This window comes from Quercus robur, chromosome 12 (assembly GCF_932294415.1).
Source record: "Quercus robur chromosome 12, dhQueRobu3.1, whole genome shotgun sequence".
NCBI classification, from domain to species: domain Eukaryota; kingdom Viridiplantae; phylum Streptophyta; class Magnoliopsida; order Fagales; family Fagaceae; genus Quercus; species Quercus robur.
The window spans coordinates 21,502,821-21,566,295 of NC_065545.1; the positions used below are offsets into that span (position 1 = coordinate 21,502,821).

The 63,475-nt window shown below is 36.6% G+C and overlaps 1 protein-coding gene across 4 annotated transcripts; it reads left to right on the forward strand.

Annotated features, from left to right (window-relative positions):
• The first annotated feature begins 17,991 nt into the window (after nt 1-17,991).
• Nucleotides 17,992-23,509, forward strand: LOC126709408 (type I inositol polyphosphate 5-phosphatase 4-like). Of its 4 annotated transcripts, none has more exons than XM_050409629.1 (14): nt 17,992-18,977; nt 19,088-19,175; nt 19,582-19,650; nt 19,823-19,910; nt 20,004-20,108; nt 20,209-20,827; nt 20,912-21,105; nt 21,240-21,348; nt 21,443-21,591; nt 21,769-22,071; nt 22,177-22,258; nt 22,591-22,661; nt 22,759-22,896; nt 23,183-23,509. In XM_050409629.1, exons 1-10 carry the CDS (start codon nt 18,948-18,950, stop codon nt 21,992-21,994), a joined length of 1,677 nt encoding a protein of 558 aa, XP_050265586.1. In that variant the 5' UTR covers nt 17,992-18,947; the 3' UTR covers nt 21,995-22,071; nt 22,177-22,258; nt 22,591-22,661; nt 22,759-22,896; nt 23,183-23,509. The 4 variants fall into 4 exon arrangements, with proteins under 4 accessions (XP_050265586.1, XP_050265585.1, XP_050265584.1 ...); XM_050409628.1 differs by having other exon boundaries at nt 17,997-18,977; nt 22,166-22,258; nt 22,577-22,661; XM_050409627.1 differs by having other exon boundaries at nt 17,997-18,977; nt 22,166-22,258.
• Nucleotides 23,510-63,475: the final 39,966 nt, after the last annotated feature.

The window sequence follows — 63,475 nt, forward strand, 5'->3', positions numbered from 1 at the left end:
ATGTGTGTGTGTGAACCTATAGAAAAAAAGAATCACCAGTCCCCATGGCTTCTTATATTTAAGGGGACCAACCAAACTTAGCCACTTAGGTCAACAATCCCGGGTGAAAATTTTTTGTCACCACAAACAGTCACACTCTTGCTTTATACATGCAATGCAAGTACTTTTTAGTTTTTACCCACCTAGCAATGCTTTCAAACCTGAATGTGAAGCAGAAACATAATAATTTCTATGGCCACTCAATTGCAAACCAACCTTTGTGATTCAGTCTATAAATTATAAGGGGTTATGTTAACAAATGTCTTTAGTACAATTGTTAATAAATAATAATAATAAAATTTTGATATTACTATTATAGAAAATATAAAAAATTATCAACAAAATTTATTATTTTATCATTCTCCTAATAAAATGTCTCAAAAAATAACTCTTAAACATTACCTAATTATAAAAGCTCTAAAGCCATTTAATATTACCTTCCAAAAAGACCCACTTCATTTATTGTTTATAACTTATAACCTCCAAGAGTTAATAAGGTGTATCTTCAATTCATTCAATGCTTGACTTGTCACTTGCCCCTATAACTGTTGGACAGGTAATTTTCTTTCTGTGCTAAGGCACATGCTTGCTTCATCTATGGCTACTATAGGGTAAGGATTGGAGTTGAAAATTGACCCACCTAGGACTAGGAGGCTAGGACACTATATGGATCTAGACCAGAATTTCATGGACCTCCAAGCCCATTCAAAAAGTAATCATATTTCCAATTCCTATGGTTTCCATGATAAGGATGAAAAATATCAATAACTATCTCTTCCACCTCTTCGATATGATGAAAAATCTCATAGAATGTGATGAGTATTACTCTTTTTATCCATATCCACTAGGTTTGTACACGGTGCGCTATGGCCGGTTATGGGGGTATTTTTGCACCACACCTATAGGGTGCGGTTTTCCCTTGTGCTTGACCGCACCTCACCAATGGAGGGGTAGAACCAGTCTACAAAAGTTGCGGTGCACGATACCGATTTTGTGTGGTTAGTTCGGTGAACTCCTCAATTTTCTCATGATCCAAACAATGTAGTTAACACTCCCAAACCACAACATAATCATTAAATAACCCAAATATTCCACACACAGAAAAATAAATAAACAAATGAACAAACGCCACAGAAAACAAACAAAAAATATTTAATTTCAAATAAAATAAAATAAAATAAACTAAACTAAACCTAAGTCATAAAAGATGAAAATAAAAACTATCAAAAACAAAATACAAAAACAAACCTGTAGAAAGCATTGCAATGGGGAGCATTAAAAGTCAAAACCTTCTTTAAATAGCCATGACAAAAAAGGTGAGGGGAGAGACGGTGAAACTCCAAGAACAATGGCATCAAGCAGTAGACTATGGTGGCAACAAGTGGCGGAGGTGGAGGAGGGAGAGAGAGAGAGAGAGAGGCAGGGAATAGGGAAATGAACTCAACTAAGGATCTCATCTAATATATTTAGGGTTTATAATTGAAACAAAGTTGTTTCATTTTTTTTTTTTTTTTTTTTGATACCAAAGTGATGTCGTTTTGGTATTTTAGAGTTAAAACTTAAAATATTCAAACCCTACGTTTCCTATATCTCATTCTCTAGTGCTGTTTTGTACCCTTCTTCCTTCCTTGCCTCTTTCAAACTCTCACATTCACACCTTCTCTTTACTAAAACTTAGAGTAACTTTATATATAAATTGTGCGATATTTTAAATTATAGCATCTAGATATATATATACACCTCGGTGCAATGCGGTTTCTCGTCAGAGTGCAAAATGACCTTCGATCACTGCACCGGCTACCTTTGGTATCCCCAGATCGCTATCGATCACTACTCCGAGCACCTATGGTGGAGCTTTGAAATGGTCGGATTGGTTCGGCACAGGCCGATTTTATCGATATCGATCAAACCCTGAACAGGCCTAATATCCACAATACGTAATTTCAATTTGATATTTTCATTTGAATCAAACATTCAAACATGTAAAAAAGCGTTTTTAATTTAAAATAATATTCTATGCCAAAACAAAAGGAACCTAAGGTCAAATATCTAATACCATTCAATAAACATTACTAGTCTTAATACTTATATCCTATAAACTATTTAGAGATGGATTTATTAAAGATAGTTGAATTTTAATAGCATATTAATACTTTTCCAGTTCCCACCCAAATTCTTCTTCTTCCTTCCTTCAAGTTCATACACACATTTATAAGTCTATTCTCACCTGCTCATCACATGTTAGAATGAAGGCATAAATGCTCTTTTAGTCCCTACATTTTGGGGTCATTTCTATTTTGGTCCCTACATTTTCATTTTACCACTTTTAGTCCCTAAACCAATTAACGCGTGACATTTAAGTCCTTATCATCACCCAACTAATAGAAAAAGCTGATGTGGCTGACAACACATTAAAATAATAATTAAAAAATCTATTTTGACATTAAAAATGCCACATCAACATTTAAATTAAAAAAATTAATTTATTAATTTTAATTAAATTAAAAAAAATTAAAACAAAATTAAAATCAAGAACATCAAGCCTAGAAATAAACCTAGCAATGACATCAAACCCAGAAGAATCAAAGAGCAAACCCAAAATAAAAGAACATGAAAATCAAACCTACAGGAAAAAAAAGAGCAAACACAAAATAAAAGAACATGAACATCAAAGAACATAAACATCAAACCTACAGGGAAGGAAAAAAAAAAAATGAACATCACCAAATCAAAGAGCATGAACAAGAGTAAAAGCTCAAGCTCAAGCTCAAGCTCAAGCTCAAGGACGATATCGAAGCTCGCCTCAAATGCCCTAACCAGCCCGACCAATTCGCCGACTTCGAAATCAACCTCCACAACGACCTCCACAAGCTCAGCATCCTCGTCGGAGCTCTCGAGCTATATTCGGATCTCGTCAATCTCAATGCGATTTCTTCGATTTTGAACCTCCTTGCTCACAATAACACCAATATCACGGTCGATGTGGTTCAGTTGCTTCAGGATTTGACAAATCCTGATGTGTTTGAGGACGATGAGGAGAGTGATGAGCTAGCTAGGGTTTTGGTTGACGCGCTGGTGGAGAACAATGTGCTTGAGTTGCTTGTTCAGAATCTGCAGCGGTTGAATGATTCCAATCCCGATGAGATGGCTTCCGATCCTGATGAGATGGTTGCGGTGCATTGCACGCTCATGACGGTGGAGAATCTGGTGGAGGTGAAACCTACGGTGACAGAGATGGTGTGCGAGAGGATGAAGTTGTTGAAGTGGTTGCTAGGTTCTGGGTTGCTAGGTTCTAGGTTCTGCGATGATGAAGTTGTCCTGGTCGGGTTTTGGGTTCAATGTGAGTTTGGTGATTGAAGAAGTGTGGGTTGTGGCTTATGGGATTTGATGATTTTTGGTTTTGAACTTTCTGGGCTTATGGCTTGGGGATTTGATGATTTTGCTGGGGTTGAAAATGAGAGCTTTGAGATTTATGATTTCTCTTTTGAACTGAATTTTTTGGGTTTTTTTGTGTGTTTGTTTCTCAAGAAAATTCTTGGGGATGAACCCAAGGAACATGAACATGTTCTTCAGAAATAAATAATGAAAGAAATAAATTTTTTTAATTTAATTCTCTTATTTTATTTTAAAAGAATTTAAAAAAATGAAAATATCTTTTTTTATTATTATTTTATGCTGACTTGGCATTTATTAAATAATAAATAAATTTTTTATTATTATTTTATTCGCTACGTCAATATTTACTGTGTCAATAGTGCACTTCGTTTGCCACGTCAGCTTTTTCTGTTAGTTAGGTGACGATAAGAACTTAAATATCATGCGTTAATTGGTTTAAGGACTAAAAGTGGTAAAATAAAAATGTAGGGACCAAAATAAAAATGACCCCAAAATATAGGAACTAAAAGAGCATTTACGCCTAGAATGAACCTTGCCGCGTCAAAAACCACTCATCACAAATGCCTCTAAGGTAATGTTTGGGTTCTCTGAGGCTGACGAGAACAAATTACCTATTAAAATTTGACATCTGGTGTAATGCCAAGAGTGAGAATGCCACCTGTTGGCTGTTGGGTATTAGGTCCAGCCAAGCTAAAGATGTTTCCTTGCATTATTTCATAATAAAGTTCCTAATTACTATATTATATTTGCTAACAAACAAAAACACACTCACACACACACAATAGACATCCCTCCTACAGTCCTACTAAGGGAAAAGTAAGAAAAAGACAAACAGTGAATTTATAACAATTGGAGGTTCAATAAATATATATATATATATATATATTGCTCTTTTTATAGGTATATAATTTTTTATAGGTATATAATTTTGTGAGGTCATGTGGATGATGGTTGCTCTCTGAATACTAGCATGTAATTTCATACATATACATGTATATATTTAAAAGATACATAATATAATTTAAATATTATTATAGTCATTCTTATAGTTTTTTTTTAACTCTTTAAAAAGTCTTGTAAGAATGTTATTAGGCAGAAAATGTAAATTATCTATTTTTTAAATATTTTTATGTTCATTAATTCTAGAGTCATTAATTTTTATACACAATAACTCATTTGAATGGATATTTATGATATGATTCCATTTGATTCCAAAATTAAGAAATAAGATTATCTCTAAATATAAATATTTTAGGACACATGGTGCAAAATTAGATTTCAATTGTAGAATCTAATTGAATTTTCTCTAATTTTTACCTATATATATATATATATATATAATGACTTATAAAATTTGAATTGTTTTTAGTTATACAAAAAAAAAAAAAAATGACTCATAAATATAAAATCATTCAAACTCTCTCTTCCTCTAATTTTATATATAGTGTTAAATATATGATTATATTTTTTATGATTTATTTATATTGAACTCCTCGTTTTCTACATTAAATTAACTCATTTGGTACAAAAATTTAAAAATTTCGATTAGATGGGACACGTGACGTAAAATTAAGTTCTAATAAAAATTCAATTTTTACACTGAATTAACTAACTTGGCACAAAATTTAAAAATTTTGATTAAATGGGACACGTGGTGTAAAATTAGACTATAATTGAATTCCAATTTCAAATCTAATTGAATTTTTTCTCAGTTTTACCTATTAATATATATATATATATATGACTTATAAACTTGAATTGTTTTTAGTTTTAAAAAAAAAAGGCTCATAAATATAAAATCATTCAAAAATTATGTTTTTTTATGGTTTACTTATACTGGACTTCTCTTTTTTTACACTAAATTAACTCATTTGGCACAAAAAAAAAACAAAAAAACAAAAAAAACAAAAAACTTAGATTAGATGGGACACATGTCTCAAAATTAAACTTAAATTGAAATCCAATTTTTACATTAAATTAACTTACTTGGCACAAAAACTAAAAAAATTTAGATTAGTTGGGACACGTGGCGCAAAATTAGACTCTAATTGAATTTCAATTTGAAATCTAATTGGATTTTCTCTTAGTTTTACCTATTATTACATATATAAATAAATTGGTCTCCCAAGAAAACTGAAGTTTGTAACATACTAACATTAATTGGATGCGAGATTTAAAAATAACTGATAAATAAATAAAATAGAATAATACAAAAAATTTATTAATTATTTTACAATGATTAAGTTAGTATATTTTAATTAATATATATATATAAGTGTTTTTTTTTTTTTTTTTTGCAGAAAAAAACACACTTATTAATGATTTTTATTTGCTTACAATCTTACGCCCACAAAATCATTGCAGTTGTGTTTCATATTTGTGTGCAATTTGACTTTAATTTTGAAAAATATATAAAAATATTATTTTATAAAACATTAAATGCCTTTTAACCATTACCATTAGATTATTAGTTAACAAAAACATAAAAAGAGTTGTGTGGGTTCTAATTATTAGAACTCATAAAATCGTCTATTGTATATTACACAAGTTTTTTTTTTTTTAAGGAAAATATTACACAAGTTTGGTTCAAATATCAGATTGAGACCAAAATATAAATCAAATTTGTTGTAACGCTGATCCACATTAGTTACAATTTTGTACTATTATATAAAAATTTTCGAATTCCAACGTCTAAGAGGTCAATACAAGGCAGTCAATCAAAACAATAAAATTAATTAAAGATTTTTTTCATTCGAAATTCTATTTGTATTATCTTTTCATCAGTTATGAATTTCTATGAAATTGATATTACTTCACCGTCCAAACTTTTTTTTTTTTTTTTTTCTTTTTAGAAAGTACTCCAAAGTCCAAGCATAACTTGTCACCCTTTACGCGTTGCAGAATAAATTATATCTATGACATTGATATTAAAAAAGGAAGATCTGATTATTCATGTGGATATTTCAAACTTGTTGTTTTTTAATGAAAGAGACATGATTGAACTAATATGATAAGTTAAGAAAGTTATTAGTTTATTATATAGCATTTGGGCATGTGGTCCAATAGTTTTTGAGCCATGTTAGGATGATTCTGTGTTGCAAGATTCCTTTTTTCTTTTCAAAGGGAAAAAAAATCATAGTATATATGGGTGGCACGATTGAAGATAAATTACAAAAAGAAAAATAAAGAAACAAAGAATAGGATAAAAATTATTATTATTATTTTGTGTGTGTGTGTGTGTTTTTTTTTTTTTTTTTTTTTTTTTGTCTAAAGAGCTATCAAGAATGTCTAATTTGTTGTGCTATGCTATCCCTTAATTAAGTTCTAGCCAAAGTTTTAAAGTTTTCCTTTTTGGGCGGTTAAACCATTAAAGTGTAAAATGTAATATATAATTGTCCGACCTAGGCCTAAATGTAAACCTAAATCTAGCATCATGGATGCTTGTGATGCTTTAGATTGATAAGATAAGATATCTCATGAGCTAAAAGGGTTCAAGCTTTTTCCATCCGCTAGAAGATAAGATCAAAGGGGTGGTTTCCTTTTTATCTCACTATAAATGCCACCCCAAATCACAAGTAATATTTGTTGAGTCAAGGTAGTGAAAAGAATAATGGAAAGAATTGATTTGAAGTCTTTATTACAAAATTTACAATATCAATAGGGATTGCTTATATTCCAAAATTATAGATAGGTCTTCTTCACTTTGAGAAAGTTATTCAAGCAAAGCAATAGTGTATCATTGTATCATATCATATCTAATATTCCAATCTAGTTTTAGAAACTAAAGATAAGATATGGCAAAGCAAGGCTTAGAATTATCTAATCCACTGGCTTGCAAGGTCAATCAACGTAAGCTTTTGGGAAGTGTGCTAAAGCCTAAACTCCTAGTGATCGGGGTATCTCATAGCCTTTATGGCAAGGATGTTTTGGCCAAGAGTAAGACACATTTTTGGCATGCTATAATCTCCTCTTTTAATTTCAGGCACTTAGAAATTTTACTTTTATTTTAAGCATGATATAAAAATGTTAACATCACATCCTTGAGGGCAATTGATAGGAAAATCAACTCTTGATCGATCAAGTTTCACATCATGTTATCTCTTAGAATCAAGCATTTGATGAAATCATTTTGCAAGCTTACAAGTATTAAGGTAATCATATAGAGAGTAGAGACACCAATTATGTGTGGATTATAAGATATAAGAAATAAAATTTCAATGATAAAATAACCCTCTTTATTTCATTTAAAGGAGATGACTCTCCCGTCAAAAAGAAAAAGAAGAAGAGAAAATCTTATTCCAACAAGCTTGGTATACTCTACTTGGATGAAGAAAATATCCAATTATTGTAAATCCTTGCCATCTATATTGTAGATGACATTTGAAACCAATTATATATTGCCACATCCACAAGTATGTGTATAATTATGTATATCTCATCAAAATTGATCAAGCTCGACCAAACAGGCCAGCCCTAGGCCTAGGCCACTTAGGCCACCACCTAGGGCCCCCTACTAGAGGAAGGCTCCAAATTTGGAGGCAAAAATTGATATATTTTAAATAAATAAAAAATCGAGATATAGGGGAAAAAAATTAGTTTTATAATTTTTCTCTACTTTTAAGAAGTCCCAAAGTATTGAGTAATGCTAGAAATAATACAACTTTAAATATATGAGTCTTACAAATAGAGTAATGCTATAGTTTTACAAACTATTTTACAACATTTTTACAGATTGTTATTGTGACCAACTTCTTATTGGTTCTCATTTGGGCCCACCGATAACATCACTTTTTTATTTATCTATAATCATTCACTATATCATCAGTTTGTAAAAGTTTTTGTAAAAGAATTTGTATATCTATCATTTTTCCTTACAAATATATGTGTCACTAATTGCAAGAAATAATTCAGATAGGAAAATGCTAGAAATATTATTAATTTTACTTAAAAACTTTACAAATTGATGTGATAATTAATATGATATGTGGACGACAATAACCTATTAGATGCATTTTTGAATTATTTTTTGTGATTAATGATACATCTTTGTAAGTCTTATATTGTAAAATTTATAATATCCCTAATATTATTCATTCAAATACTTGTTTATTATTTTCTTGATTCAAATACTTATTTATTATCTTCTTGAAGTGTCACTAATCGCATTCATTTTTACATCATTTGAATTTTTTTTTTTAAGTAAAATTTGTTATAGCTTTAGCATTTTTCCAAAAAAAAAAAGCATATTACAAAATAAAAGGAATAGATTTTTTTATAAAGAAATTATGATATTAAATACTAGTTAAATATTATTTAAGTGATAACAAAAAGTCCTCATTTAAATATTTTTCCTTAAGCTTTCAAAATTATTGGGTCGCCCCTGCCACCAAATAAACTCAAAATGAATTGTTTTAAGAGCAAATTACAAATTACCACATGTATTCATGATCAACGACGACAACCCAAGACCAAGAAGTTAATATCATGTATAATATGTGTTATTTGAATGGGAAAATTACTAAATACTACTCCAATTAAATTAAGAAACGTGTCACACCCATAATGCCCCCAAGTAAAAGAAGGAAAAGAAGAGACCATGGTCAAATAATTTGGTAGGTCACTCATCACTACAAATTTTAGGAAGGCGGGCCAAACCTTCTTCATTTCTTTTTAAGCTTCTTCTCATATCTGCTTAGAATGCTGTTTTGTTTTGTTTGATTATGTCCTTAAAAGCATATTATCTTCAGAAAACAGAAACCAAGGTACCACCCCCCCATCCCCACTTGGATTTTCTGTCTCCTTCTTTACTGTTTCCTTAACCAAGACTAAAGACTTTAAAGTCTATATATATGCACCCCAACCAAAAATTAATAATAATAATGTGATAGTGGAAACCATTCATGCATGATAAAATTATATTAAGGTCAGCCTCCTGGCAGAGAGTTCAGTCATATTTTGGGCAATAATGAAACTTTTCAAACTGTTCCCAAAATTTGTAAAGCAAATGTGTGGATTGTTTAGTAAGAACCTAATTAATTTTTTCCAACTTTAGTTCATGGGTGGCGTAAAACTTTTTTTATTTTATAGATACTATAGCATTTTAAATTAGTTCATGGGTGGCATAAAACTTTTTATTTTATAGATACAATAGCATTTTAAATTATAATGTCTTAGACATCAATTGATTTTTAGTCTCGGTGAGGGATTCAACTCCAAATATACTATACGATGTTGAAAACAAAAAGCTATACTAGAGTTTAATGAATTAGAACCCAAGACAGTAAGTAAAACTTGATTAGTTAAGATCATTATACTTTTCTGGTCATACTTAAATGGTAAAAGAATCATGATTTCATGTGCATTAAAAAAATTTCAGTCTTTCAAATAGCTTATTAGAACACGCCACGATACATGGTTGATTTATGTATGTAAATTCTTATTTGCTTATTACTTGTTATAGTCTAAATTATTTTCACAAGCATATGATTTATGTATGCAAGTTCTTATTTGCTTATTTTTTTAATGGGTTCGATTAATGTATACTCTAAGGGCATAAATAAATCATCTATTTTAGAAAATATTTTGAAAAATTGAAAAAACTATTAAAAAGTAAATTACTTTTTTTATTTTTCAATAAAAATTTCTCAAAATAATTTACTAATGTATGCATTTAGGACAAAAATGAGTAAAACGTTGCCGTCTAAATTATTTTGATGAGCGTAGCACACTCTAAATTTCACTGTTTTTATCTCATTGGACACGTGATCCTAATAATTAATGTCCGGTCAAGGAATAAGTTTTTTTTTTTTTTTTGAAGGAATGGAATAAGAATTTTCTATGTACACGATGGATTCAATGTCCTAATTAAAGCTGTTCCGTTGACATTCTCGGACTATAAGCCTAACCCAATGTTGAAATTTAATCATTATAAAATTATTGCCTTCAGTAAAATGCCATTAACATCAATCATATATAATGTGAAAGTTGAGACATTGCCACTTGACAATACCCTAAAAAGCTAGTTCAAACAGGCAACTAAATCTAAAATCTTTTAATGGATTTTTTTTTTCCTTCAATATAAAAAACAATATTCTTGACTATGAATTAAATTATTCTGCTTTAATTTATAATTTATTTTATTACATAGTCTAGAAAAGTAGAGCATCTGAATTGTACACACAAAACCAAAAAAGGAGGGACTGGGATGGCAAAGCAATCAAATCTGGTCGGTGACAGTGAGTGCCAAATAGGAGAGGAAATTCCAAATTCCAATTGTCAATTAAAACTTTAAAACTAAAACTAAACAATTGTTAAAAAATGTGAACCCCATTAAAAGCATTTCAAACAAAGAGGCTGGTAAACGTGTTTAAATAATTTTTAATTTTTTAAAAAATATTGTGGATAAAAATACGGGTAATATTATTTAAAAATTGAAAATATATATTTAAATTTATTTACTAAACTATGCCTATTTCTTGCTGGAATTCAAGGAACATGAGGAAATAATTAAAAAAGAAAAGAAAAGAAAAGGTAGAGAGGAGTATGGGAATTCCCGGGTCCCTATACAAAAAAATAGTGTTTGCCAAATGTCATCTCTGCCTAAGTCCAGGCTTTGTAGGATTCTCTTCAACCTGTAAACGTCCAAACATGTCATTTTCAATTTCTCACACACATGGTTATAAAGCCCTCCACTCCCATAGCTTTTCTTTTGTGCAGCCTATACATGTACATCTTTGATGTTACTATTCCTTAAGATTTGTGCAACAAAACTTTTCATATCAAAATTCTATGGATCGCTAGGCTTCAAATCCAGTTACATTAAAAAAAAAAAAAAATCCAGTCAGCCAAAAATTGAAAATGAAAAACTATATATTTAGCAACATTTTGTGTTTAATTAAAGACCTGGTCCCATAAGGCATCCTTCTTCTGTTTTATGATACAACATTATTAGGAATGAATATATGTCACCTACATTATCCACCGCAAGAGGGTCACCAAGTAATAATTATTAACCTTAAGTTTTATTAATTAATTATACTTCAAAGTTTAGAGAAAGGATTGGTTTTCATTTAAAAATCAGATGGAGCTTTCAAAACCCATGTTTTAGGTTGAAGCTTTGAATAAGCCCTTTTCCAGCTGGGTTACAAAACTTTCTTGTTGTCAGTTACCTTGATTCTGATTTTTTGAGAAGTAATGGCTAGATCGTTTTATACGAAAGTGTTTTTTTTAATAAACTTATGGTCATTGCTTAAAAGTTTATGTTGCTGTTAAGGTCCACTTAGACAAATATCACACAAGATCTTCTTTTATATATAAAAGTCACATTTAGTGCACTGAATTTGGGTTTATACTAATTGGTTGATAGACAATCTTATCCCAAAATTTGAGGAAACTTGATTCTCGAACTCAGATTAACAAGTTTCATTTGCAATTTCATACTCTCTCTCTCTCTCTCAATATATATTCTTTCTATTTAAGTAGGGGAACATGTTTAGTCATATAAATAGCTTATAGTGGTTAACATTATATTCTTTCTACTAACTTTTAAGCAGAACATATATGTTAAATAATTCTCATAACTTATCTTAAGTAAACAACTAAACATAAATCAGGATTCAGCAAAAAAAAAAAAAAAAAAAAACATAAATCAGGGATGCTTCATGGTTGGACCATTAATGATCATCGCAAGCCCCAATGGAAGAAGGTGTTGTCAAAGTTTCAAGAAAAATAGGGGTTGATGAAATTGGCAACAAGGACCTCATGATGTGATGGGCAACGTGCAAGGTGATGAAAGCCAGGAATTTGAAATGCCAATGAAGACAGTGACAAGATCTTTGCCAGGTCAATGAAATGGGAGAAATGAAGCCGAAATGTATAGGACTTTAGGTGAAAGCCTTCATTCTTAGCCCAAAGTAAAAGGCTTCACATCAATAAGAAAATGAAAGATCAGGATCCGTTTTCATAGTACCTTTTTCCCTTGGTGAATGTTGTTCTATAACCATAGGTTGTTCCCGGGTTTCAAACAACAAAATCAATCAACAAATAATGATTAAATTTTAATATTTGTTTCAAAATTCTTCAATTACTTTAAAATGTTTCATTTAGTCTTTATAATTTCAAAATTGTTAAAACATGTCTTTATTTTTATTTTAACAAAATGAAATTCATATACACATCATAGGTTCCATGTAATTAAACTGGCCTAGATTTTCATGAAGTTCATTTGTTATGTTAGTATTTTTCATCTATCATAGATTATAATATTAGAGTATAACAAAAGTTTAAAGTTTAAACACAATTATTCAATTTAATTATAATCATGTTTATTGGGGCTTAAGATGGAAATAAGTCACCACAACTTCTTTATTAACAAGCAAGGTATGTTTTATAATCTTTACATGTTCACATATTAGAATAGAAAAATGCTAGAATCATAATAAAATTTACAACTTTTGTTACAATTTGTCATGTAATGAGTTATGAGCGATTAAAAAAAAAAAAAGTGGTGAAAACATGTGAATTCACACCTCCACCACTTATAACTCATAGTTATGACAAAAATTGAGAGCTTTGTTATGATTGAGCATTGTTCCTTAGAATAAGATAATGACTCATTTTAAACCTATACTCTCGTACTGTGTCTATGAGTCTTTACCATCTAATAGGTTTCTCTTTTTAGCCCCAAAAAAAACCCTATTAGGTTTCTTTCTTCAAGTAATCGCTTCTTTCTTTATTAGAAACGCCTGTGGTCCACGTTATTCCTTGAAAAGAAAATATTAACCCAAGCAAATTGAAGCCTTTATATATATATATATATATATAAACACGATAAATTGATTTGTTTGGAGGGATTCTTTCCTTTTTGTTTCTTTCATTCCCTTTTAATGAGACCCATTTACAATTTCTTTTTAGCAATTAGAGTGATGCATGGGCACATATGAATGCAGACCAAGCTCACGAATTGGCTCTCTGCCCAATTACAAGCCCAGACTGAATCATGCAACCCTTCTCCCGTTATGTTAAAATGTTCGGCAAAATATGATTGATGAGTAAATCTTAAATTGTGACACTTCATTTTCTTTTTGGGATACTCAGAGCATTTCCTAAAGGGCTAAAACCAAAATTATAGGCAAATTGGGAGTGAAGCCTTGAAAAGTTGAAAATCAAGTCCAACGGTATTTGCAAACTATACAACTATCAGAGATTTTACTAGTTGAGCTAACTAGAACCCACTATATTAATTTAATGATTGTGAACAATGTTATGTCCTTACTCTTATTAATTATGTAGAACTTCCATTTTTAGATTCTCTTTTATTGTTTAATATTCCATTTTTGATCCATCACCTGTAAACATAAGGTATACAAATACGTGCGTATATACATTACTTAGAGGACTGCTGTTTGATAGGGTATTTTGAATAACAGTTTTCAGTGTTTAAACAATATTACATATATTTTCACTTACACATATTTTCAAAAAATACAAACAACATTACCAGAACAACGTTACCGTACGGCCCTAAAATTACAGTGAGCCTACATCAGCAAGTACAAGAGGGCCAGAGGTGCCCTGGAAATTCCACTTCCTTTTGCCAAATGGTGAAGAAAATGACAAGAGAAGAGAAAGCCCATTGGCTAATTTCCTATGAGGAAAAAAAGAAAAGAAGCCCAAATTGACACCTTAAATAAAAACGATAATGAAAACTGAGAAGAAGATAGAGAAAAGAGTCTGGGGGTTGCTTAACAGGGGCTTTTAAAGCTGAAAAAAGCAAAAGAAACAGAAAGAAATTCGAATTCCCACCACCAAGAGAGAAGAAGATACTTTGCCCCAAGTACAAATTAAAGATCATCCTTTGACTGCCTCGTTAATCTATCTAATATCTATCACATCCAAACTAATTATTTGAACAATGACAGTTTTGGAAAAAGTCATATAGCATCATATCAATTTTACTTCTTAATACTTACTTGATTTCTTTAATTTCATATTAATCATTTGCAATTGCTAAAGTAATAGTAGTTAAATGATCAAATCATCATTTTCCTGCTAGCTTCAGGGTTTTTTTTTTTTTTTTTGGGATAAGTGAGAGTTTATCATGGAATTCATGTGTTGGGCTTCTTTTTATGAGGGATTCTAAATCTACAAGTCATACACAATAAGAATAGTCAAAATAATGGTTAAATGAATAAATTCAACATTTCATATTATGTTAAAATAAGTAGTAATTTATCAATAAAAAATTGTTTATAATTCTGTTTCTTTGGTGTCAAATGTAGTGCATGTCCATTCAAGCAAATAGCTGTTTTTTTTTTTTTTATATATAATAATTTTAATACTGAGTCCAAAATTTATTGAAAAATTTAAACAAAGTAAAAGAGCATATAATGTAGGATGGACCATTTCAACAGCTTCCAAAAAGATTTTTGTAACCAAAAAAATCAAGGGCCTGTTAAGATCATGTATTTGGGCTTTGATTTCACATTTGGTTGAGCTTGGTGAATAGAAACACAAATTTTAGCACCAAAGTACGTACTATTTTGACTTGACCAAAAGAAACACATATACATCCATGACCATAAATATGTATCAGAAGACAAACTGAAATTCACTCAATACATTTATGATTTATGTCACCTTCCTCTAACTTGTATTGTGGATCCAGAATTTATGAAAAGTGAACCAACAAGACCCACCAATCAGAGAGTATTGGTTTGCCACACATAAGGAAAGGGGGCAAGAGATTCCGTGTAGCTCACTGTGGAAATTATATGTTGCAACTATAACTGGTTATGCAGGATCTGTTTTCAGCAATAACTGAACAATCTCACAGCTACATTGCAAAGTCCATGTGAGACATAAACAAGAGGATAAGGTACACAAGTCATGCATGCATGAAAAAAGATTGGGGGAATCATAAATTCATTATTCCATTATTGAATCCAATAAGTCTAAGTTGTGTCCTCTCTTATAAGACACCATTTTCATGACAGTGGTGTGTATCAATTATCAAACAGCTTCTGACTAGGAAAGCGAAAGATTTCTTGTTGTAGGGAAATCCCTTCTTACCCTTTAGATAGACATTTTACCAATTGGACCTATGAGTCTTAATTTGATTCAAATCTTTCTGTTTTAGTTTACATCAGTCGTACAATTATAAGCAATGCCAAAGGATGCTGAAGCTGTCAAATTCTATGGTCCTACATTCATTAAAAAGTGCATCTTATAGTGTTTACTCGAAGAAAATCATATTGGGGTAGTTTATACAATCATACCTTTATTTCTTTATTTAGTAAGACATGGTGAGCATTAGCATTTGTCTCTTCAAAACAATTTTTTTTCAGTCAAATTGAAGACCATTGTAGCCAAGAATCAAGACATTGTAGCCAAGAACCACCAAAACAAAAAGAGCTCTCCAACATTGTTCTAATTTTTACAAAATGCTATAGTACTCAACAAATTTGGAGAGTTTTATTTTTATAGCATTTTGTAAAACTTGTCTTCTCTCTCTCTCTCTCTATATATATATATATAGTATGTATTCTCTAATTTTTTTTCTTGACAGAAAATATGATGAAAAGTTTAATTAAATGTATAAGAAAAATGAAAATTGGAATGTAAGCTGTATTTGAAAAGTAGATAGCTTAAATACCAAAAAAAAAAAAAAAAAAAAAAGCTTTTTATTTTAAAATTTGGCTAAAGTTTGTAAAAACAAGATGTGAATGCTTATTAGAAGGCCATAGTTTTTCTCAGTCATACATACTTTTTTTTGGCCATATATTCTCAGTCATACCATTATTGCTTTAAAGTTTGTCGTCATATAAAATAAAATGTCTCAATAGGAAGAAGCAAACTAGAAAAAGTTTTTTTTTAAAAGTTCATATAAAAAAATAGTGGCATCACCAACTGCCTAATCAAGCTCAACAAATCATCTAATGTTTGATTAGATTGCCTTATGATAATGGAAGCCCACAATCAAAAACTCTATCTACATCATAATGGGGGTGCCACGTAAACATTAAAGCAGAGAGCTTTTTCATTGGGCAACTATGAGTTTGACAAGTCTTTGACAACCTAGAATTGGGACCAAATGGCTAATATAGTAGTGGAAGCTTCACTAGGGTACAGTGGGGTTTGTATGGGTTTTGTTAGGGATTCCCATTTGGAAGATGAAGAATAGGGTTCTTTGGAGTGTTTTGCCGTCAACTCCATTTATTTAATTCTTGAACATATAAACAAATGGGCTACTTGATTGCAAAGAAGCTAGAATTATGAAAAATTAAGACCAAGCTAAGGGAACCAGACACAGTCTCCCACATGTAGCATGTGTAATAAGATTAGTCAATTAAGAAATCTGGTTTGGAGAGCTTAAACCAAGAAATTACTTTGTTGTAGCTAGGCAAATCAAAAAAAGGATTAAAGATCGTTACACTAAACCCAAGGAGATCGCGTGGGTTGTGGGTGTTGAACTAGGATTAGGGTACCTAAATGGCCTAACAAGATCCTACATTCATGTAAACAAGTATTTTTCCATTGAGGGCTCTCCCAAAGCATAAAATTCACTTTAATGTAACACGAAAACAAGCTTATAAGAATTGAAAATTTTCAAGATAAAAACCCCCCAAAAATTGGGACAATTGCCTTGGTTCTCTTGGACACAAGTCTAAATTGAGTCAAAAGAGCCTCAAGTTTGCGTAGCAGACTAACATATTGTTTTTCTTTAAAAAAAAAAAAAATGAGGATTTTGAGGAGGTGCATTGCTTCTTGAGTTAAAACACAAAAATGCTACAAATGTCGCAAACCCCAATATTGTACATGCATAGGAGAACCCTTCTCCATACAAAAATTCCTTCAATCAAACCCTACAAACCTATAGATATCTTAAAAGCCCGAAAACCCACATTGGAGGAACAGTCTTGACTCTTGACCCATTAAAAAAAATAAAATAAAAAATCCTTCAAACATTCTTCCCCTCAATTGTGCAAACAATACTACACAGTAGACACCCCCAAGAAGTCAAGTCAGCTGAACCTAATCAATTGTGCAAACAACACTACACGGTAAAAGAATAAGCTTTTAAAATCAAATAACAAACATTTTTTGGGTTCAAATTTTGAATTAACTCAATTAATAAAGTTTCTTAATGTCAAATAATAGACCTAAGTTTGAATCAAACTTGCACCAAATTTTTTGGACTAATGATAAATAAGAATTATTATAGAATAGATATCATAAGTTCAAATTTTGTAATATCTATTTCTTTAAAAAAATTGTTGTATCTGAAAAAAATTATGTTTTATAAGTTTTTGTTTAATATCTGAACATTTCTCCCATTTAATAAAAAAGAAATTCAGATTAAAGAAGAAAGGGAAAACAAATTATCCATCAACATTCCCTTTATCTTTTTACTTCTTTAATTGCTTTGTTTCCCTTCGTAGAAGACCAAATAGAAAAAAAAAAAAATGGTTAGTAGCACTGGCACTGCTTGGACTATAGATCAAACCTAACTTTGCTGACCGTGGGCAGAGAAGTTAGAGAGAGAAAGACACAGTTGTAGAGAGAGAAAGAAGGGGGTCCGGGCAGTGTGGCTATGGTGGGTGACCAATATATCCAAAAGCCTCTATCCCCAAACCCAAGTCCCTATAAGTCCTCTCCAAAGCTTTTGTTTTTTGGGTTGGCCCTTGGATTTGGGGTAAAAAGCCTTGAGTGAGAGAGAGAGTGAGAGAGAGAGAGAGAGAGCCAACCAAGCTAATCTGCCTCTCCTCCAAACTCTCCACTTTATTCTCTCTTCAAATTCGATACTTTGCTCTGTACCCAAAACGAGGTTTTGTTTTGTTTTGTTTTGTTTTTTTTTTTTGGTTGAGTTTCATGGGTTTGAGCTTAAAAAAAACTCTCTCTCTCACTCTCACTCTCACCGTCTCTCTCTCTCTTTTATGTCTCCTGCTGCCTGCATTGTCTTGTTCTATCATCAGAATCTCATAGTCCTACTTCTACACATTTAGGCACTCTCTCTCTCTCTCTCTCTCTCTCTCTCTCTGGTTCCCTTTCAAAAATCCTCTGTTTTCTCTAGAGTCAAAACACTGAAAATAAGAAGTGAAACGCAGCAATACCACAATTGCTCATCTGGGTTTTGTTGGGTTTTATAGTTGTGTGTGGAAACCCAGGAAAGAAAATGCCAAGATACTGGGATTTTCCCTGTTCCCTTACTTTTTTTCTTCTCTTCATTACTTGAAGAAACAGAGTGCTCTGTTATATTCTATTGAAAATCAGTGAGTTTTCTCCCATTGTTTTGAGCACTAACTAGGGGGTTTGCTTTCATTTCTTAGTTGATTCTAGAGAGAAAATACAAACTCAGTTTCTGGATGTTTCTTTTTGGTTCCTGAGAGTTTGATTTTGCTATATAGTCTTAGTTTTCATTTTTTTTTTTTTTTCCCACATTCAAATTCCCTTTCCAAGTAATAGTTGAAATTAGGTTCTGTAAATCTGGATAGCTATATGAAGTTAGTGCAACAATGAGAGATGGGAATTCCAAGAAAAGCAAGGTTTATGAAATGCCATCACTTCTCTTTAATCTGTATGCTATTTTTTTTAATTTTTTTTTCAATTTATTTTGGAGGGTGCTGAGATTGTTAACTCTGTGTACTTGGTGAAGCTTTCATGGCCCAAGACATTAGTCAAGAAATGGTTCAACATCAAGAGCAAAGCTGAGGACTTTCACGCAGATGATGTGGTTGATGGAGGTCTGACTCTGATAATGGCCTATCATTTTTTGTCAATTTCTGCATGATTTGGATGCAATTTTTGGGCTATGGGATTGGGAATCTTTTAACTTTTATATTAACAACAAAAAAAATGTGATTTCCTCTGAAATAACTGACTTACTTCAAGATTCTTCTATACCCTGAAATCATTGTTGCATCACTGTTTGGTACTACAATAATTTTTTGGTTTATAATGGAGGGTCTGAAACTTCTATTTGCAGCTCAAAGATCTATTCTTTGTTTTCTTCTTCTTTCTGAAATCCAATTATTTTTTGTTTGCAACTGAAAATATCTTTGTTTTTTATGATGTTTGAATACATATGATGTTGATACATTCAGCTGAAAAGAGCACAACTTTAACAACTTTATGGTTTTTCTTTTTCAGGTGGTGATGAAGAGTGGAGGAATAACTATTCAGAGAGGGAAGCATGCACAATCAAGAAAAGCAAAACAGGTTCAGTATCAGATACCTCAGAATTGCTTTGGACCACACCAATCTTCAAACCCCCAGATAAAATTAAGCTAAAACAAAATTAAAAGATGCAATTTTGCTTAGAGTCTGATTATTTGTAGTTACCCTATTATTTTCACTAACCCCTCTAAAACCTCCACCTAAAAATGCACAGAGAGAATGAACAAAAGGAACTCTGATCGAGTCCGGCGTGGTAAGATTGACCTTGATGCTTCCCAAGTAACAGATGTGAATAATTATAGGTATGTTCTATTGATTCTCATTGTTTTGTATTGATTAATTTCTTTTGTTAAAGTTTGGGTTTTATTGTGTTCCTCTTTCCATTTGGATTATAGGCTTTTTGTAGCTACATGGAATGTGGCTGGAAAATCTCCTCCTAGTTGTTTGAGTCTTGAAGATTGGCTTCACACCTCTCCTCCTGCTGACATTTATGTTCTTGGGTATGCCCTATTTATAAGATGTTGTTCTTTCTCTTTTATTTAAGTTAAGCAATTTTTCTGGTATTAACTGAAGTCTTCTTCTGATCCGTTTGGCTTTCAGGTTTCAAGAAATTGTTCCTTTGAATGCTGGCAATGTCTTAGGCACAGAAGATAATGGCCCGGCCAGAAAATGGCTAGCTCTTATTAGGAAGACCTTGAACAGTCTTCCGGGCACTAGTGGTGGATGCCACACACCTTCACCAATCCCTGATCCAATAGTGGAATTAGATGCTGACTTTGAAGGATCAACAAGGCAGAAGGCTTCATCTTTTTTCCATCGTCGATCTTTCCAATCCTTGAGCCGGAGCATGAGATTGGACAATGACATGGCAATGCCACAACCCCGACTTGATCGTCGATTTAGTGTTTGTGACAGGGTCTTTTTGGGGCACAGGCCAAGTGACTGTGACCTGAATTTCAGATATGGCTCCTCTGATGATGAGAATGGGCCAGGGGATTCACCAGTGGCAATGCATTATTCACCGGTATCCTACAGTGGTTCTTTTTCCATGGAGGAAAGAGATAGGCAGCCAGGCCATTCTAGGTACTGTTTGGTTGCCAGTAAGCAAATGGTTGGTATATTTCTAACAGTTTGGGTGAAGAGTGATCTCAGGGATGATGTTCGGAACATGAAAGTGTCTTGTGTGGGGAGGGGACTAATGGGTTATCTTGGAAACAAGGTACATTTTTGCCTATGGAATTTTCCTGAATTTGAGAGTGAATTTATCATGAAAATTAGCATTCTCATTTGCTTGGTTTTCCAGGGTTCAATTTCAATTAGCATGTCTGTGCACCAAACAAGCTTTTGCTTCGTGTGTAGCCATTTGACCTCTGGCCAGAAGGAGGGCGATGAGCTAAGGAGAAACTCTGATGTCATGGAGATCCTTAGGAAGACAAGGTTTCCCAGGGTTCATGGCATGGGGGATTCAGGTTCCCCTCAAACAATTCTGGAACACGAGTAAGGCTAAGTCCCTTATTCAATGACTTTCCAATTGCTTCTTGTTTTCCTTACCTTCTCTTTAATGTTTTGAAATAGAAAATCTGAAAGAAACTCTTAGCTTATGATGCTGAATTGTGATTTTCTGGATGCAGTCGAATAATCTGGCTAGGGGATTTGAATTATCGCATTGCACTATCTTACCGTTCTGCAAAGGCTCTTGTTGAGATGCGCAATTGGAGAGCACTGTTAGAAAATGATCAGGCATGTTACACATCCTGTCAGATATATTATTGATATCATTTACTTTTTATTAGGGGCTTGCTTTCTCATTCAGAATATCTCTTGATGCTTTCAGCTACGAATAGAGCAGAGGCGAGGGCGTGTTTTTGAAGGGTGGAATGAAGGAAGAATATACTTCCCTCCCACATACAAGTATTCAAACAACTCTGATAGATATGCAGGGGATGATAGGCACCCCAAGGAGAAGCGAAGAACTCCAGCATGGTACTATCTTTTTTCCTGATAAAGTAGGAATGAAACTTATGCACCAATGATAAGGAAGATGTCACTAGGCAACACATTTAACATATAAGTGGAAATATTTTTGATAAGTGGAAATATATAAGTGAAAATTTGATATACAGAATAATGGAAATCTAATCTGGCTATTTTTATGTGAAGGTGTGATCGAATATTATGGTATGGCCGAGGCTTCCATCAATTATCATATGTTCGTGGGGAGTCAAAATTCTCGGATCATAGACCAGTTTATAGTGTGTTCTTGGCAGAGGTTGAGTCTTTAAACCGTAGTAGGATCAGAAAAAGCATGAGTTGTTCCAATGCCAGGATCGAGGTTGAAGAGCTGTTGCCATACCCACACGGATACACTGATGTCAATTTCTTTTGAGGGATGGATAACTTAATGCTTCATGTTTGAGTATTCTCAACTTGCAACAATTAAAACAGGACTAGAAACTCTTTGAGGTAGTTTAGTTTACCAAAATATGATTCTAATAATCCCATATGTTGCTTATATGTTATTGTGATTTTGCATTAGAATTGACTCAAGTTTGCACAGACTATAAACAGGATTTCCTCCATATACAAAATCCAATGATCAAAATACATTTCTCAGATTTTCCAACCCAAGTATGTCTCATCAATCAGTCAGGTAATTGCTCACCTTATTTAGTTCTTTAGATCAATCTTACTTTATGTTTACAAAAATTAGAGGTCAGTTTTGTTGCATTGATAATAATCATCTAGCAAGGGATAGTTTACAGTTTACCTAAAGTAAGATTCTTACTGTTTGTTATGGACTAAGTGGCTTTCTCACCTTTTGGCCAAAAAAATGAGAGCTAGTTGACTGGAACTCCTACATAGAGTAGGATATGTATCTAGCATATTTCCTGAGAGGGTGTTGCAAATTCTGTCTTCTTTCCCACAAAAGTTTTTGGTTGAGATCTTGTGCTTATTCTTATTTGCTTAGTCTCCATTTTGCAGCTCTGTATGCTGCCAAGAACTCAACCTCAATGGTGATAGAGACATCTGTTGCCCCCACAATCCGAAAGCAGGTTGATCAATCCTTTCTTTCCTGTTCTTGGTTTGGCAGTAATTCTTCTTCCATATACCTTCTGTCTAATTGTCCCACACTCATCCTTGTCACAACAGGTACCAGAATTTGTGATTTTGTCAAATGACTACCAACTCCACAAGTTCATGGCTCACAATTCCTTTCATTGCAAAGTCCTAACTGACAAGCTCAATGACTCCTTGAATTTAACCAGTACATACAATCTTGTTGATAATGTAAGTTAATTGCTACTGCATAATGCTTTTCTTATTGTAATAACTTTTACTGAAGCCTTACACAGTTGACGCTGCTAGGGCTTTTTATAAGTCAACAGAAATGGTCGACCCAGCTATTTTTATTTTTTTTAATTTTAAATAAATTAAAAAAAAATGTAGTGCAATGTTATATTATGTACTTTCTATACAAGCTATTGGTTTTTATAGCATACTATTTTCTATCCAAAAACCTTTTAAAAGAACACAAACCGAGCAGCATAGTTAACTATATTTTGCGTTTTTGCAGGATGAACTCACCCAGTTTAAATTCCAGAAGCACCAACTTTTTTTGGTGTCTAATTAACTTGTAACTCTTTATGTTGAAGAGGAAAGAAATAATCTCAGGGAGATATTTACGCCAAAGGAAAATGAAAGGAGGAAAATAATCATTTTGTCATTTTCTTTTTGTTTCTTTCTATGCTGAGAAGATAGAAGAATTAGAGATGTGATGGTTACTCGTTACAAGAGAAAAAAGAGAAGTTGATGCTGTGATTGATATGAAGCTTTTTTTTTTTCTGTTGCTGCTAATGATTTTACTGATAAATAAATATAAAAGTTGACATGGTTATTGGTTGATTGTTTCCATTGTATATTTTTCTCTAAAAACAAAAAGCACACAGCAGCCTACACTTTTTTAATAGATGTGTCAGGTAGTTACCAGTAAGTCATTATATACTACTACACTCTTTTACATATTCCTTTCCCTGCCATTTCTTTAAATTCATGGGCTTCAAAACTTTTGTGAACACAATGTTGCCACTTTCAGCTCCTCTGCCACTTTAATGCAATTTGCAAATCAAGGACACCCTCTTGTTTTGAAAACTTGCACGCCAAATTTTTATTTTTATTTTTTTTTATATTCTTGGTTGTGTTTATTTACAGTTGGGTGCATGTAATGGACCAACAACCCACTCTTCCTTGGGAACTATAGCCAATAAAGAATTTTATTAACTGCTATGTGTCTATTTCCTTTCCCTAAACATCAATTTCTGACACCTGTTTTTCATTAATAAGTTGGAAAAGTAGGGTGCAATTACTGTCTTAATTGCCCCCCCATTGTCAAATTTCTCCCAAGTTCGTGGCTTTTATAGCACGTTTGGAAAATTTAGGGCTTGTTTAATAGAGGAGTTTAAGTAATGTTATTTGTAATTTTTTGAAATATATATAGGTGAAAAAATGTGTAGAAACATGTGTAATGTTTTTTAAAAACTGAAAATATGTTGTTTAGATAGTCTACCAAATAGGGTCCTAATATTTTTCTTGAAATTTAGGAGTCTGTCTGGTACATGTGTTTAAACACATATTTCTAGTTTTTAAATAATATATTATGCATATTTCCACACTTTTTCATCCACATTTATTTTCAAAAAATACAAACGTTTTTAGAACAACATTACCAAATGACTCCTAGATTTCCAAGAATGTAATAATGTATAAGAAGCTTAGTAGGAGTTTGGTATTGCCTTAAAAAAAAAAAAATCAACTTTTTTTTTTCTTCTGTTTAGCTTATTTTTGTTATTATTCATGAGTTCTATTGCACTTTTTGGTATTATTCATGAATCTCATTGTACTATTTAAGTTATTTTTTAACTTTATCTACAGTATTTTTAACAAAAAAAATTCAGTTTTAACTAAATAAGATATTCACAAATGGACTCTTAGATGATTGAATTTTTAATTGTGGCCACATTTAATTGTAGCTCAATGATGGTCTTCTTTACCGGGGGGGAACCTAAGTTGAAATTCCTATTTTATCATTGTAACAACTGAAATATACATATTAAAAAAAATTAAGAAAATTCTTGACATAGTACTTTAGTTTTGGTTTATTCATAAGAATCTTTTTAGATTTATACGTTCTGTTCAAAATATCTTTAGGTTTATAAATAGGGATTTACGAATATGTGCCCTTAAGGCATATATTAGTAATCTATTTTAGGAAACATTTTTTAGAAAAACGAAAAAGTAATTTACTGTTTTGACAGTTTTTTCAATTTCTCATAAAATTTTTCTCAAAATAGATAGTTAAATTGGACCCAAATAAATATAATGTCAAACTTATTATCAATTTTGAAAAGGGTAGACATTTCTACAAAAGTAAGATTTCTGATTTGGTAGAAACGCAGAAACCCAGAGCATCTAGCGCTCTTCTTGAAGTATTTGTGCAATTAAATATCAGAAAAGTATTTTCTGGAATCTTTAAAAAACGACCTCAAACCAAACTACTAATAGTGTACATTTAAATTTTACGTTTACTTAGTTCCTCTAATTTGGGATTCATGTTTTTAACATTATCTTATTTAGTTATTTAACTAAAAAATTGCATTTGAATTGGACTCAGTAATTATTATCTTTAAAGTAAATGATATGATATGTATTGCTCCATTGATTGTAAAGAACTTATTATATCATCATTAATTTTTTTTTTCTACCATGTATCCTCAAAACTTTCATTTAAAAACTAATCACTATTCGTAACGGGTGGGTTCTAGTGGGATAAATCGCTGGCTCAAGGAATTTTTTCAAAGTACAGGTACCCGAACTTGAACTGAAGAGCACACCTAGTTGAACCTGAGATAAACACTTTAAAATCAAATGTCCAACCACTTGACCAACCCACCAAGGTTTGTTTTTAGTTTCTCAACCTTAATAAAATGACACTAAAACTAATATGACCCTGTTGTCAAACAGTTGATGAATAGAACTTTCGGTTATCATAAACATAGTAAAAAATATGAATAATGATGGGTTTTAATAGTGAAATAATGGAGCTAAAAAATGTCCCAATGAGGACAACAATCTAGAAATAGTGAAGTAGCTTTTGATGTGGCACACTGATTAGTCAGATCAGTCTTAGATACAAACTCCAAGGAAAGGTACTACTATTTGTAACATCAAGTTTTTGCGCGTTGAAAATTAATCGTACATTTTTTTTTTTACCTAATCAGATTAAAAAGGTTAAAATTTATCTGAAACTCAAAAAAAAAAAAAAAAAAAAAAAAAAAAGAAGAAAAGAAAAAGAAAAGAGCCCGCGGGAATGGCTTTTGTTCCCAAGACATGTCACCTTCGTCTCCTCTCACTCACTCACACCTCTTGCCTCTTGCTGCTGGATTTCTGTGCCCACTCCTGCCTTTTCTTATCCCATTTGTGCTCTTTCCACGTGCATTACACTCTCCTATCATACAATATATATGATTACATGCAATTATGTTCTCTAAGAATAATTGTGGACATACAAATTTCCTCAATTGCATACTTGGATTTGTTCTTGTCCATTGATGTATACTAAAATGATGTTAATTAAAATGAGGGCTGTTTGTTACTGTTTTTAAATAACAATTTTTAATATTTAAACAACATTACACGTATTTTCATATTTTTTTTTCTTCATCTATACGTATTTTCAAAAAATATAGATAATGTTATTAGAAATCTCTTACTAAACAAGTTCTAAAAATAATGTTACTCTAAATACAATATATTATGCAACAATTATGATTTAAAAAAAAAATAGTGTATAAAAATTATAAAAATAAAATCTCGTAGTTGAAGGTGAATAACTTTTTTTTATAAATTATCAAAATATGTAGTAATATTTATTTTATTGAGTAAAGTTGTAGTTTTACGCAGGTTACAATCAATTTTGTAGCTAAACTTTGTCCAATTAAAAAATTATCAACAAAAATTTGAATATCTTACAAACATATTACATGAATTAAAAAAGAAGATAATATTGTTAATATTTTTAAATTTAAGATAAATTTCGTTATTTATTTTAATAGTATATCATAAGAATTTTTTAAGTAATAAAAGTTGGCAGTACAAGTCATACTTGCATCATGTGTCTTGTAATGTATAGCATAATTTTTCCATTACTTTTTTTTTCTTTTGAAAATTCATATGACTCGTTATAAATAGATTAAAATTGGTAATATAGTTTAAATTTTTGGAAAATAATATTTTATTTCAAGAGTAAAAATTAATAAAAAAAATACATATTTTTTAATATGTATTAATTTACATCCATTATAATTTGGGATTACTACATTTTTCAATCACAAAAAATACCTTGGGGTATGATGAGTGTTATGCTTTTGTTGGTGAAATAATGTTTGTTGAGGGGAAAATTTTGATGTTCCTAAATAGAATATGGGGTAGCCAAGCCGAAACTCGACAATGGGCTCTTGAAATAAAGCCCAAAGGCTTTCGGTGTTGTGTAAGTTTGCCCAAGCAAGAGATAAAGGTTGCACCCTATCAAGAAAACAACAATAATGCACAATAAACATGTTACTGTTGTTAGTTTGTTATATTATTAGTCATTTTATAGCATCATAGTTCAAATCAGTCCTATAACGGTACGGTATCATCTCTAGCGGTAGGGTAATTCTAGGTTAATAAGTATGTTTACATGGTAAAAATTATATGTTTTCCTTATTATTATTAAGTCAACATGAGGAAAAATTTCCATAATATTCAAAACATTATGGCCATCATCATAATAATAATAAACAAGGATTAAAGGCTCCATAGTTACAAATAAAAAAGGAAAAATAGGATAGAATGAAGGAAGAGAAAGATCTCAGCTCAGTGCAGCAAGTATTAAACTAAAATTTTAGTAAGTATGTGTTTATAAGGCATGAGCAAAGTAAATGTGGGCTGTTTTGAGTGAGTGGGGTAGGATTAATACTGAGATTGAAGTTTTTTATGAGTAATAGGCTGTTTGTGACTAGTTGGAGGACATTTTTGAGTTGTGATTGTGTAAAGGGGGGAGAAGAAAATCTGGGATTAGATGAGCGTAGACGAAAGATGATAAGTGATGAACTTAAGGAAAACTGAACCACCAGCAAAAATGGCAAATGAATCTCAAGTCTTAGGGGCGGTAGCTAGTTGTTTTTTGGTTAGTTGCTTGTGTTTTTATAATAGAGCTTTAGAGAAGCATTAACTGACAAGAATCCAAAAATCGCAGGACTAATCAGAGGTGATGGATCAAGACTAATCTTCTTGAGATTTTTGGCCAGAAGTAGGAGATTTTGCTTTTGGGGTTGCCTTGCTTCTTTGGGTAATGATGGGATTTTAGAGTGCTTTGCATTTAACCATTTTGATAACAATAAGAATATATTCTTCAAGGTTATGGTTCCACGATTTAATAACCTTGTACTATACGTGATTACATGCCATTTGTTTTTAGAGTAACTTACTGTGTGCATCATGAAATAACTAAACCTCTTACAACGCACCTTAATTTCACAGAAATTATATTCCGAACAATTTGTAAGCAAATTTCATAAACATTGGCATACATAGGAATCAAAAATCATAAAATGACGTTACGACTATCGAAGAGAGAACAAGCTTTTTGACCCAGGAAAAAAGAAGAAAGTTCTTTGTGATGAGAGGCTACGTACAATCTCCCTTAGGAAGAAAGTCGGTGATTAAAAATATATAGTATACATACCTCCTGACAGCTCACTTTGCTGTGAAATTTGAGCAATCCGAGGAATATGAGTTTGGGTATAGTTCAGAAAAAAGGAATGAGAGTGTTTTTTTCCCCTCTACAAGGCAAAGAAAGTTGAGCTCAGATGGAAAATTTCTGAAGGAATCAACTCCAGTTGTAACTAGTTAAGCCTACGCTCCTATGCAAAAGCCTCGTGTGCTCGGCCAGCCCTTAGGCAAGGCCACTAAAGCTATTGTCTAGGGCCCCCAATAGAAAATAGGCCCAAAAAGTTTAATTTGATAATTATTTTATTTTATTTTTTGAATTAAGAAAAAGAAAAAAAATTTGGTGACTTCCCTCACTTCAAGGTCACAAAATTGTGTGATCATAGAAATCCATCTTATTTTAAAATGGGAAATGTTAACCCATAGGTATTGTTTTAGGAGCTATTTTTAAAAACATTTTGTTAGGAGAATAATAAAACAATAAATGTTGTTGACAGTTTTTTATATTTCCCAAGAAAGTGGTGTCAAATTTTTTTTATTATTTTTTATTAATAATTGTCTTAAGGACATTCGTAAACATGATCCAAAAAAATTATGTGAATGTATCAAATTACCATTAATGATTAATTTCCTATAACTACTTGAAGTTTTAATTTATTATTTGTCTATTTCCCACACAATAAATTTAATATTAGTCATCCAATATCTCACATGACCACCTAACAAATACTCTCTCTCTCTCTTGGATAATTTTTTTTTGCTGGAATAAAATGCATTTCAAAACAAGAACCAATTACACCGTATCTTCATGGCTAACAAGACACCGCCAGGGAGGCAAACGATTGTACAAAGCCAAAGTGCAACATTCTCACTTGCTCATTTTGCAAGACAGTGGGCGACATCATTCTTATTAATTTCTACGAACCAATACAAAATTACCTTATGCTTGGTTTTATATATATCAAATCTTTGACATCTTCTAAAATTTGCATAATTTTCCACTTAACTTTGCCTAGTTTCAAGATTAATATTCTCAAAAACATATTTTGCATCCCTTTCAAATACTACCTGGTTAACATTTATGCAAGGTTGTCAAACCCAGACCGGACTGAAAAAATTGTTAGAGTGCAATTACTGGGATTAGAACTTCAGCTGAATTGGGTTAGCTTTAGAGTCTTACCACTAGACTATACTGGAGTGTTGGTGCTCTAAGTGGAAACTAAATATAGTTAATATAAACTTAATAGAATTCATACCAATAAATTAAATAAACTTTCATTACTACTTTTATTTTATATCATAACTAATATTCATAATATTTTATTATATTATATATATTTTAATTAGCCATCTCCAAAAGGGAGTATATAAATATATTCATACTTTTATACTTCAAAAATTAATTATAACTTTTAAAGTATTTTTTCATGCTTTATTATTTTACTTTTATTAAATTTCTTTAAAATATGCTTCAAAATCATTTAATTTTACCCATATATATAATTTTATAAATATAATATCAATATTTGTATTTAATTAATTAATTAATAAGGTAATTATGACATCATTGCGGTTTGACCTCGGTCCGATCTTAAAAACCTTGAACCTCTCCCCTTATCGGTTCTGTGAACGGTCCGAGTTTGAAAACCATACATTTACGGTAAACAAATGCATATGGATCATGCACTTGTAAATGTGTTGTAAGTCACATGATTCAAGTCACTAATTTCTATCTTTTCTATTAGATATTGTTATTATAGTATGGAATGAATTTTTTTTTTTTTTTCTTCTCATGATGAAATTGATGGATAGATTTTAGATTTATTAATACTCTGGATTTCAAATCACGAAATATAAGCAGTCATTTTAAAGCTATAAGCCTATAACACCACAAAAGTTTTTGTTTTTAAATCATATATCATTATCATGTGCTGTTAAATATGTATAAAACAAGTTATCCTAACAATTGTTTTTCTAGATTCCACCAATGCATTAATTTTAAATCATCAAATCTTAAGGTAACCCAAATAAATTCTCCAATTCCTTTTTTTTTTTTTTTTTGAGAATACTAAATATTTTTGACACACACACACTGGGAGAGGGGAGAAAGTTTTTAAAGAAACTTACAGTAGTATATATTCAAAAGAGCCTAATTTCCCAATTCCTTGATAATTTACTTATGGATAATCAAACTGAATATTTGGACTGACTACTTAGTAAGAGTCACAAAACAAAGAGTTTATATTTTTATACGATACTTTACTTTTGTAGTATCAGATACTGTGTAATTTTTTTTTCCAAAAAAAAAAAAATTTAGTGCTTTTTTTTTTTTTTTTTTTTTTTTAAAAAAATTTATAAATATTCAATAGTTTGGGAGGGGATTTAATATTAGAGTTATTTTTCTTAATTGTAAAATATTTTGTTCTTGCACATTTGGATTGTTTCAACCATATTGGATGGCTTTTATTTTTTTATTTTTTATGTTACATTTGTTTCAACATAAAATATTAAAAATTATTTTACAATATTTGGTAATACATTTTGAAATTTAATGTAATTGGTTGCTAATGAATACACATTAAAACACACAAAATTTTCATAAACACAAAATTCATCGTACCAACAATATAATCCCACAAAATCCCCAATACTAACTGATGAGTCCAAGAAAATCAATACATCATCCACCATAAGGGACAACATTAAGTCACCAGCAAGTCATCAAAGAAAGATAAGTAACCGCTCAATCACATTCAATATATTCATTGACGACCATTACTCAAAGCTCTTAAACTTCCATCAAGAAAATAACTGTTATACTTAAGGTAATAATTACTTACAATTATGTCCAACAGCTATCTAAGTCACTTATAAAATGGACAATCTGCTTCACTTGCTAAGGTAAGTCAAAACTACTACAAAACTACTATCTATATATGAAAGATATAGGTTGATATTGATTCAAGCATCAGATACTCCCCTACCAGGCACAACTCGATGGTCTCTTCAATCAACTGTTTTTATCTTGCAGATCTTACAAGATCGTCAAAAGCTCTAAATTGAATGAGTGACCCAACTGACGATTTTTGGTATCATCACTAACAAATCCCCAACACCAAAATTCATTGTGATTTACAAAACGTAATCAAAACCCACTAATTTTTTTTTTAAAATAATAAAATAAAACAAGAGACAAGAGACAAAGATGGGTTCTAATGGGTTGTCAAATCAAGAGAAGGTCATTGGAAGGTCATGGTTTTGTCAAACATGTCATAAAGGCAATGGGTTTGTCATCATCGCCAGTCCTAATCTGAGAGAGACTCTCAGGTGCCGATTTTGTCCTAGGTGGGTCACAACAGCTTGCAATGTGTCTCAATAGGTTGACTAGGTTGTAGTGATAAAGGGTTTGTTGTGAGGCATAAATTGTTTTATGCCTTTGAGAAGGTTATTTATCGATCAATCTGAACATATTTTTCAATTTAACCTCTTCTAACCAACACCTAAAAATGGAGAAAATATCTTCCAAAAAATATTTTCAGTATACATGTATTTTGTATAACACAGAAATTCCTAAATTTGTTGCACCTTGATTTGTTTCGTTAAATTTTATTTTATTTTTTATTTTTTATACAAGATAGAAATTCTACTCTAGCCTAATCTAAGTGTATATGTGTGTAAAACTTCCTCCTAGAGACTTGAATCCCGGCCCTTGTCCCCCACACTCCACAAACACTTATACTTATGGAGTGATCATCGCACCAAGGGCATGCGGTGATATTTGTTCTATTATTGAAATTGCATTAATATGATTATTGTGTAATTAATTCTCTAATTCTATGATGTCCTCGTTATGTAGAATTAATACTAATCTTCTTCACAATTACATTATATAAGGCTTTTGTTAAATGACCACTTCTCATGCCAATTATCGATAATTAATCTCAAATTCTGAGACCATTGCTAAAACTAAGAAATTTATGCATGCTTTATATCATATCATGCTAGGCAATGGTATTTGCTACATTCCAAGCTTCTTAATAGTTTGACGATACTCACAATTGTTTGTGGTTTATTAATGACTTGAAAACTACCTTTTTCTCTTTGGTTGAGACTTGAAACTCATTCAAAGGTAACCATATGTGATATAATTAGATGCTGAGAAGAGATTAAGAAGACAAACCTCTTTAATATATGGAAGAAGAGTTTATACTTGATCACTCACAAATGCACGGGCACCAACGATCCCAACAGAGCATACATAGCATTCAAAAGAATCAACAGTTAACTTATCACCATAAATGAGGTTCTAATTGATATCCACTTTTTCATTTACAATATACTTGAGTTTGTCTTAGAAATGTGCTCACTTACATATGCTAATCAATTAGGTTAGCAAATGAAACCAAGACCATTCTAGCTTTCTGATCAAGGCATCTCAATAAATTATGGTGGTTGAAGTGTGAATTTCTCTCCAATAAAAAAGGGAATTAATAATCTAAAGGTGCACTTGAATGTAGTTTAACGCTGTGATTGGCTTTATGGACGGTGAAGCTTAGATTCATTCCATTAGGAAATGGGGTCTGAGGAAGAATAAGAAGCGGTTTGGGTGAGAAAGAGGAGGTAAAAAGACAAAAGCTTTACATGGGTATTGTAGAGTCGGTGATGCTGTTTTATAAGAGAGAAGCTTTTTTTTTTTTTTTTTTTTTTTTTTTTTTTTTTTTTTTTTTTTTTTTTTCTGGGTTTTAGATAGCTTTGATATAATTCTATAAAGCTTAACTTAGTTGTAGACACAAGCAATATGTGGAAATAAATAATTATTTTCTATTTAATATAATGTATAATTTTTTCTCTAAAATTTATCTTGGGTATTTATCTTGTAGTGGTGGATGGGTTCTCACGATGAGGCCGACTCTGCGATTTGGGAGTAGCTGATTTGATGAGAGAGAGAGAGAGAGAGAGAGAGAGAGAGAGAGAGTACTTGACTGATAGAGCAACGGTGGTGACAGACACTGAGAGAGATGATGTTGTGCCATGGCCATGAGTTAGAGAGACAGAGGGAGAGGATGACACTTTGAGAGAGAGACCAAACACTGAGACAAAGACGACTTAGTGAGAGTCACAAAACAAAGAGTTTATATTTTTACACGACACTTTACTTTAGTAGTATCAAATACTGTGTAATATTTTGTTTTCCCTAAAAAAAAAAATGAGTGCTTTTTTTTTTTTTTATAATTTTTTTTATAAATTCAATAGTTTGGGAGGGGATTTGGTATTAGAGTTCTATTTGTTAATTGTAAAATATTTTGTAATCGCACGTCGGATTATTTCAATCATATTAGATGGCTTTTTTTTTTTTTTTGTGTTAAATTTGTTTCAACATAAAATATTAAAAAACATTTTACATTGTTTGGTATTACATTTGAAATTTAATGTAATTGGTTGGTGATGAATACACTTTAAAACACACAAAGTTGGAAGGTCATGGTTTTGCAAATCAAAGATGGGTTCTGATGGGTTGTCAAATCAAGAGATGGTCATTGGAAGGTCATGGTTTTGTCAACTGTGTCATGGCGGCAATGGGTTTGTCATCATCACCAGTCCCAATCTGAGAGAGAGAGAGAGAGAGAGAGAGAGAGAGAGAGAGAGAGAGAGAGAGAGAGAGAGAGAGAGAGAGAGAGAGAGAGAGAGAGAGAGAGAGAGACTCTCAGGTACTGATTTTGTCCTAGGTTGGTCACAATAGCTCGTAGTGAGGCATAAATTTTTTATGCCTCCGAGAAGGTTATGTATCGATCAATCTAAACACATTTTTCAAGTTTACCACTTCAAACCAAACACCCAAAAATGGAGAAAATATCTTCCAAAAAATATTTTCAGTATACGTGTATTTTGTCTAGCATAGATATTCCTAAATTTGTTGCACCTTGATTTTTTCCGTCACTGAAATTGCATTAATATGGTTATTGTGTAATTAATTATCTGTTTCTGTGATGTCCTCATTATGTAGAATTAATACTAATCTTATTCACAATTACATTATATAAGGCTTTTGTTAAATGACCACTTCTCATGCCAATAGTTGATAATTAATCTTAGATTTTGAGACCACTCCTCAAAATAAGAAATTTAAGCCTGCTTTATATCATATCATGCTAGGCAAGGGTATTTGCTACATTCCAAGCATCTTAATTGTTTGACGATACTCACAATTGTTTGTGATTTATTAATGACTTGAAAGCTCCTTTTTTTTCTCTTTGGATGGGACTTGAAACTCATTCAAAGGTTATCATAAGTGATATAATTGGATGCCGAGAAGAGATTAAGTAGACAAACCTTTTTTTTTCTAGAATAAGAGTTTATACTTGATCACTCATAAATGCACGGGCACCAGTGATCCAAAAAAAGCTTACATAGAGTACTTAACTCATCACCATAAATGAGGTTTTGATGGATAACCACTTTTTCATTTACAATATGCTTGAGTTTGTCAAAGAAATGTGCTCACTTACATATGCAAATCAATTAGGTTAGTAAATGAAACCAAGATCATTCTAGCTTTCTAATCATGGCATCTCAGTAATTATCATGGCTAAAGTGTGAATTTCTCTCCAATAACAAAGGGAATTAATAATCTAAGGGTGCACTTGAATATAGTTTAACATTATGATTGGGTTTATGGACGATGAAGCTTAGCTTCATTCCATTAGGAGGACACAGCAATCATGCTATGAAGACCAGTAACATTTCCAAAAAAATATAAGTTGTTTCAAAAAATGACTGTACGGTTCGAGGTCCCCAAGCCTGTGGGCCTTGGGCCTTGGCCTTGTAGCGCGACCCATAACCCCCAACCCCTTGTACGAGATAAAGCCCTAAGCCCACCAGGTCACAGACCCTGGCCTCATGCCACGATGCCCAACCCAAGGCCCATAGGGACAGTAATCTTGATTCGGACACACTTTGAGGCCCAACTTGGGCCTCTCCCTGTCAACTACAACTTGGACGGCAGTATGGTTGCTCGGTGGTACCATATCTCGGCTGCTTGGTAGCCTTGGGTAATATCGTTGCAGAACAATCTTTTTGAGATGTGAACCAGTTCTAATGCCATTATTACCACTCCCAATGGAACATCCACTTAGAGATGATGGAATTGGACCTTTATTCGCACTAGTAAGGGGGAGTAATTATAACACCTCCACTTATGTAAGGCTATAAATGAGAGGACTAAGGGAGAAGGGGGGGGGGGAATTCTGGGAAGAAAACGAAGAAGAAAAAAGTGACTAAACCAAGAGAGAAAAGGAGTGACTTTGTGAGGTCAAGAAAAGGATCTAAGGAAACAGGAGTGCATTTGGGTCACCGAGCATAAGACCACCCATAGTAAGAAACCCAAAACCCACCACATAAATAGATTGTGAGCCCAAGTAAAGGTTGAGCCCAAGAACCATATTTTTGGTACGCACAATTGGCGTCATCTGTGGGGATCTCTTACGAAGTTGTGGTTTTGCTAGGATGCACATGGGAAAATTTCTAGAGGACAATCAGGGAGCTATGCTGAAAGTGGCTCTAGGAGATCTTCTTGGGGATCCACCTGGGGGGAAAGAAGGCAGAAGGGACATGAAGATAGGGAGTACGAGGAGGAAGCACAGTCTGGCCTTGGTGAAGGGTCGTTTCAAACATACTAGACAATGTCCGGTGCTTCAGGGTGCAATCGTTACGACAGAAGGGATGAAGAGCTTAAGCGGAGGGATGAGGAACTTGAGTGCCTACGTAGGTTGGTGAGGGATTTGGAGTTGGAGGCGAGAGGTAGGCATCGGAGAAGGGAGCATGAGGAGCGAGGAGAAGGGTCGGCTAGTGTGGGGGGTCACCATGGAGTAGGGTCCCATCAATTCGGATCTCATCGGCACCAGAATCGCTCGCAGGAATATATGAACCAGGATTCGATATCCTTGGAGGAGCAACAACCCCGAAATGCTGCCATGGATGCTATGAGCTGCGTATTATGCTGAGCTTCTCGATCACCATTCTCGAGGGACATTGAACGGGCCCCTATGCTGAGCAGATTTATACGGCCGCCGTTTAATTCTTACGATGGAAAGACGAACCCGATAGAACATGTAAGCCATTATATTCAAATGATGTCTTTGCACACACATAATGATGCACTGATGTGTAAGGTATTTCCCTCGAGCCTCGGTCCCACTGCTTTAAGGTGGTTCAATGGGTTAAGGAAAGGCTTGATTCACAATTTTTTCGACTTGATTCAAGAGTTTGGTGTCCAGTTCATGACTTGCAGTCGGGTTCCACAACCCGTGGACGCGTTGCTATCAATGAAAATGGGGGCTAGGGAAACCCTCCACAACTACACTAACCGGTACTGAGAGCTGTACAATGAGATTGGCGGAGGTAACGAAAAAATCGCGGCTAGTACTTTTCGGATGGGGTTGCCCGAGGATTCTAAATTGTGAGACTCGTTGACAAGGAGGCCTCCCGAGGATATGAGGCAGTTAATAAGGCGTATTGAAGAATATAAACAGTTGGAGGATGATTGGTTACAGAGCAAAGGCAAGGCCCCGGTCATAAATCATCCTCAGCAGAGCGGTTTACAGTTAAGGCCCCGAAAGGATTTGAGGATTCAAGAGCCAAGGCCACAAATGGGGGAAGTGAATGTAGCCTTCAAGGAGCCGGTGCACAGGATTGTGGATTGAATCAAGAATGAGCCATACTTCTGGTGGCCAAACAAGATGTGGTGTGACCCTTTAAAGAGGAATTAGAACATGTACTGTACTTACCATAAGGATAAGGGGCACACCACTGAACAGTGCAAAGTGTTAAAAGATCATCTGGAGCAATTAGTGAAGGCGGGGTTTTTGAAAGAGTTTGTAGTGGACCCTAGGAATTAGTAAGTCGGGCAAGGTGCTCAGCCCCGTGGGAATCCTTTCCCACCCCCATTGGGAATAATAGAAGTCATCCACGCAGCCCCAAGGGGCTCTCAGGTGTCCAAGAGGAGGAGGGTGTTGGCCGTGGTATCGGCAGAAAGTAGCGTGGGTGAGCAACCCTCTGAGAAGAAGCTGAAGTACACTCGAGAGCCCATTGCCTTCAATGATGATGATCTGGAGGGCACAATTCAACCACATGACAATGCTTTGGTGGTTACAGCCCGAATAAATGATTTCATAGTAAAGAGAGTGTTGATAGATCAGGGGAGTGGTGCCGAGGTGATGTATCTCAACCTGTTTAAAGGGCTCAGCCTGAAAAATGAAGATCTCTCCAAGTACGATACGCCTCTGATGGGGTTAGATGGTCGTATAGTGATCCCAGAAGGGTAGATCTCGCTTTCCATGAATATGGAAGGTAAGGTGGTGATGGTAATGTTCATAGTGGTTGCTTCTTTTTCTTCGTACACAGCGATCCTTGGAAAGCTGTGGATTCATGCAATGGGGGCTATACTGTCCACCTTACATGTAAAGGTAAAAATCCGCACCGAGCAAGGTCTTGTTGTAGTAAGGGGTAACTAGCAAGTGGCCAGGCAGTGCTTGGCAGCCACAATTGATCGAGGAATCAAGCAGCAGGAGTCAACCGAGGAGACTCCCTTATAGCAATTATAGGGACCCTAAGAGGAAGCGGGGGCTAGCTGTGCTGAGGACTTGGTAAGAGTAAGGATATTACTGGATGATGATAAGAGTTTTCTGATAGGAGCAAGTGTAAGGGACAAAGAGAGAGCAGAGATGTTGCTATTTCTTGTGCAGAATGTAGACATGTTCACTTGGAGCCCGTATGAGGTGCCCGGGGTGGACCCTGAGTTCATAGTTCACAAGCTCAACGTGGATCCCTTATACCCTCCCAAGAAGTAGAAGCCGAGGAGATTGGCTAAGGAGCACGTCGAGGCTGTCAGGCAAGAGGTTAAGAGATTGAAGGAAGCCGGGGCTATAAAGGAGATATTCTTCTTGGAGTGGCTTGCGAATACCGTGGTGGTAAAAAAGAAGAACAGCAAAAGGAGATTTTGTGTTGACTTTACTGACTTGAATCGAGCATGTCCAAAGGATCCATTTCCCATACTGAAAATTGACTACTTGGTGGATGCCGACTATAGGCACCCAAGGATGAGCTTTCTATACGCTTTTCAGGATTATCATCAGATTGCCCTGGCTACCAAGGATTAGGAAAAGACAGCATTCATATCCCCTGATACTAACTATCATTATACCATGATGCCATTTAGGTTAAAGAACGTTGGGGCCACATATCAATGGATGATGACGAGAATGTTCAGAAACAAGATTGGGCGCACAATTGAAATGTACATTGATGACATGGTGGTAAAAAGCAAACAGGAGATGCAGCACATTGATGATCTCAAAGGGGTGTTTGAAGTACTTCGACGACACAAGTTGTGCCTCAATGCCGATAAGTGTGCTTTCGGAGTGGGGGATGGCAATATCCTGGGGTATTTGATCACTAACCGAGGAATAAAAGTCAATCTCGATCAAATTGAAGCCGTGAAGTGCCTCAAGCCGTCAAGTAATCCGAAGGAAGTCCAAGTGCTAACCGGTATGTTAGCTGCCCTTAACCGGTTTATTTCCAAGTTCGCCAACCGCTGCCATCCATTTTACCAACTTTTGAAGAAGTGGAAGGGATTCCAGTGGAGTGAAGAGTGTGAAAGAGCCTTTCAGGATTTGAAGGAAAATTTGGTGCGGGCACCTATGTTGACAGCCTTAGAACTCAGAAAGGATCTATTCATGTATCTCTCGATGTCAGAGCATGCCGTAAATGCCGTGCTTTTGAGAGACCAAGGAGTACAACAGCTAGTATACTATGTCAACAAGACCTTGGTTGACACCGAGACGAGGTACTTGCCCCTGGAGAAGTTGGTGTTAGCCCTCGTGCACGCTACACGGAAGCTGCCCCACTATTTCCAAGCCCACACCGTCTATGTGCTGACTGAATATCCTTTGCAATCCTTGATAAAGAGATTTGATTTCACGGGCCAAATAGCTAAATGGGGGACTCAGCTCGATTCTTTCGACATTAGGTATAGACTAAGAAGTTCAGTGAAGGGCCAGGTTCTCGTCAATTTTTTTGCAGAATTTTCCCCAAGGAGAGACGTGGAAGTGGTTTGTCATGTGGATATCCAAACGTGGAAGGTATTTGTGGATGACGCATCTAGTGCAATGGGGGCTGGGGCCGGGATTGTTATCATCACTCCGCGGCATTAACATCTAGTATCGACATACGGACTCTCTAGCCACATTGGCGTCGTCAATGACAGAGGAGGTACCTCGAATAATCAAGGTGGAGCTCATAGCGGAACCAAGTATTAATGCCGCGGTAAGTGTCTCGGTGGTAACAACGTCCAGGCCATGTTAGATGGACCCAATCGTTGACTTTTTAACCGAAGACCGAGTACCAGATGATGAAAAGGAGGCCAACAGGGTACGTCGGGTATTTGCTCGGTATTGGTTATCGGTAGACCGCAAAATGTACTAGAGGTCTTTTGGGGGGCCATATCTTTTATGCTTGCGCCTCGAGAAAGTTAATGAGCTATTGACCGAACTACACGAGGGGTGTGTGGAAGTCATGTAGGGGGACGTTCATTGGCACACCAAGTGATGACCTAGGGATTCTAGTGGCCATAAATGCAGAAGGATGTTGCTGAATACGTGCGGAAGTGTGAGCAGTGCCAAAAGCACGCCCCACTGATCCACCAACCAGCAAGTTGTCTAAACTCGGTTAGCAACCCCTGGCCCTTCGCACAGTGGGGGCTGGACATTCTCGACCCGTTTCCCCGGGCCATGGGCAATCGGAGGTTTGTTCTAGTAGCTGTGGATTACTTCACCAAATGAGTAGAGGCTGAGGCATTGGCTAATATTCGGGACATAGATGTTAAAAAGTTTGTGTGGAGAAACAAAGTTATGAGATTTGGGTGTTGGACTCTCTAATATCTGATAATGGGCTGTAGTTTGATAGTAAAGCCTTTCGCGAGTTTTGCAGTGATCTTGGTATCAAGAACAAATATTCCACCTCGGCCTACCTTTAGAGCAACAGCCAGGCTAAAGCCATTAACAAAGCGATTATGAATGGATTGAAGAAAAGATTGGATGGTACGAAGGGCAAGTGCGCCAAGAAGCTGTGGAATGTTCTATGGGCATACTGAACAACCCTTAGAAGGTCCATGGGAGAAACTTCATGCTCCCTAACGTACGGGGCGGAGGCCGTCATACCACCCGAGATAAACCTACGTAGCACATGGGTTGCAGGATTTGCCCTTACCCAAAATGACAAATTGATGGCGAAGCATTTAGATTTGTTAGGAGAGTGACGAGAGTCAGCAACTATATGGTTAGCTGAGTATACGCAGAAGCTTGCCCGTTGGTATAACCGGGATGTGAAGACACGGGAATTCGGCACTGGGACTTCGTGTTGCGAAAAGAAGTAGGAAATATGTGAGACACTAATGCGGGGAAGTTAGCCCTGACCTAGGAAGGGCCTTATAGAGTTACTGCCATCGTAGGCGTGGGAGCATACTATTTGGAGAACTTAGATGAGAGACCGCTTCCCTGGCCATGGAACGTCCATAATCTAAAGAAGTTTTATCATTGAGTCATCGGTGCACATGAATAGGGGTTCAGTGTAATGGCATATGTGTGTAATGTCAAGTAATGCAAGGGTGATGTTTATTCATGCAGATATGCCCACACTCCTAGTTTCATTACTGTTAACTTACTAACCCTGGCTAACAAACGCAGAGAAAACCTAATTTTAAACAATTTTAAGGGTAGAAACCTGTCTTTGGTTCGATTTTCATCACCGGATAGGTGGAAACCTTGCTCTAAATTTTCTTAAGGACAGAAACCTGCCTCTCGGTTTGATCTCAATCACCGGGCAGGTGAAAACCTTATATCAAATTACTCTAAGGATGGAAATCTGCCTCTCGGTTCGATCTCAATCACCGGGCAGGTGAAAACCTTATATCAAATTACTTTATGGACAGAAACCTACTTCTCGATTTGATCTCAATCACCAGATAGGTGAAAACCTTATATCAAATTTTATGTAAGGACAAAAACCTGCTTCTCGATTTGATCTCAATCACCGGACAGGTAAAAACCTTATATCAAATTTTATGTAAGGACAGAAACCTGCTTCTCGGTTCAATCTCAATCACCGACAAGTGAAAACCTTATATCAAATTATTCGAACAGAAACTTGCTTCTCGGTTTGATCTCAATCACCAGGCAGGTGAAAACCTTATATCAAATTTTAACTAAGGGTACAAAGTTATTTCCGATTCAATCCTCGTCACCGGATAGGTGGAAACTAGGTCTTAAATTTATCTAAGGATAGGAACCTGTTCCCGGTTCGATCTTAATCACTGGATGGGGGAAAACCTTACACTGATTTATTCCAAGAATGCAAACTCGCTTCCCAGCTCTATCCTAATCATCGGGCACACGATGCTTACGTTGAATTATTCATATTACTGAAACCGATCTCTCGGATTCAATCTGGATCACGGGGTAGGTAATTTCCTTACACTAAATTTTCCTCGAAAAGTTAACATATGTCAAATTCAGTTCTTATTGTCGGGGAGCCAATTCTTTCTAGATACTGGCAATCTCTTCTAGACCGGTCCTAGTCGCTATACATGCACAGATATAATCTATCCTTTTAAAGACAAATGAGAAAGCAGTATCAGTCACCATTCAGGGGAAAATTGTGATTAGATTGCTCGGTCATGAGGAATAATAAAAAAAAAGGGGGGAAGGAAAAGAAAAACAAACAGGCAAAGCATGACAGAAAGAATAACTTAGTAACAGTTGGATAAACATTCATAAACATAGTTAAACTAGATGTTTGTTCACCAAAGAAAACCAAACAGAGATAAATCATTGTTTTGTCACCACAACTCGGTGACTGCAGGCAAACCAAACAAATAAAATTAAAAATTAAACATGAACAGAAAATAAAAGCAAGCTAAAAACATAAGTGTCAAACTGAAGGATCGGTGGGCGGGAGATGGACTGCATCATCGACTTGCCGGTCTGGGACATCCTCGGCTAGTGGTTGTTGGACTTTTGTGTTTTCGGCGGCATTGAGGTTACTGGTGACCTCGAGATCAACAGTCTCCACATGGGTGTCAATCACTGGCACTAGCTCCCTCATGCTGGGGGTTATCTTCTTCGTCGACAGCACTAGCTTGACTCTGAACGGGGGGAGGAGAAGCCGGGTATGGGATTTGCTCTGGGTTCCTCAGTGGGGAATCTTTGGGCACTCCCATTGCTTGAAGGGCCGCCAACCACCCTTCCTCAAACCCATGAAACCGAGCTTGGTGGACAATAGGCTTTATAGAGTTCTTAGCATCCACGAAGCCCTTGTTATACCACTTATGAAAGTTCAAAAACGTGTACCAATACACTTTTGAACGTTTAGACCCCCAAAAATTAACTTAACCAACACAAGCAATATGTTAAACAACAAGTGTGCGGAAACTTAACATATGCTATAATGTGAAATAGGATAAAAACTATCTAAGCCATAACATAATAAAATCACAGCAGATAATATAAAGGCAGAGATAGAGAGGAAGGAAGATGCAAACACAAAGATAACACCCGATGTGTTATCGAAGAGGAAACCGAAGACCTCGGCGAAAAACCTCTCCGCCGCCCTCCAAGCGGTAATCAATCCACTAGAAAATACAGTTGGGATACAAGGACAGCAATAGACCCTCCAAGCCTAATCTACCCAGTGCACCTAAGCCCTCCAAGCTTCTTGCTCCAACGAGGTTGCGCCGAACCTTTTTCTTTTCTAGCTTCCCGGATTCCGCTACTAGACCGTAGCATCAACCAATGAAGATTGGCTCCTTCCTAACTGCTTCCCAGAACTCCAAACGACTGTCTCACAGAGATGATAATGGTGAGAACCAGGTTTGGTATAATGCCTCTCAAGGTTTTGACAATGGAGAGGAAGAGAGTGAGGGATTTTGATGAGACTCTAAGGTAGGGATTGTGTGTGAAACAATCTTGTTTTTCTTTAGGGTTTCTCTCTCAAAATTCTCTCTGGAAGCTCTCTTTCAATCGTGGTTTAAAGGGGTATTTATACTAGAGTGGAGAGGAATGTGAAACGTCAGGATTTTACAAAACAGGGGTGGCTCGCGGCTTGACCTCGCGGCTTGACTAAGTCGCGAGATCCAGTCGCGAGTTAACCGTATGGCCAGTTGTCCTGTTTTGTCCTGTAGTGCTCCAGCTAGCATGACTGTTCATCTTCCAGCATGCTTGGCACGTGTGCATCTTCTGGCGGCTTGCAGCCGCAAGTCCACCCGCGAGTCCCAGCTGCGACACTCTATTTTCTTGCACACTCTTGAGCAGTCTTCACTCTATCTCACTCACTACCCTTACAACAAACCCACCTAAATACAGGGTTACTAAATGCTGAATTACAAGCAAATTTGGCACGGAATAAAGCCAATTAGATGGTTGAATAAATTCAACCTTACAATCTTCCCCTTTGGATATTCCGTGACAAAACCCTAAAACAGACTCTAGACTTAACATGTGAGTTGGGAACAGTTGAACAAAACTCACTCACACCTAACTCTAGAAGCTGTGAAGCACTTGAATCATATGAACATAAACTCCTGAAACACAACAATACACCATGATCATTGTAAGCAGAAAAATATAAATGCATATGAAACAGGCAGAATGTGATCAAGCAAAGATGGAGTTTAATAAACAAACCATGGCTTGATCAACCAAGTGAACACCACAAGATAGTGATCACAGTGCTCATTCACACTTGGAATGAACACAAGGACATACAAGTTAACAAGCACAAGGCAAGACACTTGTATGCTCAACACTCAACCAATGCATAGCACACAAGGCATATGCATCTAGGAACAATTCTACAAGGGCACAAGAGTGACAGTACATAAACCAAAATGCAGAACATTTAGATTAAGGTACTGATTTCAACATAGCATAAAGGCTGCACTTAAGCAAGGAACATACCATAAAGCCTACAAACTATGCATAAAACAATAACCCTAAAAGCTTACAAAAGCACATGGGTACAGACCAACAAATAACCTGAATAACATTTTTACAAAACACAATATATCAACTTAAAGATAGGAAAGAAACAAAAAATTAAAGACACTCCCCCTTAGATAATGACACTCCCCCTTAGGGTAATATCCACCCCCTCTGATTATCACTCCCCCTTTTTGTCATGGAATAGGCTAGTCATCCTCTTCTAGCTTCCTCTGAATTTGATCCAATTGAGTTTGAAGAGAAGTAAACTTCATATCCCAGCGGTTGCTTTGATGGTGTAGAGAAGCAGTGAGTCCAGACATCTTTGTATTCAACTCGTGGACAGAGGAGACAATGCGATCAAGTTTCTCATCGAGGGAGAGATTGCTGAACTGAGATTCACTGTGAGATGCAGAAGTTTTTGGTTTGGCTCTCTTCCGACTATGTCCAACACTTGCATTGTATGTACGCATGTTGATTGGACTCGGTTTGGGGATAGGAGACTCATCAGCCGTTGGATAAATTCCTTTGAGCTTCAAGATCCGTGAAATGAGACTGCAGAAAGGAATGCATATCCGAGACTCACTTCGAAGAACCGTTTTGCGCAGAACATGAAAGATATGAGCACAAATGTCGATTTCTTCATCAGAGATTAGATCATGAAGAAACAAAGCACGTCCGAGATTCATATACCCAGTACTTGATAAAGGGTACAAATTGTGAAACATCACAATTGTAAGCACTCGCAGTTTCGGAGAAAGGGAGGAAACACTGATGGATTTGCCATTGGGTGAGAACTCCAAGTCTTGACCAAGACTTTGTTTGAGAAGCTCCTCATCAGGACATAGATCATCATAGACCGGTGAATGACGAAAAATGGGTCTGTTGATGTGAAGAATTTCTGCCAGGTATGTAGGAGAGACAGAAAAGCTCCTTTGCCGAACCCAGCACTTAAGTTCATCTCCTTCCACAATTGCGTTAGCATAAAATTCTTTAACCAACTCTTCATACACGATATCCGGATCAGAGAGAAGGTAATTCCAATCCTTGTGAGCAAAACATATCGGAATGTCAGTGTTATGAAGTGAGGGCAGATCCATAGCTCTCTCTAGTAATGGTGTGGCATGAAGAAAAAAATTCTCATATGACTGATAGGCTGAATATGATCTGAACTTATTAGGATCGAATCGCTGTGATGAAGAGCGAGTCACTTTCGGAAGAGGTGTGTCTTCATCAACATCAATTACGGGTTCCTTCCCTTTGGAAGAACCTCCTTTCACAGCAGCCTTTTTGAATGGAGACATGACCAGTCTGTATTATAAACACGGGAAATGACAGAACACAATCCAACAGACTATATCAGCAGTGGGTTAGTGAAAATTTAGGAACAATGAAGAAACCCTAACAGCTGGATGAGTATGGTCAGAAAGTAGCAATGAGGGACACCAAAGGCCCAAATTAGAACTACACAGTATAGAGAGAACAAATATAACCACATAATCAGCTGAAAAAGGACCAAAATCAACACCACATCGACAAGATACCACACAGGATCAAAGTGAAACATGATAGCAACAGCAGATCAGACAAAAAAAATGCTAACCCTAGCTAAGCACAGGATGAAGAACACAACCACCAACATAACTAGCTCAAATACAGAAACATAAGCACCCAAGCGAAGCTAGAACAAAGAATAATAGTTGAGCAAAAAAAAACCCATCACAAAATCACAAACAAATGTGAAAGAGCCAGAGGGAAAACCAAAAGAACAAGTAAAATAGAGTGCAGGACAGAAAACCATACCTGTTAGGCGACGATTTTGAGCTGAAAAGAGACAAGTATGGGAGATCGAAAAATGGAGGCACGGTGATACAGTGTAAGAGCAAATGAGAAAGACAATGAACAGTCACAAAAAGATCGAGGGAAAAATGAAAAGTTTAAAAACTACCCCTGTTTATCCAAAACACGCGATCTTCGCGACTGGAACGAGTCGCCAAAAAGTCGCCAGAGCAAGCCGCCAAAACACTGAAGAACAAAAAGTTGAAAAATTTTCTAAGTGTTTTTCGCGACTAGAAGGTCTACCCGCGAGTGAGTCGCGAGCTGAGCCGCGAAAATCTCTGAGTGAACCTCGCGACTGGACCTTCCACTTGCGAACAAGTCGCCAAAAATGACCAGCGAAGATGCGACTGTGGCTCGCGACTTGACATACCCGCGACTGAGCCGCCAAAACAGGGCAAAACTGTATTTTTGAAATTTTCAGATTTTTCAAACAAAATACTTTCCAAAAACACCTAAAACACTCAAAAATCTTTTTGTGCTTGAATTAACAAAGATTGAGCATGTGGAAACACATTTTATCAAGTACAATCACACAAATGAATATGGCATTTATTGAACATAAACTTGTGTGTTGTGTGTGGATAACAACAATGAGATAGTCCTTTGTCTAATGTGAAGCTTCAATGATCAATTCAACCAAGGCATACACAATTAGCACTAGATCATGTGACCCATCTCAATTATAGAAATATGTATATATGACCTCCCACACAACTTGATAATCATAACTTGGAGCTTATCATTTTACTCCACTTTCAATCAAAACATTTGATCTTTTTGATCTTTTTGATCTTTTGATGCAATCATCTCTCATTGTGAGAGGGATAAATAACATTTCTCTTTGAAGAACAGGCCTTTGGCCTTTTTGAATGAACAATCACTTTTAATATAAGGTCGCTTACCCTTTTTCCTAGTCAAATACTAGAATGTGCGACAGGCTTTTGCAGCTCAATATCTCTTTTCATTTGAAGATTTACATTTGGTGAGCTCTTTTTAGCAAAAAAAATAAAAAGTGGGAAGATATATAGACACAAGTCTATGCATGTCTCAAGATCAACATAGCCATTCACTAATCATTCATGACAAGTTTGAAGATCTATTTACAACAATCACATAGGTTTCAAGATTTTTCCCACAGTGATATGAGTGCATAAAAACAAGCGATGCTAAAAAATGCACAAAGCCATTAGCACAAAGGTACAAGGCAAAACAAGTTTTGAGACAAAACTCAACAAAGTCAATCAAGCATTTTGATTTTCTAATTTTTATGTGATTTTTGGATTTTTGACACAAGAAGCAAAAGTGATTGAACAAACAAAAAAAGAAACAACAGTATTCACAAATGGACAAACAAACAAGAAACATGTTGCACAAAAAGACTAATTAAAAAAAATTGTGTGCCCCAACACAAACAGATTTAGCATATTATAAATATGTGAAGCACACAACACACAAGAGAGTCAAGGAATTGTACCAACACCAATGGTCTTACGGAGTGATTCAAACCGTGGACCATCGAGAGGCTTGGTGAAGATATCCGCCTTTTGATTGTCGGTGTGTATGAACTCAAGACACACAACTCTTTCCTCTACCAAATCCCGAATGAAATGGTAACGTATCTCTATGTGTTTGGATTTTGAATGCTGAACAGGATTCTTGGAAAGATTGATGGCACTGGTGTTGTCACAGAAGACACACATCGTTTCTTGAGGAATTCCATAGTCATGAAGTAATTTCTTCATCCAAAGAAGCTGAGTGCAGCAACTTCCAGCAGCGATGTATTCTGCTTCTGCAGTAGATAGAGACACTGAATTCTGCTTCTTGCTCATCCACGAAACCAGATTGTTACCAAGATAAAAACAGCTGCCTGAAGTGCTTTTCCGATCGTCTACACTGCCAGCCCAGTCAGCATCTGAATACCCAGCAAGACAAGCATTTGAGTCTTTTGAATACCACAGACCATAGTTTGCAGTACCATTCACATATCGAATGATTTGCTTAGCAGCAGTCAGATGAGATTCCTTCGGATTAGCTTGGTACCTGGCACAAACGCCCACACTGAAAGCAATGTCCGGTCTACTGGCTGTAAGGTAGAGCAAACTTCCTATGATGCTTCTATACAATGTAGGACTTACTTCAACTCCTGACGAATCCACATTCAGTTTAGTGGAAGAGCTCATGGGAGTGGAGGCATGTTTTTTGGAGTCTAGGCCAAACTTCTTGACAATGTTTCTGGCATAATTCTCTTGAGATACAAATATACCCTCCTTCTGTTGTTTGACTTGAAGACCCAAGAAGAATGTGAGCTCCCCCACCATGCTCATCTCAAACTCCTTCTTCATCTCCTCAGAAAATTCAGTAGCACGATCTTCGATAGTTGCCCCAAACACTATGTCATCAATATAGACTTGTGCCACAAGGAGATAATCTTCATCATTTTTGACAAACAGAGTTCGATCGGCGTACCCTCTCTTGAAACCTCTATCTAGAAGATAATGTGTAAGACGATCGTACCAGGCTCTAGGAGCTTGTTTCAAACCATAAAGTGCTTTCTTCAATCTTAATACATGGTCTGGAAAATGAGGATCCTCAAATCCTTTTGGTTGCTCAACAAAAACCTCTTCATTTAGATATCCATTCAGAAAAGCGCACTTAACATCCATTTGATAAAGTTTGAACTTCAAAGTGCACGCAATGGACATGAGGATTCGAATGGATTCGAGTCTTGCCACCGGAGCAAATGATTCATCAAAATCCACCCCTTCTACTTGTGTGTATCCTTGAGCCACCAACCGAGACTTGTTTCGAATTATCTCTCCATCTTCATCAGTTTTGTTTTTAAAAATCCACTTTGTGCCTATAACATGGACGTTCTCAGGCCGTGGAGCAAGTTCCCACACGTCATTCCTCACAAACTGATTCAGCTCTTCATGCATTGACTCAACCCAATTCTCATCTTGAAGAGCCTCTTCAACCCTTTTTGGTTCAAACTGTGCAAGATAACAGTGATATGTTACATGATTGGCTAGCAGAATATTTCCTTTCCTGAGGCGAAGACCGTCATCAAGTGATCCTATGATATTACTTTCCGGATGATTCTTGATAATTCTTGAGGATGGCCTTTTTGAAGTGGAAACTTCATCACTACGAGAGATAGGAGGATGAACTTCTGGAGGAGTAAGAGGACTTGAAGTTCTAGACATCGATCTCGTTTCCCTTCTTGGGTTGATGGGAGTCGATTCTACTTCTGGTATATGTTCTTCACCTTCTATATCCAAAGCTTCTACCTCAACATCAGGCTCTTCGGTGCTCGGCCCTTCTACATCATCAATCATTTCCACCTTAGGTAAGGCATCATCAATCTTGACATTTATGGATTCCATCACAGTCTTTGTTCTCTTGTTAAACACTCTATATGCTCGACTTGTAGTAGAGTAGCCAAGAAAAATACCCTCATCACTTCTTGCATCAAACTTCCCAAGATTCTCTCGATCATTTAAGATATAACATTTACTTCCAAATACCCGGAAATACTTCACTTTAGGCTTCTTCTCATTCCATATCTCATATGCAGTCTTCTTTGTACCAACTCGAAAGAAAATCCTATTGCCAATGTGACACGAGGTGTTGACAGCTTCTCCCCAAAATTTTTGAGGTATTTGCTTGTTAAGCAACATGACTCTTGCCATCTCCTGAATCACACGATTTTTTCTCTCTACCACTCCATTTTGTTGTGGAGTTTTGGGAGCTGAAAACTCTCTTTTAATACCATTCTTCTCACAGAAGGAGTCGAATCTTGCATTCTCAAATTCTCTCCCATGATCACTTCTAACTTTGGCTATTGGAATCCCCTTTTCATTTTGTAGTTTCTTGCACAGAATCTCCAGCCTCTCACAAGCTTCTGATTTTTCTCTAAGGAATTCAACCCAAGTGTATCTTGAGTAGTCGTCCACAATGACCATAATATATCTTTTTCCCCCTAGGCTTTCAGTTCTGGTGGGCCCCATCAGATCAACATGAAGTAACTCCAAACAACGAGAGGTGGCTATCACATTTACCTTGTGATGACTTGCCTTAGTTTGCTTCCCCATTTGACATGCTCCACAAATGGTCTCCTTTATTTTTCCAAACTTAGGAAGTCCTTCGACTGCTTCAAGTTTGGAGACTTTTGCTACTTGTTTGAAGTTGGCATGCCCAAATCTGTGATGCCACAGCTCCAACATATCCACCCGAGCACTTCTACACGATATTGGTGCCGTGGGAACTATTCCATAACAATTATCCGTAGTCCGATTTCCTTCCAGAACCTGAATCCCCTCTTCATTGATAATCAAACATCCTTTCTTGGAGAATTGTACCAGGAAATCGTCATCACAAATTTGAGTGATGCTCAGCAAATTCGCCTTCAGCCCTTTTATGAACAGCACATCTTTCAACAGAGGCAAACCGGGTATCTCAATGGTTCCTTTGCCTAGGACTTGAGCATGGCTTCCATCCCCAAAGGTCACATAGTCACCTACCTTTTCTTTGAGTGACTTAAACAGTGACTTATCCCCTTGTAAGGTTGAATTTATTCAACCATCTAATTGGCTTTATTCCGTGCCAAATTTGCTTGTAATTCAGCATTTAGTAACCCTGTATTTAGGTGGGATTGTTGTAAGGGTAGTGAGTGAGATAGTGTGAAGATTGCTCAAGAGTATGCAAGAAAACAGAGTGTCGCGGCTGGGACTCGCGGCTGGACTCGCGGCTTCAACCCGCCAGAAGATGCACACGTGCCAAGCATGCTGGAAGATGAACAGTCATGCTAGCTGGAGCACTACAGGACAAAACAGGACAACTGGCCATACGGTTAACTCGCGACTGGAACTCGCGACTCAGTCAAGCCGCGAGGTCAAGCCGCGAGCCACCCCTGTTTTGGAAAAACCTGACGTTTCGCATTCCACTCCACTTCAGTATAAATACCCTTTTAACCCACGATTGAAAGAGAGCTTCCAGAGAGAATTTTGAGAGAGAAACCCTAAAGAAAAACCAGATTGTTTCACCCACAATCTCTACCTTAGAGTCTCATCAAATTCCCTCACTCTCTTCCTCTCCATTGTCAAATCCTTGAGAGGCCATTATACCAAACCTGGTTCTCACCATTATCATCTCTGTGAGACAGACGTTTGGAGTTCTGGGAAGCAGTTAGGAAGGAGCCAATCTTTATTGGTTGATGCTACGGTGTAGTAGCGGAATCCGGAAAGCTAGAAAAGAAAAAGGTTCGGCGCAACCTCGTTGGAGCAAGAAGCTTGGAGGGCTTAGGTGCATTGGGTAGATTAGGCTTGGAGGGTCTATTGCTGTCCTTGTATCCCAACTGTATTTTCTAGTGGATTGATTACCGCTTGGAGGGCGGCGGAGAGGTTTTTCGCCGAGGTCTTCGGTTTCCTCTTCGATAACATATCTGGTGTTATCGCTGTGTTTGCATCTTCCTTCCTCTCTATCTCTGCCTTTACATTATCTGCTGTGGTTTATTTTGTTGTGGCTTAGATAGTTGTTTAATCAATTCCATGTTATAGCATATGTTAAGTTTCCGCACACTAGTTGTTTAACATATTGCTTGTGTTGATTAAATTGGTTTTTGGGGGTCTAAACGTTCAAAAGTGTATTGGTACACGTTTTTGAACTTTCAATTGGTATCAGAACGGGTACACATCTGTTTGGTTTCATTACCATTGTGTGATCCTTGACTCCCTTTCTTTTGAGATGGATAGGTCTCAATCCCTTAATGCACCTCCATATTTTGATGGAAGTAATTATGCATTTTGGAAGGTTCGTATGAGAGCCTTTTTATGCTCTATTGATGAATCCGTGTGGGATGCTGTTGAGATTGGTTGGGCCAAACCTGAAGCAGCCAAATCCACATGGGATAAGGCAGCACTTACTGCATCTAATGCTAACAGCAAAGCACTAAATGCCATTTTCTGTGGTGTGTCTCCAGATGAATTTCACAGGATTTCTCACATTACTATTGCCAAAGATGCATGGGAGATTCTGGAAACAACTTATGAAGGCACGAAGAAGGTGAAAGATACCAAGTTACAAATGCTGACCACTCGGTTTGAGGAGCTCAAGATGAGTGAGGATGAGTCTTTCGACTCTTTCTATGGGAAGTTGAATGAAGTGGCTGTCAGTAAGTTTAACTTGGGGGAGAAGATGGAGGACTCTAAGATTGTAAGGAAGATCCTTCGATCATTGCCGGAAAGCTTCCGTGCCAAAGTGACTGCTATTGAAGAGAGCAAGGATCTTGACGACATCAAGGTGCAGGAGCTGGTTGGTTCTCTACAGACCTATGAAATGTCGCTGCCAAATCAACGGAAGGGTAAATCCATTGCTCTAAAGACCGTTAATGAGAAGGTGGAAGATCAAGGCTCGTCAGGAGAAGATATGGTTGACAAGGATGTAGCCTATCTTGTTAAAAATTTCAAGAAGTTTTTGAAATTCAAAAACAATGGAAAATTTGATGATAAGAGAAATTTCCAAAATTCTGGAAGGGAGAAGAGGGATTTCAAGAGGAAAGATGGAAAAGAATCCCAATCCACACAAGGTGTTACTTGTTTTGAATGCAACGGGCATGGACACTTCAAGAGGGAATGTCCTAATTATTTGAAATCAAAAGGCAAGGTGTATGCCACGACCTTGAGTGATTCAGACTCATCCGACTCAGAATCTGAAGAGAGCTGTGATGGAGAAGGGAACTATTCAGCTTTCATGACTATTGCTCATGTTGAGTCTTCGGATGATTTGAATTTGCTTGTTCAAGACCTTGGAGATCATAGTGAGGATGACTCACTAGGAATTGTTGAAGAATCGGAAGTTGAAGAAGAAGAAAGCACAGCTACTCTTCAAGAAAATTACAACTCACTTTTGGAGAAATCTGGTGAATACACAAGGGTGGCCAAGGCTGCTGTGAGAAAGATGAAGAAGGCTGAGGAGGACTACAAAAGTCTCCTAATCCGGTATAGGGAGGCCAAATGCGAGATTGAAACTTTGAATGGTGAGCTCTCCGAAGCTTACACTAAAGTTAGATTTCTTGAAAGTGAGGTTGTTCAAGCAAATGCAAAAATAGAGAGGGTCACCACCAAGAAGCTTGACGATGTTATATCTTCTCAAAAGAGCTTCTCAGACAAATCCGGACTGGGATATAGCGGAGGAAGTAGTTCAACTGGAAATGTCACCAAAGAAGTGAAGTTTGTCAAAGCCAAAGATCCAGTTGCAGCTGACCCTATTGATGTGAAGCTCGAGGTGGAGGAGAAGAAGAATGTGGTGGACCAACGGATGCTGAATCATCGTAATCAGTATGTGGGGAGGTCTGAGTCTCGTGCCAAGTCACGTCCTCGACCACAAAGAGGTCCTAGAGGAATGTATGTGTGCCATTATTGTGGACTTCAAGGGCACACTCGACCGAATTGCCAAAAGCTGAGAGCAAAGAACAGTGCTACTCCTCAAAGGTCAGGAGGACCAAGAATTGATAGGAGAACTTGGGCAGGGAATCAACCTAGAGAGCAAAATGGAGATTCCGGAATGATGGACGTGATGAAGATGATTGGTGCATTCACCAACTGCTTGGAAAGCTTCTCACGAAGGTTTGAAAGCCCTAACTCCCGTACCCAATCCTCTAAGGAAATCACCCCAAACGCAAGTGACGTGTGGGTGAAAAGGGGTACTCATGCATAAGCATTACAACATGTCCATGCATTAATACTTCCTATGCTTTGTGACTATGTTTGTTTGGTATGCTTGTTGGTTTTGATTTCGTTTGTTTGTTTGTCTTCTTGTGAATATCTCTTAATTGTGTTTTTTCAATCTTTTTGTTTCTTGAGTCAAAAATCCAAAAATTACATAAAAATTTGAAAATCAAAAAGCTTGATTGACTTTGTTGAGTTTTGTCTTAAAACTCGTTTTGCCTTGTACCTTTGTGCTAATGGCTTTGTGCATTTTCGAGCATTGCTTGTTTCTTTGCACTCATATCACTGTGGAAGAAATCTTGAAATCTATGTGATTGTTGTAAATAGATCTTCAAACTTGTCATGAATGATTAGTGAATGGTTATGTTGATCTTGAAACTTGCATAGACTTGTGTCTATATATCTTCCCATTCTTTATTTTTGTTTTTGCTAAGAAGAGCTCACCAAATGTAAATCTCCAAATGAAAAGAGATATTGAGCTGCAAAAGCCTGTCGCACATTCTAGTATTCGACTAGGAAAAAGGGTAAGCGACCTTATATTAAAGAGAATGTTTATTCAAAAAGCCAAAGGCTTGTTCATTAAAGTGAAATATCAAATATCACTCTCACAATGAGAGGCGATTGTCTCAAGAGATCAAAATGATCAAATGTTATGGAGTCAAATGTAAAGCTCCAAGATATGTTATCAAGTTTTGTGGGAGGTCATATATACATATTTCTATAATTGAGATGGATCACTTGATCTAGTGCTAATTGTGTATGCCTTGGTTGAATTGATCATTGAAGCTTCACATTAGACTAAGGACTATTTCATTGTTGATATCCACACACAACACACAAGTTTATGTTCAATAAATGCCATATTCATTTGTGTGATTGTACTTGATGAAATGTGTTTTCACATGTTCAATCTTTGTTAATTCAAGCGCAAAAAGATTTTTGAGTGTTTTAGGTGTTTTTGGAAAGTATTTTGTTAAAAAAATCTGAAATTTTTCAAGAAACCCAGTTTTGCCCTGTTTTGGCGACTCAGTCGCGGGTAAGTCAAGTCGCGAGACTCAGTCGCGTCTTCGCGGGTCATTTTTGGCAACTTGTTCGCGAGTGGAAGGTCTAGTCGCGAGGGTTACTCAGAGATTTTGGCGGCTCAGCTCGCGACTCCCTCGCGGGTAGACCCTCCAGTCGCGAAAAACACTTAGAAAATTTTTCAAAATTTTGTCTTTGAGCTTTTTGGCGGCTTGCCCTGGCGACTTAACTCAGTCGCGAAAATCGCGTGTTTTGCATATTGAGGGTTATTTTTAAAGTTGTTTTAAAAAAAAAAAAAAAAAAAAAAATTTCATTTTTCCCCTCATGCATCATTGGCATTGTTCGTACCTTCATCTCTTGCCCTTGTTTCTCCTTGACCCTTTGTCTATTCCTGACAAAAAGGGGGAGAGTATACTCTAATGAGTATGTCGGTGTGTTTTGTCATTTCTATATGACTCTTGTGCACATCCTTAGGGGGAGAAATTCTATTTCTCATGCACATTTGTAGGGGGAGAGATATTCCATAGGGGAGATGCATATACCAAGGGGGAGAAGACATTGAGTTAATAAGAAAACTTTGTTTTGAACAAGCACAGGCTTTATGGTGCTTTGAGTTATGTTTTGTGATTCTCTTCGCATCATGTTTTAGTTTTAGACATGCATACTTCCTTATGCTATTGTGCTTCTTTGAATGCATGTTCGGATGATCAATTGCTTTGCTATGTGATCATTGTTGTCATTTCTATATGACTGTTTTGGTGTTTGATCAAGTTACTCACATGTTTCACATCATGTTTACTTGATCGCAATTTACTTGTTACATTATACTTATCCTTTTATTACTTGCTTTACCTTGAAGGTCTAATGTGTTTTGTGCAAGTGTTTCAGGTTACAAGTATATATGTTCCAAGTGTATCACAGCTTCTCATCACTTTGAAGGAGTTTATGTTCATATGATTCAAGTGCTTCACAGCTTCTAGAATTAGGTGTGAGTGAGTTTTGATCAACTGTTCCCAACTCACATGTTAAGTCTAGAGTCTGTTTTAGGGTTTTGTCACGGAATAGCCAAAGGGAGAGATTGTAAGGTTGAATTTATTCAACCATCTAATTGGCTTTATTCCGTGCCAAATTTGCTTGTAATTCAGCATTTAGTAACCCTGTATTTAGGTGGGATTGTTGTAAGGGTAGTGAGTGAGATAGTGTGAAGATTGCTCAAGAGTGTGCAAGAAAACAGAGTGTCGCGGCTGGGACTCGCGGCTGGACTCGCGGCTTCAACCCGCCAGAAGATGCACACGTGCCAAGCATGCTGGAAGATGAACAGTCATGCTAGCTGGAGCACTACAGGACAAAACAGGACAACTGGCCATACGGTTAACTCGCGACTGGAACTCGCGACTCAGTCAAGCCGCGAGGTCAAGCCGCGAGCCACCCCTGTTTTGGAAAAACCTGACGTTTCGCATTCCACTCCACTTCAGTATAAATACCCTTTTAACCCACGATTGAAAGAGAGCTTCCAGAGAGAATTTTGAGAGAGAAACCCTAAAGAAAAACCAGATTGTTTCACCCACAATCTCTACCTTAGAGTCTCATCAAATTCCCTCACTCTCTTCCTCTCCATTGTCAAATCCTTGAGAGGCCATTATACCAAACCTGGTTCTCACCATTATCATCTCTGTGAGACAGACGTTTGGAGTTCTGGGAAGCAGTTAGGAAGGAGCCAATCTTTATTGGTTGATGCTACGGTGTAGTAGCGGAATCCGGAAAGCTAGAAAAGAAAAAGGTTCGGCGCAACCTCGTTGGAGCAAGAAGTTTGGAGGGCTTAGGTGCATTGGGTAGATTAGGCTTGGAGGGTCTATTGCTGTCCTTGTATCCCAACTGTATTTTCTAGTGGATTGATTACCGCTTGGAGGGCGGCGGAGAGGTTTTTCGCCGAGGTCTTCGGTTTCCTCTTCGATAACATATCTGGTGTTATCGCTGTGTTTGCATCTTCCTTCCTCTCTATCTCTGCCTTTACATTATCTGCTGTGGTTTATTTTGTTGTGGCTTAGATAGTTGTTTAATCAATTTCATGTTATAGCATATGTTAAGTTTCCGCACACTAGTTGTTTAACATATTGCTTGTGTTGATTAAATTGGTTTTTGGGGGTCTAAACGTTCAAAAGTGTATTGGTACACGTTTTTGAACTTTCACCCCTGTCATATGGCGAGAACACCCACTGTCAAGATACCACAAACATGCATTAAACACCTTTAATGAGGTATGCACAAATAGGTTCACATGTGACAGACATTCTTAACCTTCAAACACAAACTCATCATCAGGTTTCATGCTACTTTTAGATTGATTTTTCATTCTCAGATTCTCAATCATCTCACACAACATTCTATTCTTTCTTTTATATTTCTTAATCAATGATTTTGATTCAGATATGCTACTATGTAAGACAAGATTCTGATTCTCAAGATATTCCAGCATGTGAACAAAAACTCTAGCATGTTTCTTAGTTTTTAATAACTCTACAAGATCATCAGTAAGACACCTTTCAGACCTATGCATAGAGACATTTTCACAAACACTTGAGCTACAATTCAGCATGGTATAAACGAAAACAACAACCACAACTTAGGGGTCTAGGATCACACTTAGGTAATAAAACCAACAGCAGTGTACCCGCTCTGATACCAATTGAAAGTTCAAAAACGTGTACCAATACACTTTTGAACGTTTAGACCCCCAAAAATTAACTTAACCAACACAAGCAATATGTTAAACAACAAGTGTGCGGAAACTTAACATATGCTATAATGTGAAATAGGATAAAAACTATCTAAGCCATAACATAATAAAATCACAGCAGATAATATAAAGGCAAAGATAGAGAGGAAGGAAGATGCAAACACAAAGATAACACCCGATGTGTTATCGAAGAGGAAACCGAAGACCTCGGCGAAAAACCTCTCCGCCGCCCTCCAAGCGGTAATCAATCCACTAGAAAATACAGTTGGGATACAAGGACAGCAATAGACCCTCCAAGCCTAATCTACCCAGTGCACCTAAGCCCTCCAAGCTTCTTGCTCCAACGAGGTTGCGCCGAACCTTTTTCTTTTCTAGCTTCCCGGATTCCGCTACTAGACCGTAGCATCAACCAATGAAGATTGGCTCCTTCCTAACTGCTTCCCAGAACTCCAAACGACTGTCTCACAGAGATGATAATGGTGAGAACCAGGTTTGGTATAATGCCTCTCAAGGTTTTGACAATGGAGAGGAAGAGAGTGAGGGATTTTGATGAGACTCTAAGGTAGGGATTGTGTGTGAAACAATCTTGTTTTTCTTTAGGGTTTCTCTCTCAAAATTCTCTCTGGAAGCTCTCTTTCAATCGTGGGTTAAAGGGGTATTTATACTAGAGTGGAGAGGAATGTGAAACGTCAGGATTTTACAAAACAGGGGTGGCTCGCGGCTTGACCTCGCGGCTTGACTAAGTCGCGAGATCCAGTCGCGAGTTAACCGTATGGCCAGTTGTCCTGTTTTGTCCTGTAGTGCTCCAGCTAGCATGACTGTTCATCTTCCAGCATACTTGGCACGTGTGCATCTTCTGGCGGCTTGCAGCCGCGAGTCCACCCGCGAGTCCCAGCCGCGACACTCTGTTTTCTTGCACACTCTTGAGCAGTCTTCACTCTATCTCACTCACTACCCTTACAACAAACCCACCTAAATACAGGGTTACTAAATGCTGAATTACAAGCAAATTTAGCACGGAATAAAGCCAATTAGATGGTTGAATAAATTCAACCTTACAACTTATTCTCGCAAGCTTCAAGGGCCGCCTTCAGGTCAGCTATCTCGTTAACATAGGCCAGGTTTAAGTTTTTTGCCTTCTCCAATTTAAGCTCTATACCCCCCAGCTTGGCCTCCATCTTGGCCAGTTTCTTCTCAGCCAACAACCGGGCTTTCTCCGAGGACTGAGCCTTCTTTTCGGCGGCCTCAATAGCCTTGCCCTTCTCCTTTGTCATGGTGTTAGCGACGTCCTTAAGAGCCTTCTCCCGTTCAGCAACCTTGGTGAGCTCCTTCAGCTTCTCGCCGAGGATATGGGTTAGTTGCATGGCCTGGTAACACAACAATAACAAATATAAGGGTGAGGAGGCTACTCATGCATCAAAACAAATGAAAAAGGGAAGGAGAGGAAGCTACCACTATGTTGTGCCACTGTAGTCGCTTTGCTATCGAATACTCGATGCCGTCTGAGAAGAATTGGATGTCCTCGGGTAGTAGAAGACCTTGCACTAGGCTTTGGGTGACCTGCCCTCCTTCTCCCTGAGCCCACATCCTCACGCTAGCAGATGCCGGTAGGGGCTCGTTGCCAAGTCTGAAAGCGGTCTTCCTGCCCTCCACAGGCCGGGAAGAGGATGCGATGTTTGTCCCGGCCTGGGCAGTTGGTCGAGAGGTGCCAGCCGGTTCCTGGATTGTGATCCCGCCATACATTCAGGGAGGGGTCTTGGCTGGAGTATTGGCCGGAACCCTAGGGGCTGATCGGCAAGGTGTTGTTTCTTTTTTGCACGGCCGGCAAGAGGAGGAGGAGGAGGAGTCCGGTCTTTGCCTTGAGGTTGTTGAGGTTGAGCCGTAGACTGTGTCTCGGGCAAGAACCAGTCAACAGTTATCGTTCGCTTGGTCACCATTTCTTCCCCTTGTTCAAACTCTGCTTCAGAGGAGTTGACCGGCTCTTCTGCTGCTGGCTCAACAACCCAAATCGGAGTGTCAAGCTCCCTGACAGGCATGTGTACTCTATGGTTTTGAGACACTTGTTCAGCCGTGGCGTCCCTTACCGGTGCAAGATCTTCGACAGTTGTGTATCGGGGGCTAAGATCCTTGGCTTCACCAACAGTTAGATTGGAAGGAAGAAAATGTGGATGCCGCATGTTAATGTATGAAAACAAGGCTTATGAAAAAGGCTGCCACGATGTATATACCGTGTTAAAACTAGGAATGAGATGAGAGGCGCGGAGCTGACAGACGGTATGCACAAAAATCTCTGATCGGAGCACGAAGTTTAAGTCTCTCACATGAACGACCCGGATGTCTGGCTTAAATCTTTTACCCTCTGTGCAGAATGAAACAAAAAATTATTAGACAATCACAAAGTAGACAAAATGCAGTACAAATACTTAGTTGCTCGGTACTGACCAATGTCCCGGTGCGAGGTTGGACAGGTGAGCTTGTTGGCATGCCAATTGCTGCTCACCCGAACATATTCTCCTACTAAATTTCTATTAAAATCAGGTAGGCGTGATATCAGCCGTACCTGTACATCTCTAACCTTCAAATAGTAATTTGTCCTAATATTACCGCAAAGACTGTACATGAAGTTGATGTTATGGTGATCTAACTACAACCCGTACAACTGGTTTAACCGGCTTACACAACTCACTACCTGGTAAAAGTTAGGTGGGAGTTGGTTGGGACTTAACCCATAAAACCTAAGTGTCCTAAGTGTTAGGGGATCCACAGGGAACCTAACACTGCCTTCTAGAATGGCCATTAGGGGGAAAAAGACTACTTGAGGGCGTCGCTCAAGGGCGATGTTACCCTCATGACAATAGGACACTTCTACATCTTCAGGGACATTATAGCTCGCTCTAAAATTAACTAAAGATGCCTTAGTATTTAGAAGGTGAGAATACCCCGTTTCTAAATCTAGAGTTAGAGAAGGAATATATAAACAAAGACTATAAAATAGAAGTGGAATGCGAGGAGGAACTTATTGTTGGCTCTAGGAGTTGGAAATCTTGGTTGAGAATGTATGCTCGAGGAGAATATGCTCGGTAGAGGATAGATTGCAAGAAGTAGGGGTGTAAAAAGTAACGAGAAGGATCAAAAAGCACTATTTATAGGAGGAAGGCATTTAATGAAAAGAAGCAGGAAAAATCTCTTTGGCTCATTTTTGTAACCCTCACACCCTCGGTTTACGAACCGTCTGGTAATGATGACAGTTGAGCCTGACAGTTTGGCATAACGCCCCTTTTAAGATCATATTAATGGCCATCCTATCCATTTGGCTATTGATGGTTGGGTTTCCCGAGAGGTTTCTGGCACTTGTTTTCCTTGATTCGTTCTCAGTAGCCAGACACAAGTCAAGGGGGGACTAATGTTCGGTTCGAGGTCCCCAAACCCGTGGGCCTTGGGCCCCAGCCTTGTAGCACGGCCCATAACCCCTAATCCCTTGTACGAGACAGGGCCCTAGGCCCACCAGGTCGTGGACCCTAGCCTCATGCCACGATGCCCGACCTAAGGCCCATAAGGACAGTAATCTTGACCCAGACACACTTTGAGGCCCAACTTGGGCCTCTCCCTGTCAACTACAACTTGGACGGCAATATGGTTGCTCAGAGGTACCATATCTCGGCTACTTGGTATTGCCTTAGGGAATATCGCTGCCGAACAATCTTTTCAAGATGGGAACTAGTTCCAAGGCTGTAAATGAGACGATTAAGGGGGAAGGGGGGGGGGCAATTTTGGGAAGAAAACGAAGAAGAAAAGAGTGACTAAACCAGGAGAGAAAAGGAGTGACTCTGTGAGGTTAAGAAAAGGATCTAAGGAAACAGGAGTGCGTTTGGGTCACCAAGCATAGGACCACCCATAGTAGGAAACCCAAAGCCCACCACACAAATAGATTGTGAGCCCAAGTAAAGGTTGAGCCCAAGAACCATATTTTGGGTACGCATAATGACCATTTTGGGTGCTTCACTAAAACAGCAGCAAAGACAAGTCATGTTTGATGTTTCATGTTGGAACATGAAGTACTATCACGAAAGAACCATGATAGACTAACTTGGAAGCCATTCTTGACTGTGTCAAGTTGCCTAATAGAAAACAACCACTCATTTTAAATAATAATAATAATAATAATATATAATTACTCTTCGGCCTAGTTAAGTTCATTTTCGTCCAGTCTAATCCAGTCTGGACTGAATAGTAAGTTCTAAATATATATTTTTTAAAATATAAATAATTACTCTTTGGTCCATTTCAAACTTTTCAGTCCAGTCCGGTTTAGTCTAGACCGAATTGGACCATATAGTAAGTTCTAAATATATAATCACCCTTCGGTCCATTTTGTAGGATCTCTTCAATCTTATGAGTTGGATCTACCCAAAACTACCAAATCCAAATCAATGGCTCTTAAGTCAGTTGATGATGTTGAAGGTGGTGGATTTGATGATGAGCTATCTGCTATAGAGATTGCTTACCTTGCCAAGAACTTTAGAAACTTTCTCAGGAACAGTAACAGAAAGGCAAGAGGCACAAACACTGCTGAACCTAGAAACTTTAGGAAGCATGATCCCACTAAGGTTAACAATAATGATAAACCTAGAGAAAAAGTAGGTCAATCTTCCAATAATTCTTTGGGCTCTCAGTGTTTTGGATGTCAAGGGTATGGACACATGAAATCTAAATGTCCTACCTATTTGAAGTCTAAGGGTAAGGCTATGGCTATAACCCTTAGTGATGGTGAAGTTTCTGATAATGAGTCTGATTGTGATGAGGATGGAAACTTCATTGCTTTCACTGCTACAGCTGTAGTCGATGAGAGCATATCTGTTGAAGAGAACCCTTCTGATGGGGATCTCTCTGAAGATGCAGATCTTCAAGAGGCCTATAATAAACTTTGCAAAGTTGCTGCAAAGGATGCTATGAATGTTGAACTTGGCCTGAAGAAAATTGAATCTCTTGAGCTTGATAAGAAGAATTTGCTTGTTAAACTATTTGATGCTAATGAACTTTTAAACAATGTGAAAACTGAGAATATACTTTTGCTGGATAAAGTTAAATCTTTGGAACTTGATTTATCTGTTGCTAGATCTGCTAGTTCTAAACTTGATCAAATGTTGAGTGCTCAAAAGTCTTCTGACAAAACTGGATTAGGTTATGTTGAAAGCATCTCTGTGTCTGCTCCCCATTCCACAAAGTTTGTTCCTTCATCTTCTTCTTCTGAACCTTCTGTGAGTGAGATAGTGAGTGAAACTGTCAAACCCCCTGTGAGTGAGGTTGTCAAACCTATAGAAGTTTCACCATCTAGGAAGATTAGGGTTGATCTAAAAGAGTCTAAGTCTAAGAAGCCTACCCTATCTAAGGACAAGATACATGATAAGCCTGCATGGGTTTGTCACTTTTTTGGAAAGTCTGGACACATTCGTCCAAACTGTTACAAGCTGCAAGCTGCAAAGAGAGCAAACAAACCAAAAGTACCTGTGCCTCAAGCACAAAATCCTATGGTACTTATTGGTGAATTGGTAAAGGCTTTAAACCTTTATTCCAATCCTAGAGTTTGTAATCATTCCCATGTGAATAAGAACTCCAATGCTCATGGTGCATCTAAAAGGTTTTGGATGCAAAAGACTCGAACTAACTGAGTCTTTCTGACATGGTCCTTGTGCTTCATTGTTCTACCCTTTGTGACCATTATTCTTTGGTTTTGTTTTGTTTTTTGTTTTCTAGGA

Bases quoted from the DNA above. Each gene is read 5' to 3' on its own strand.
- LOC126709408 (XM_050409629.1), top strand. From the start codon at position 18,948: ATGAGAGATGGGAATTCCAAGAAAAGCAAG. The intron at 20,828-20,911 runs GTACATTTTTGC...TTGGTTTTCCAG, and splicing joins TGGGTTATCTTGGAAACAAG to GGTTCAATTTCAATTAGCAT. The intron at 21,349-21,442 runs GCATGTTACACA...TGATGCTTTCAG, and splicing joins CACTGTTAGAAAATGATCAG to CTACGAATAGAGCAGAGGCG.